This window comes from Lynx canadensis, chromosome C1, assembly GCF_007474595.2.
Source record: "Lynx canadensis isolate LIC74 chromosome C1, mLynCan4.pri.v2, whole genome shotgun sequence".
NCBI classification, from domain to species: Eukaryota; Metazoa; Chordata; class Mammalia; order Carnivora; family Felidae; genus Lynx; species Lynx canadensis.
The window spans coordinates 200,672,375-200,742,482 of NC_044310.1; the positions used below are offsets into that span (position 1 = coordinate 200,672,375).

Genomic DNA, 70,108 nt, shown 5'->3' on the forward strand with positions numbered 1-70,108 from the left:
GGAGCCCCTGGTGATAGGTGGCCATGGTGACACTACTCTGGCCTCAGAGTGGCAGGGCAGTTGTCCAAATCACTGATGTTCGGTCCTCTTCCAGCCAGTGGGCTTTCAGAGGCACCCCAAGTTACAAATACCCCTCTTGACAAGGACCTGGAAGAGTGAATGCAGTGAAGGAAGGGACTTTTTCTTTTTAAAGTTTATTTATTTATTTTGAGAGAGAGAGCAGGAGGGGGGCAGAGAGAGAGAGAGAGAGAGAGAATCCCAGCTTGGGGTTCAAACTCATGAACCATGAGATCATGACCTGAGCCAAAATCAAGAGCTGGAGGAGGCCTGAAGAGGCCTGAGCCACCCAGGTACCCCATGAGGGATGGGACTTTTTTTTTTAATGTTTATTTTTGAGGGAGAGAGCATGAGCCTATGCACACAAGTGGGAGAGGAGCAGAGAGAGAGGGAGGCAGAGAATCCAAAGCAGGCTCCATGCTGTCCTCGCAAAGCCCAGTGCAGGGCTCGAACTCACAAACCGTGAGATCGTGACCTGAGCCTAGTCGGTTGCTCAACTGACCGAGCTCCCCAACTGCCCTAGGAAGTGACTTTTAAAAGAAAAATGGTTGCGGAGTGCCTGGCTGGCTTGGTCGGTGGAGTGGGTGACTCTTGATCTTGGGGTTGTGGGTTTGAGCCCCACATTGCATGTAGAGATTACTGATTACTTAAAAATAAAATCTTAAAATGGTAACACTGCAGCCAATAATAAGAATAACGCAGTAACTCCAGTCTACCACCCAGAATTGGGAGCGGTTGATATTTTGTCATTTTTGCTTTATGTCTCTTTAAAAATCTTTTCCTGATGGCCTTCCCCACCAGCCTCTTGTTGCCGTCCCTTGTCCCCAGAGGCAGCCACCGGCATGCATTACTTAGTGTTTCTTTTCCTCGGCTAAACAAATTTGCTAATGGATAGCCAGCATCTGGATTTGTTCTCTGAAGATAAGTTAAATGTGCCCAAGAGGTGTCCTTCTGCCACTTTTTTGCTCTGTCAATATTAGGTTTTTGAGATCTGTTCATGTTGGGTAGATCTCTGAGCGATCACGGGTCAGAGTGATTCTTGCCAGCTGTTGGGTATTATTCCATTGTTATTACCCTGCTGATTTTATTCATCCATTCTCCTGTTTGGATCGCATTGCCGATGGTGTTTTTTCCAACCACAGATGATGCCGTAATGAACATTGTTGCCCGTGTGCCCACCGCACGCATATCTGAGAGATGTCGAATCACTGGGTCAGGCTCATTCTTCCCGTTCCCATAGTCCCCGGTCCAAGTTTGCACCAAAGTACACCGTCTGCTCCCATGGGCTTTCGGCAGACAGGTCACCTTGCTGGGTTGTTGGATGACTTCAGTTGAACCGGAGGAGAAATGTTTGGGACCCACGGAAAGGAGTGAAAGCTGAGAGTGCTGTTTGCCATCTTGGTATCAGTTTCTCTGGCTCTTCAAGGACAGCCTGGCTCACTGAATCCCAGAGGACCTTGGCTGAATTTGAGCATGTTTTTGTTTTCTCAAACGTTCTGCCTCAGCGCTGACCCTCCCCAGGTCTTTGCCATTCCAGGAATGACCCTGGTGTTTATAAAGCAGGCCATTAGGGAGTGCGTAGGCAGGGAAGTTCTGTAGAGGCCGTGCTATTTCTGCAGCGGCGTGAGGGCATGCTCTAGAAATCTCCATGATGCCTGGCCAAGAAGGACCCCCTGTGTGCACCCAGGCATGCGTGTGTGTCTGTTTCTGAACCCGTGAGTCTAGGGGCGGAAAGAGCTCACAGGGCTGTGTCTTCGCAGAGCGTGTCTGTGAAGTCCTATCTTTTGAAAAGAGGAGGCCTCTTTCCCATCACTAGGAAGTTCTTCAGGAATCTGAGGCCAGAGAGAGAGAAGCACAAAGGAAGGGGGCCTTGGAAATGCCAGAGCTTGAAGGAGGTTGTTAAAAATACAGAGTCCCCGACCCTTGCCCAGGCTTGCTAGTTCACAGACAGGTGAAGTCTAGGACCATTTTTAGCAAGCTCTTCGGATGATTTCTCTTTTTCTTTCTTTTTTTTTTTTTAATGGGAAATTTCTTTATATTTTACTTTTTTATAGTTTTTTTTTAACTTGTTTTATTTTTAATTTTTTTAAATTTACATCCAAATTAGTTAGCATATAGTGCAACAATGATTTCAGGAGTAGATTCCTTAATGCCCTTTATCCATTTAGCCCATCCCCCCCTCCCACAACCTCTCCAGCAGCCCTCAGTTTGTTCTCCATATTTAAGAGTCTCTTATGTTTTGTCCCCTCCCTGTTTTTATATTATTTTTGCTTTCCTTCCCTTATGTTCATCTGTTTTGTATCTTAAATTCCACATATGAGCGATATATTTGTCTTTCTATGACTGACTTGTTTCACTTAGCACAGTACCCTCTGGTTCCATCCACGTTGTTCCAAATGGCAAGATTTCATTCTTTTTGATTGCCGAGTAATACTCCATTGTATATATATACCACCTCTTCTTTATCCATTCATCCATCGATGAACATTTGGGCTCTTTCCATACTTTGGCTATTGTCGACAGTGCTGCTATAAACATGGGGGTGCATGTGTCCCTTTGAAACAGCACACCTGTATCCCGTGGATCAATGCCTAGTAGTGCCATTGCTGGGTCGTAGGGCAGTTCTATTTTTAGTTTTTTGAGGAAACTCCATCCTGTTTTCCAGAGTGGCTGCACCAGTTTGCATTGCCATCTTCAGATGGTTTCTGACAAACACCCATGACTGGGAGCCGTTCCCGTAACCTAACTCCCTGAATTTGTAAATGAACACACTGAACCCTGCACATCTTGACCATAGAAGGTTTTTTTTTTTTAAGTAATGAACATCCAACGTGGGGCTCAAACTCTGACCCAGAGATCAAGAGCCCCATGTTCTACCGACTGAGCCAGCCAGGTTTCCCATATATTGAAGCCTACACATCTTTTAAAAAATATTTTTTTTAATACTTATTTTTGAGAGAAAGAGAGAGAGAGGCAGAGAGAGAGGGAGACACAGAATCTGAAGTGGGCTTCAGGCTCCAAGCTCTGAGCTGTCAGCACAGAGCCCAACGTGGCGCTCAAACTCACGAGCCACGAGACCATGACCTGAGCCGAAGTCAGGCACCTAACTGACTGAGCCACCCGGGTGTCCCTTGAAGCCTACACCTCTTAAACACCCTGTCGAGCATCATTCAGAGTCCCAGGCATGATGGTAGCAGGGGAGCAGAACCTTGGACACCACCCCCTACCCCCAGCTTTCACACCAGCACTTCTCTTCCTACTATGGCCAAAGCTTTGAACCCAAGAGCTGTTGTTCCAAAGGGAATCCAGAAGGTTTAGGGTGGTTTGGCAAGCAGTGGGCCCTCTGCCCTGCTTTCGTACACTGTCACCAGTAGCAGGCGACTCCTTCCCTGTGTGAGCGTGGGTACCGGCCATTCCCCTCCCCAGAGCTTATGAGCTCAGCAACACTTGGCTGGGCGATAAGCCTGAGGCAGTTGTGGGTGCAGGGAGATGGTCCCCAGCTGAGAATGGCCAGGTCCTGCACTTGTGTGCCATAACCTGGATGACCTGTGGATCTAGACCATCCGAAGAGTCTGCTCGGAGCTGTTTTCTACCACAAGGGAGTTCCTTTTGTTCTAAAGCCGTGCTGAGGAGCTACCGGTCTGTTGCCAAAGGGGTTTCTCCCAGAAGGTGGTAGTGTCTGAGACCTCAGATTTGCTTTGCAGGCAGCCATGCGGGGAGCAGGGCCTTAGAGGGTGGGGAGAGAATGGGAAGGGAGTTTGGAAGGAAGCTGGGTGTCAGCAGGAGGTAGATGGGCTGACCAGGTGAACATCATCCGCGAAGCTGGAATGTGCCCCGCACGCAGCAGCTGTCCATGCACACACGGCTGCCGCCTGCTGCCTCTGACCTTTAGGCAAAAGGGTGGAGGGAAACACATAAACAGTGTCACTTACCCAGAGAGACAAAGGACCTCAGCTGAAAAATAACAAGCTCCCCTTTCTTCTGTACCCATTGTTAACTTCTGCCTCCCTCCACCCCAGCCTTGGTGGCCTGCATTATCACACATAGTGGCCACAATCAGCCATCCAAAGGGACCGGCTTCAAATTCTCTGAAACAAAAGCTGTTTCCCCTGTATGTTAGTGAATTTGCCTGTGAGCCCTGTCTGCCCTGTGCATGCAAGGCAGTTATGAGCCACCTCCCCTCCCTCCTTCCGTGTCTTCTTCTCTCCCTCCCTCTCTCCTTCCCTTGCTCCCTCCGTTTTCTTCCTTCCCGTAGATTCTGTAAAGTTAAAGTAATTTAGGCAAATCCACACTCGCCCAAGGACTTCCATCAAATGGTGGACAACTTTGCTGTTTAGCGACATACAGAATTCATATAATCAACAAAATCAGGCTTTAGAAGAAACATGCAAATAGTATTCTAGTACTCATTTTCCCCCCATGTGCGTGGCCATTCTACAGATCAGCTATCACCCACCCTTCCCCTCTGCCTAGCAAATACATCTTTCATTTACCCGTTAGATCATCTGCACATTTCTTCTGGAGCTTGCTTCTCCCATGTTGGGCAAATGCTAACAACACTGTATCCAGTTTAAGTAGCGATCATCCTGTATCCGGTAGCAACCTTCACTTTAGTAGGATTATTATTTGCATTTGTCACTCTTGAGGAGTTAGCGCTCAGAGAGGTTAGAGGGTTTGGCTACAGTCATGGGTGAATCATAAACAGCAAAGCCAGGCCTGGCATTCAGGTCTCTTGACTCCTGCAGTTCTTTGCCCATTTGAGCTTGTTAGTGAATTGTCCTCTGTCCTGGATGTTCATGGAGAAGCTGTCCAGGAGGAAAGAGGAAGATGGTAAGTTAGTGTTCATTCTTTTGCCCAACACATGTCAAGATTAAGTGCATTTGGGGAGAGACCAACAAAGGGAGCCATGTGAGGTCTGTGCCCAGCTAGAATGGAACCAGGAAAGCAGCCCGCGTCACCCCGGCCCATTACTCAGAATCCAGTCTTACAGGACCTGGAATGCTATCACCTGTTTGAAGGAGGTGAATCTACTGGAGGGAATGATAGATTTAGGGTCAGATTGGATGCTTCCCTGCGGTGTTCCCAGCTCTTAGATTTCCAAATAGTCAGGAGGTAGACTAAAGAGAAGGTTGGAAAATGGCTAGGTTTTCTTCAGGGCAGGGGGTGGGGGGTGGGGGGTGGGGGAAAGACAAGAAGAAAGGAAGGAGACCTTAATCTGTTGTGAAGATGTGGTGTATTTCTGGGGAAATTCCCTTTTCTCACCAGGCCTGCGTTAAGGACAGAGCCTCATATTCTAAGCAAGAGGGAGTAGGGGGTTGCTTTTGGATCTGGGGGGCCTATTTTCTTGAATGCTTTAAGGTCTTCCATAGATCAGGAATCACCAACTGTCCTTTGGAGCACTGAGGTCAGAGCATCGCGCTAGGGGAAGATGGGGTTTCATGAGAGTAAGGATCTGATCCGTCGGACCCAAGGGTCCATGACCTTCATGGAGTAAGGTCATCAGTGCTACAATTCAGCGAGATTACACTGGGGGAAAAAAGTCTAGGCCAGAATTAAAATTTAAAACTAGGGTATTAATGCGTAGTCTAGAATGCAGAATGCAGGTGTAAGTAAAGCCCTATCTTCTGGAATGTCTGCTTCCAGCTGCCCTCCTGGGCCACTCAGTAAGGCTGCGTCAGAGAACAGCGTGGGGACCCCACGCCAATTGTGAAGCGTCTCTGATGATGGCACGGAGGTTGTGTGTGCTCCTGTAGACCACATGGTAGTCCAGCTGGGCCTCGAGTTTGCTGTCTGTAAAATGGGGCAGCTCGTCCATTGCCTCTCATTCTACTTGCCTTTCTCCTCTCCAGCCCCCCTCCAGGTGCATGAGGTCGAGCAGTGTGGCAGTCCACTACGCGGGATTGGGAGGTTCTCACGCTTGAGGTCCTCCGGTGTCTCCCCCACTTTGGAAAAGCTTTCCTTTCCATATATAATGGGTGAATTCCCTGTTTCGGTGTAGAACCATTGCCCGGGATGCTATATAGAGAGTGGCTAATCCTTAGGGGAAAGTCTCCGGGAGCCTCTGAGCCTGAAGCCTTTTCCAGTTATGTGATCTGGGCTGCTAAGAACCATTTCTTAGACTGACCTTTGCACTGCAGCCCACGGAGCTGCATACATAAGTGGTTGCATAATAAATATTATTCTGAACCTCACTCTCAGGCCGAAAAAAAAATGCAGCCTAGTATTTTTGTTCCGAGGGCAGATTCCATCTCTAGCTGGAGTTCTACATCTGGAATGTTCTCCTGCGGATTGCTTCTGTCACCTATAAGAGAACATATGGGAAGAACTGGGTAATAACGTGATGATGCTCTTGTCCTACTGAGCGTAGGGGATGCCACGTGAGCACTTCCCCGAGCCGGGGTGGGGGGGGGGGAAATGGGAGCAGCTGAGAGCTGACTCCATGTGCTCCTGCTGTGTCCCTGGCACTGCGTGTATGTGCAGCTTCTGGAATCTGGCTGCCCGCTGGAGGCAGGTGCTGTTTGTCCGCGGTTTACAGATGAGCCTTGCAGCCACAGAGAGCTTAAGTAACTTGTCTGGGGCTGCACAGCTAAGTGGTAGACCTGGAATTCAGTCCGGCGATTAGACTTTGGAGCCTGAATTCTTGAACCGCCTTGGCTGGGAATGTAACTGCCAAGGAATCGAGGCTTTCCTCAGCCTACGGTCTTTTCTGAGCCCCACCCCGTCAGCTCGCTGATCTCCTTCCCTGGGCTTCCATTTCAAGGTGTGGAGTGTCAGCATGTGCGTCAGCAAATCGGACCCGGACCCGTGGATTTCTTCATCTTATTGGCATGTTCGTTGGCAGCATTGAGATCAATAACGGAATGGGACAAAACATAGCCTTGAATCCAAGTGGCCTCTGCGAGGGTGGACAAACTGACCTTGACTCTAGAGAGATCGGGGCTGTCTCAGGACAGGAAGCCGAGTCCGTCCTTGGAGAAGACTGTCCAGTCAGCCCCCATCTTCTGGGACCTGGTGCAGGGCTGTGTTAGGGACTCTGTGGACCCTGGACGCCTTTGCGTTTGTGGCTTTTCCTCTGTGAGAAAAAGTTCCAAAATCATATTTGGTAACTGCGTCTAATAACTGAAAGTATTGTATATTAAGACCTTTTTTTTTTTTTAATGTAAAAGCTTATTTTTCCTTTTGATTTAAAAATTTTTTTTTCAACGTTTTTATTTATTTTTGGGACAGAGAGAGACAGAGCATGAACGGGGGAGGGGCAGAGAGAGAGGGAGACACAGAATCGGAAACAGGCTCCAGGCTCTGAGCCATCAGCCCAGAGCCCGACGCGGGGCTCGAACTCACGGACCGCGAGATCGTGACCTGGCTGAAGTCGGACGCTCAACCGACTGCGCCACCCAGGCGCCCCTCCTTTTGATTTTAAAGTGGATACATTTCCTAGGCCCCTGGATGCCTGTGCGTGTTGCATCTAATGACGGGCCAGCCCTGCCTAGAGCCGGTAGGCCTGATGCGTACTTACCTATACGCCTCTCTTTCATCCGGCCTGTTTCTTTCTTTCTCTTTCTTTTTCTTTAAGTGAGGCTGGTAACTTTTTTTTTTTTAAGTTTCTTTATATATTTGTGGGAGAGAGAGAGAGAGAGAGAGAAAATAAGCCGGGGAGGGACAGAGAGAGAGAGGAGAGAGGGAGACACAGAATCCGAAGCAGGCTCCAGGCTCTGAGCTGTCAGCGCAGAGCCCCTTGTGGGGCTCGAACCCACGACCCGTGAGGTCATGACTTGAGCTGAAGTTGGACGCTTAACCAGCTGAGCCCCCCAGGCGCCCCCATCTAACATGTTTCCAGAGTTTGTTGTGAGCAGTAAAGGTGGGCTGACCTCTGGGGCCCAGCCAGGGGATGCTGCTTTGGCCCCTCTCAGTGGTCTGAGGGCGGGGAGAGCTCAGGGAAGGGGGACTAGTGGGCCAGAAGTGTGTTGGAGAAGGGAGAGTGGTGGATGGTCTTAGCTGAGGGAGGGGAATGTGGTAGAACTCAGATCGACCCTTATGTGGGCCTGGGGTCATCGGTGCTGGGCTGGGCAACTTCCAGGCCTCTGGATAAAGCCTAACTTCCGAACGGCGGTTTTCAGTGGGGGCGCTTTCGCCTCCCGGGGCCTTTTGGCAATTTGTGGAGGTATCTTTGCCATCTGGTAGGGAGGGGCCCAGGATGCTGCTTGGCATCCTGTAATGCACAGAACAGCTCCCCAGTGAATCCTCTGGTCCCAGTGTCGGTGGTGCCGGGTCGGGAATCAGGGTCGGTGATGAAAATTTGGGGTGGGTTGATGGGTCCACTCATACGTGACGGGACAGGACTCCCACCCAGCTCGATGGTCAGCGCTTCAAATAGCTCTTCCCCTGCAGGTGGTGTTGGGGCTTCTGGAACAGGATTTAATCCGTGGTCAGTTTACTTAGGGTAATACCCAGGCTACCCAGACATTAATCCCATCCCCTTTTGGATGTCTCAAGGTCATTGTCATTAGTCAAGACAGCTCTTGTTTTGGGCTACAGAATGTGGAAGTCCTCAGGGTCATCGATGGGTATGGAGTTGTAAGCTCTGCACTAAATATCCCCAAAGTTCTTATGTTTGGTTCTTTTTAGCGTCCTCGTTTTCTCCCTGCCATTTGATGCTTCTTGCCACTATCCACATGCCTTTTTCTTTCTCCTTTAATTTTGTTGATTTTATTCTGTGGTGGCCTTGGGAACCAGACATCCAAAAAACCGGGCTTGCTGGAGCCATGCTGCTGTGAACCGTCCTGTGTTCTTCCTGTGCCGAATGTCCCCGCGCCTTGTGAGGAAAGCGCTAGAATTTGACCACGCATGGATACAGTGACAGCTGTTCTGATGTTCGGGGCTTCTGTTTCCTCTGCTTCCTGGTCCTTGGTCGGGTTCCACATTGCTGAGATAACAGATGACTGAGGCCGTCTTCATCACTGTCAGAGTAATAACTATCACAAGCGGGGCCTGGGTTTCTGTGTTCCAGGCCTTATCTTAACTGCTTGGCCTCTAACATGCTCTCAACAGTCTTGTGAGGCAGGAGCTGTTAGGATCCGACAATTGAGTTAAGAAAACAGAGGTGCAGAGAGGTTATGTGTGCAGGAGAAATACAGCTGGCATAAAAAGTGGGGGAGCTGGGATTTGACCCTACCAAGTAGTGCTCCCTTAGTCTGGAGATAACGTGCAGAGTTTCTGAAGGAAACCGCTGTAGCTGATGGGGACACCTGGGCCAGGTGGCAGGTGCCTGGTCTCCTGGAGCCTTCTGGAGCACGCTCCGTGAAAGCAGGTGCCAGTTCCCCATGGCACTCATGAGTGTCCCCATCCCTTAGTTGGCAAGTGAGAGTGAATGCCAACAGCTTTCGCATAGGGCAGGGTCTGCTCTTTCTACCGTGAACACTGGTCAGGACAGGGGCCATCTGAGCCCGCCACACTGAATTCTGAGAGGACAACCAGGTTCTAAGTGCCTCACCTGAAACTCTTGGGTAGAAATATTTTAGGAGCCATGCAGTCATGTTATCAGGGCTGTAAGTTTTTGAAGGCACGAAAAAGGGGAAGAAAAAATGGGCCAAATTGGTTTAGAAACATCCCCTCCACATGTAGGTCTTGTTGGGACCTGAAGGGGGACCACTCAGGGGGGCATGGTCTGAGACCCTGTTTGCTCTGCCTTGTGTGCAAGGGGCTTTTTGAGTCCCAGCCGTCCTAGGGCCCTTGGGGATTTGGCCCCCTTGTCATGACTCTTCCGTACCATCCTGTTCCTCCGGCCTGGCCGTTAGGTGTATACACCTGAGCCAGCGTGAGACTGGGGTTGCCGGGGGCTGTTCTCAGGGCTCCCTCCACCCTGAGCTATGCACTTAGTAGGAGCCTTTCCCTGTTGTTGACTGGTGGTTGAAGAAAGTTGAAAGAGACTTAACATGCTCCTTGGACAAGCATCTGGGTGAGGCTACGTGCCTTGTGATAAGCCAAAACTACAGAGCTGGACGGGTTCCTGTGCCTGGGGCTGGCGGTGGCGTGTGTGGATAGACATGGGAACAGTCCAGGGCCGCCGGGACCGTGCTGGAGCGGTCGTGGGACTGAGTCATGGGGGCGCGTGAGAAGGGGGCCGTTGGGCAAATGAAGAGTAGCAGCAGGGGTGATGGAAACCGTGGGTTCTGGTGGTGATTCTCCACCTTCTCCCTTGCCAGACATGGCATGTGCCCTTTTAGGTCACGGATGATGAAGATCTTAAACTGCAGGTTATGGCAGGTGAATCTGGGAGGTCTTTCTAGAGGAGAATGATGGATCCAGAAGGACTCAATCCCATTCCATGGTGAAAGCCTTGCAGACACGTTCATCCTTCCGTGCTCCTTTGCTGTGCCTTGGATGGAGGCAGAACCGGCCAGGCCTCCCAGGCATTTTGCTGGGGTCGGACGGGCTGCGTTCAGATCCCGGATCTGTGGTCTTGGTCTTTCTCGTGCGCCTTGACATGTCTGTCTGCCAGAGTTGGGGTAATGCCCCCACCCCGCCCAAGAGTTGCTGCGAAACTGAAATTGACAGTCCATGTAAATTGCTTAGCTCAACTGCATGGATATCAGTCCTCTCCATCTCCAGGGGTTCAGACAGTTGCTGGGGGGCCCGCCGCTCTAGAAACAGCACCCTGAGCTGGTCTTCCCTTCCTCTCTCTGCAGACAACGGAGATGAGCACGCTGAGGGAGGTCTGGTTGAGAACCACGTGGACGGGACCGTGAACCTGTTGGGCGGTGGAGGCAGTGCTGGTAGGAAGCCCCTCAAGTCAGGCATGAAGGAGCTGGCCGTGTTCCGGGAGAAGGTCACCGAGCAGCACCGGCAGATGGGGAAGGGTGGCAAACATCACCTTGGCCTGGATGAGCCCAAGAAGCTGCGGCCACCACCTGGCAGGGTCAGAGGGGCCGGGTCTGGCTGGAGGGCGGGAGGACACGTAAAAGGGGTCTCGCGGTGGGGGAGGGCACCCAGTACCATCCGTGTCCTGTGTTGCGGAAGGCAAAGCACTTTCCTTTCTGGTTCTGCCACTAACATATTCAGTGACCTTCAGACTGATCACTGTCTCCTTTGGGGGCCTCAGTATTTCTGGCTGTGAAAGGGACTGGGCATACGGTTTCTTGAAGTCCCTTCCTTCTGAAACCTCCACACTTCTGCTTGGCAAGGAAGTGGATGCTAGAGATGGGGCCGGACCTCCTTAGACTTGCTCAGTCTCGCTGGGATATGCCCTTCCCTCTCCCCAGCTCAGCTGTGTTGTCTTGGGTCTTGGCCTGGCTGGGTTGATGGAAAGAAATGGGGGTTGGCCCACTGGGTTGGGGTAGAGATGCTCTAGAGACAGCCACCTGAATTCACGTTTTGCAAGTAGATGCCATTTTGATCCCTGAAAGCCACTGACACAGAACGAGAGAGGGGTGAAAACTCATATCCACGTGACTTTCTTCAGAGGGTGGAGTGGGGCACAGTGACGTATCCATGAGGTCGCTGTCGGAAGTCCCTGGTTCCACCAACTTGCTGGGTGGCCTTGGGAAAATCCCTTCCCTGTGCATGAACTTCTTTCTGAGGTTGTTCCCAGGACCGGTGTTTTGTGAGCTCAGTCTCACTCCGAGCTCCCTCTTTGCCCCCCTGTGTCTGTCTGTGCCCACAGACCCCCTGCCAGCAGGAATTGGACCAGGTCCTGGAGCGGATCTCCACCATGCACCTTCCAGATGAGCGGGGCCCCCTGGAGCACCTCTACTCCTTGCACATCCCCAACTGTGACAAGCACGGCCTGTATAACCTCAAACAGGTGAGAGAGGATCTCCTTGGCCTTGGGCCCCGGGTGTGCTTGTCCCTGCCCCGCCCACCTGTCATCCTCTGAGGTCTGAATGCTGAGGGGGCGTGGGGATGCCAGCTGCCAGGCCTCTGCACCTCCAGACGCAGAGGCTGACTCCACCTACCCAGCCACCTGCCATCAGCACTTGGGGTCCAGGTTGGGAGGGAGCGTCTGGGAAAAGAGATGTCGGGCTACCCGAATGCCTGTCCACTTATTATTGAGCATTAGAATCGCCTGGCAGTGACTCCTGGGCCTTACCATTCCAGAAGGTTGGGTGGGGACCAAAAACAATTTTTTTTTTATGTTTATTCATTTTTAAGAGAGAGAGACAGAGACAGAGACAGAAACAGAGCACGAACAGGGGAGGGGCAGAGAGAGAGGGAGACAGAGAATCTGAAGCGGGCTCCAGGCTCTAAGTTGTCAGCACAGAGCCAGACGCGGGGCTTGAACCCCAAGAACCACAAGATCATGCCCTGAGTCAAAGTTGGGTGCTTAATTGACTGAGCCACCCAAGCGCGCCAAGGACTTGCATTTCTAATAAACTCTCAGGGATTGCCGATGATCCGTGGGCTATACTTGCAGAATCACGGATTTAAACCATTGACAAGTAGCCTCTGCTGACCCTAAGGGGTTCTCACTCCCCCACTTTCCTCACAGCCCAGGCAGGCATCCTGCCCCCTCTAAATATCAGTGTAGTGTTCAAAGCTATTTGTACACGTGCCCTCGAAATGTCAGCTGACTACTTCATTTGGAGATCAAAAGTGGAAACAGTGATCTCTTCTAATGAAAGACAGGCTGTGGCTGGTCCCTTATGGGTAACTAAAGGGGTTTTCAATGGTAATTAGTTTATGGGTAAGAGCAGGGACCCTGGGACGGGAATGCCTGGGTTCTTATCTCAGCCACGCCTCTTACTAGCTGTGTGACGTTGGGCAAGTTACTTAACCTATCTGTGCTTCCTTCCGATCACCTGTAAAATGGTGAAATAATGGCACCTAACTCACAAGGTGGCTGTGCTGACTCGGTGTGAGGAGTGAGCGACTCCTGATCTGAGGGTCATGAGTACGAGCCCCACGATGGGGGTAGAGATCACTTAAATAAATACGCTTTTAAAAAAAAGTGTTGTAAACTGTAAATGAGCAGTGTGTAGACTGTTCTCACGGTGCAAAGCACCTGCTAGGGGCCTGTGCTAGTGCTGACTTCTACTGTCACGTGCTGTTTTCCCTTCACGCTATGACTGAACTCCAGTCCTCTGGGCCCCCACTGGATGGTGCCCCCTCCTGCCGGTGGGCACTGAGTCGTTTCGACGTGGGGCATCCCCTCCTGGCGTGGTCCCTGGGCCAGAGCACCAGCATCACGCGGGAGCCAGACAGAGTCTAGCCCCGCTCCGGGCCTCCTGAAGGGGAATCTGCATTTCAGGGAGGTCCCCTGGCACCCTTCACGGCCGAGAAGACCACCGCGCGGCACCCCTAGCTTGGGCGCCCCGTAGCTGCTCGGCAAACCTCGGGCTGAGGGAAGCAGGGAAAGCTGGTGGCCTCAGGCCTGTCCTCCATACCCTTCTCTTCTCCCTCCTCAGTGCAAGATGTCTCTGAACGGCAGCGTGGGGAGTGCTGGTGTGTGAACCCCAACACTGGGAAGCTGATCCAGGGAGCCCCACCATCCGGGGGGACCCCGAGTGTCATCTCTTCTACAATGAGCAGCAGGAGGCTCGTGGGGTACATACCCAGCGGATGCAGGTAAACCACAGCCAGCCGGTGCCTGGCACCCCCCCGCTCCCGCCCCCTCTCCAAACACGGGCAGAGAGAGGAGAGCCTTGCGTGGTGGGCCGGGGAGGGTTTTTCCAGGAGTGTTGACACGTGTATTTATATTTGGAAAGAGACCAGCACCGAGCTCGGCACACCCCCGCCTTCCCCCTCCCCAGATGCCTGCACCACCCTCCCCCCCCCTTCTCCTGTCCCTGCTGGGGAGGAAGGGGCAGTTGCAGTGGTGGAGCTGGGGTGAAGATTTGGGGGGGGGGAAAGAAATTTTTATTTTGAACCCCCGTGTCTCTTTTGCTTAAGATTAAAGGAAGGAAAAATAAAGTTGTGTGTCTTTTGCCTGAGTCTTTGGGGGGCTTCCCGGGAAAGCCATCTGGCGCTGGCTGGCCTCGTCTGTCCAGCTCTGTCCCCGACTCCTGGGGAGTAGGGGCTGGGAAGTGAGTGGGACAGGCACAGCCTTGGCTGGGCTGGGAATGAGAAGGATGGGTCAGGAGGCAGGGGAATCTCCTCCCTCAAGTGGTCTATGGAAACTTAAAGTCTTCAGTCCAGGGTGGACCCTTCCAGTGCGGCCACAGGACTCTGGTGTCTCCCCTGGACTGACAGCTCAGCCTCTGGCCCCCAAGCCGCCCCTGGGTGGGCAGTGAGGGAGGAGCGGTCGAGCGAGTGTCTTTCTCTCTCCCACGTTCAGTCTCACGTTCAGGTGGTGTTGCAGAGGGCACAGAACAGGGAGACACTGGATCTGAGGACCTCTGGCCCCTGAAGTAAGGACAGCTCCCTTCTGGGGCAGGGGGAGCTGACCCCCAGGTCCCCAAGGAAAGGGAGCGGGTTATTGTATGGCCAGGGTGTTCACCAAGGTGCTGCCTCTGGGAATTCAGGTGCTGTTCTCCAGGGGCCCAAGTAACTCTTCGGCTTCCAGAACAGCATTGTCACAAGACTACACGTGCACCGATGAGCACTGTTTCTGAAGCAAAATTCTATGAGAGTTCTACCCACTGTTCTGGGGGCCCCTGACCCCTGGCGAGTTGCAGGGGCCTCCGCACTTGGCAGTGGGGCCACAGGGAAAGGAGTGCCCCCCTCTCTCCCCTCCCTAGCACCAGGCACCAGAGCCCCACCTTTCCCTGGTAGTCCCTCTTTTGTGTCTGGAGTCGGACACTTTCCTGCCACAGGCGGTGAGGGAAGGTGGTTTCGACCATCTCCCTCCTGTCCTTCCTTCTATCGACTCAGGAGAGGCAAAAAGGCACTTGGGGCTTTTAAGGGGGTGAGACTTCCTTCTCCCCTTAGAAGGAAACCAGGTCCCCCAAAGCAGATAAATCCTGGCCAGAGTGCTCCAGGCTGCATCAGGCCAAGGCCAAGGCCTGCAGGCCGTTTGGTCACTTAGGCCATGTGCTCTACTGCTCCGAAACTGAGTTAATTCTGTCAATCCTCATGAATCTATCAACGAGGAACTATTAGGCCCACTCTACAGATGAAGAAAAAACACACAGAGGTGTCCAACCTCCACGGCCCAGGCTGGGGCTCCAAATTCCAGAGTGCGGAGGCTGCTCAGCTCTGAGTTACGCTGCCCTCTCCGGGCGGAAGCAGGGCGGGGCTGCCTGGAGGGAGCCCAGGGCGCTCTTGGCGCGGGCTGGGTCTGTACCCTGTGGGCCAGCCATCCTGGTTTGGGGTCTGATTTTCCTTCATCCACGGGTGGGTGCTCTTGCCGCCCACCCCTTGGCTGCAGCTGCTGTCCTGGGATGGGGCAGCGGGGTGCTGGCTTTCCCTGCAGGTGCAGGCTGGTCTCGACCCCGGCTGACATTCGAATTGACCAGGGCGCTTAAAAAAACATGCATGTCAGCATCCCACCGTCAGAGATTCTGATTTAATTGGCCTGGAGTGGAGCCCAGGTAGGGTTTTCCTTCCTTCCTTCCTTCCTTCCTTCCTCCCTCTTTTTTCTTCTCTCTTTCCTTTCTCTCTTCTTTCCTTTCTTTCTCTTTTATTTTTCTTTTTCTCTCTCTCTTCCTTCCTTCCTTTTCTTTTCTTTTTTTTTTCTTTCTTTTTCTTTTTTCCCAGGCAATTCTAATGCAGAAAGAAAGCTGGAGTCAGGACACCTGGGTTTGAATCCTGTCCCACCACTTACTGTTTTATTGCCCTGGAGCTACTCGCCTTCTCTGAGACCCAAGTTTTCTGCATCTCATGGGGATGATCTCAGCCTCCAATAACTGGGTGGTAGCAATGTGAGACCATGGATGTGAAAACCATATAAATTGGGGTGGATTATGAAGGGGCCATCGCTGGAGTTAAGGCTCACGCCTGACCCCCTCCCCCGCCCCCCCCCCCCGCCATACCCCAAGGCTGCCCTTTCTGTAGTATTTTTGCAGAGTGCTCATTTCCACGTCACTTGCTCACAGCCTCCCTGTGCTCTAAACCCTCTGAAGAGGATTTTATGGGTGAGCCGCACCCCCACTGTGGCTCTAGCTACAGGAACCCCCTGATGGATGGATGGATAGTATGCCCTAGAAACCTTTGCTGAGGGAAAGTATAATTGCTCCCAAGTGGGAAGATGGCTGGGAGGAGTTGGGGGGGAGGGATCTTGAGGATTGCAAGCTGGTTGCTCACCTCCTGAAACTGCTGGCTGTTGACAAACACTGGGGCTATACTGCCACCGTGGGGGCAGCACAGGAAACTGCTGCTGGGTCTCAGAGGGTGGATTTTGCTTAACGGGTGGTTCCCAGGAGTCCATTTGGGAGCTTGGGTGCTTGTTAACCTCGCAGAAACAGGGGACCCATTGTCGAAGACCGCCTGAGCTAGAAGCCTGGGAAGGGATCTGGGAATCTGCATTGAAACACGCCCCCTGGGCGATTCTAATTCATAGAGTCACCTAGTTTCCGGTGACCTAATTTGTACAATTTGGGGCAGATTCAGAGCCCCTGGTTTATAAATTATTAAGAATTTCAAGGGGCGCCTGGGTGGCTCAGTTGGTTAAGCGTCTGCCTTGGGCTCGGGTCATGATCTTGCGGTTCGTGAGTTCGAGCCCTGCGTCGGATTCTCTGTTGTCAACACAGAGCCCGCTTTTCGGATCCTCTGTTCTCCCTCTCTCTCTGCCCCTCCCCTGCATGTTCTCTCTCTCCCTCTCTCTCTGTCTCTCTCAAAAAATAAACATTTGAAAAAAACAGAATTTCAAGACAGTTATGGCAGAGGATTAAGCCAGGCCCAGGCCCTGTGTGACCACACAGGCTTCGTGCTGGGAAGCTGGCCTTGTTGTTAAGCCCTCTGAATCCGGACGGCCACTGCTGTAGAGACGGACCGGCTCCATAGGATGTGGTGGGTGAGAGCGCCCCGGGGTGAGGCAGTTTTTGAACGGAATTTGGACTCTACTACTTATTGACATATGGGACTTTGGACACATTCCTAACCTCTGAGCTTTATTTATTTCCCTTTTAAATACTGGGATGATTTCTTTTTCAAAGAATTGCTTGAGAATATAAAATCATTTCTGTCGTATAGGAAGTGCGGCTTATGTGTAGTTAGTGCTGCATCCTGGGACTCAGGGTTAAGGTTCTCGGAGGTGAAGATGAGACAGATTATGGCCCTGTCCCTAAGGGTTGACACTGCAGTGGATGGAAACAGCCACGGGAGTCTGCGACGTCCATGGGAGGGACAGAGGTGTCCCCGAGTGCACTTGGGAGGAATGTACATCCCACAGGAACAGTTGTAGGGGGAGGTAGGAGTTTCAGAGGAAGATGTGGTGTGTAGTGTTTTGGGGGGGTGTTCAGGCCGAGAGAACAGCATGAGCTCCGTGGAGGCTTGAGGCTCCCTGTGGTCGAGAGAGGGTGTAGATACAGGAAGCAGCTGGGGAGGAAGACAGAGGAGAGCTCGTCAGGAAGGATTTTGGGGGTCTTGCTGAGGGATTTCGGCTTTGGACTGAAAGGAAAGCGTTTAAGCAGAGGATGGGCAGGACTGGAATGTGTGATTTTTTTTTAGTTTTTTATTTGAGAGAGAGACAGAGAAGGAGAGTGCAGGGGAGAGGGCAGAGGGAGAGAGAGAGAGAGTCTCAAGCAGGTTCAGGGTGGAGCTCGACGTGGGGCTTGATCTCATGAACTTGGGCTCATAACCTGAGCCTAAATCAAGAGTCAGATGCTCAACCGACTGAGCCACCCAGACGCCCCAGATTTGAGAGTTTTCGATGAGGTAGCCCAATTCCTGGGACGTGGGACGTAGGAGGTGAATGAGGAGTCAGCAATGACACTGGGGGTCAGGCTAAGGCAACTGGGTAGATGGCGGTACCATTCTCTGGGACAGCAGCCGGAAAGGGAGGAAGGATTTGGGGAGGAGGAGAGGGTGGTTTAGGAGGGAAGGTGATGAGTTCAAATGGCGTTCTTGTTCTTGAACTTGCAGTGTGTAAGGTGTAAGATAAAATAAGATGGGCAAGGTACCTGAGCGTACAGGATGAATTCGATTTTGGGCACACTGTATTGGAGCTGCCCGGAGTGCCAAGAAGACACTCCTTGACTTTCCCATCACCCTCTCTTGACATCCAATTCATGAACAAGACCCATTGGGTTCTATCCACAAGACACTGTTCATATGTGCCCCTTTTGCTCCTTCTCCACCATCACCTCCACGGCAGGAGAGGGGTGGTTAATGGCAAAGGGTGGGAGCCGCAGGTGTGCAGGGCACAGGAAGGCGGCTGTCCTTTGGAAACAAGAAGAAGGGTTCAGGAGGGAGGGGAATGGGGCGGTGGCTTTCTGGCTAACTCCGCAGGGGTTGGATGCGAAGGTAGGACTTCTCACAGGCCGGTCTTGCTTTTCTCTGATGGGGAGCAAGGGGTACGGAGAGGAGCACGAAAGGGTGTTGTAGACACGGGGGAGCGTGGGAGGGAGGCAAGGCTAGCAGGATTTGGAGCCTGGGGATTCTGTGGTGATGCCAGCCCACACCACGGAGGGACCTTCTCCAGCAGGGCTCAGCAGGGCTGAACGGGAGTGCCACTGTTGGCTGGTGAGGCTTCTCCAGGGCTGAGGTGCTGCAGGGCAGGTGGGACCCAGAAAAGCAGAGTTAACAGTGGACCCGTGGGTCTAGTCTACTCAGGGAAGGAGGGCAAAGCCGGAGAGGCTCGACGGCTTGGAAAATAGAATGGGGAGACCAAAGACTCACTCTCCCCGAGTAAGATGCTGGCCTTGCAGCCCCCACCTGTTTTCTCGCTGAGATACAGAGTACGAGTGGAGTGGGGAGCGGGGTGTTGGGATTCTCCATGTGGAGCCCTTGGGGTCCTGAGGCTCAGAGCGTGCCTTCTGAGCTTGAGTGTTTAGAGGCGAGACCGTTGAAGTCGACAGCACAGCGAGCAGTGTCTCTGGAAGTGTGGCCATGGACCAGCGCAGCCGGCTGGCGGTGAGGGAGGCGCCAGCCCAGTCCTACTGGGTCACAAGGACCCCGTGAGTGTCTAATCACTGGGGTGCTGTGGGGGTTGTCCCGATGACCCCTGGATCACGCAGGGTGGGGTGGGGCGGGGCCAGGACTGGAGCAGCCGGGAGCCAGAATCCTAGGTGACCTCGTGGGTGAGCAGGAAGTTCGCAGAGGAGGGTTGTCAGGGCAGGGGGGAGGCCCACGGGCAGCAGCGGAGCCTGGTGGAGAGAGGAGCGGTGAGGAGAAGACTCCGGGTTCGCATACCCCCACCCCCAGCAGCACGGGGGGTGACAGGAGGGTGAGCGGCTGCCAATGGAGACGCCAGGAGACAGTCCCGGGGCAGGGGTACCATGTGGCTGGACCAGCAGAGCCTTCCCAAGCACTACTCTCCCTGGGCTCCCTCATCAACCTCCCTGCAAAGGGAGGGAATAGATACCCCATCGCTCTCTGTACCTCCTTGTGCATCTAGGCAGAGGCAAGGCCGAGGGGCCTGCTCTGTCTTTGCCTTTGCTGTGGGCGCTGGTCTGAATGACACTTGTCTGAAGGGTCCCAGGGAAGAGAGTTTCAGCGGCCCTTCAGAAGGATGCATGGCCGGTGACAGGCCAACCTCTTCCCAGGCAGGATGCTCCTAATCCACTCCATCGGCCACATGACTCGGATGGGGCGGAGGTTACCGGGGTTTGGGCTGGGCAGAGTGGGGATGCCACCAACTCTGTCTGTGTGCTGTGCCCGAGGACTGGGAAGCCATCGGGGCGCCGTCAGTGGGATGCACGAAGGGCAGTGAACTCCTGTGCACCCCACACGTGAAGGGGGGGCATGGACATTAGGAAGAAGGGACCCAGGAGGAAGGAAAGACAGATAGTGGGGGCAATGTAGGAATTGTGCTCTTTCAACGGCTGTAAGGTTAAAATCTGAGTCATTAGCCATTTTATGGCTTTCTTCTTCACTGGGCGGAGACAGCTGGGGGCTGGGCAGGAGCGGGAGGTAGGATTCACGTTGGCCAGAGGTTCCCAGGAGTTAAGAGCTTATACGAGGCACCAGAATCAGCGACTGAGGAACATTCTAGAAATGCCTTCCTGAAAAATCCTCTCCAAGGAAAAGGGGACCCGTCATTTGCTAAAGGGTAGATTAAGGCCACTTTACGTAATAGCAGGGGCTGAGATTCAATGATGATAATAACGGTAAAAAACAGTAGCTGAGCGCACGTTGCCTAATTGCTCTAAGCACGTTGTGTCCGTTAGCTCACTGGAATGTTTTGAACGGATGGAGAAGGGGGCGCTCAGGTTTGGATGGGAGGCTGGGTCTGGGGGCTCCTCTGTGGAGGGAGCAGGCCCGTCAGCCTTTCCTCTGCCTGGCCCTTTCTCCTTGCCCTCTGGAATGTGGCCTGAGGGGACCCCTGTGTGCCTCTCACCCTTCACCTGCCTCCCTGGGCCCTCGGAGGACGCTGACGCAGGCTAACTGAATGCATAACTTTATTAAATAAATGCTTTGTCATAACAAAAGACAAAGATCAAAGAGTAACATAAATTATAAGTCGAATAAATAGTATACAGCAATCTTCACTTTTTTAATAAAACGTGAGATCCTCTGGCTTTTTGTTTTTGCTTTTGTTTGTTTTATTTCCTCAGGTACAAAATGCTTAAACAGGAGGCGAGCCCCTCAGCCTGGTTTTATTTGCCGATTTATTTTTTCATCCTTTTCACCAGTAAAGATTATGAGCATTTATTTAAAAAAAAAAGTTGAAACAAAACAAGGGGAGAGAGAGAGTTATGGTATGTACGATGTAAAACCTACAAAGAGCTACAGTAATATGTGCTGTGGTATTGCTGTCTTAAAAGAAGAAAAAAAAACCAGTAGGCAACTCGGAATCTGAAGGAATCTTGTCTGACAACTGTCTATCCATGTGGGCTACTATGCGGTGGTGGTGGTGGTGGTGGTGGGAGATTGGGGACTCAGGCTGGTGGCCGGGGACCAGGGAGGGGGGGGGGGGGACGGGCACGGGTGGCCGGTGCTCCCCACCTTCCCTTCCCCCATTGGAGAGGGGGCCAGAGTCTGTGAAAATGGCTAACCTATATACTCCATTAGAAACCAAGAAAGTATGTTAAAAAAAAGAAACAAAACCTAGGAGGAAAAAAGAAGTGGAGAAAAGTGCAAAAATAAGTCTTGCACTTAGTGGTTTTAAAAATAAAGACAGTACAACACCCAGGTGGCCGGCTGGCAGGTCCCCGTCCCCTCGTGCCACCACTTCTCCAAACCCAGCCTCCTTTCTCTCAGAAGCCAAAAATGTCCTCTTTGAGCCCAAGGATTGCTTCCCCTTGGCCCACTCCCCTCTAGAGTTCCACGGGCATAGCAGCCCTCTCGGGGGGCCGAGCAGAGGGAGAGGGGCAGCCGTGGGCCACCTTGGGGGGGGGCTTGGCAGTTGAGTGGGGTAGCCGTGTGGCTGCCACCAGGCTGGGTGGTGGGAGAGCAGAGGTCAGGCCCCCCTCCCCCAGGGGAGGCTGACCCTGCGGTTACCATGGAGACCAATGAGGTGGTGACAGGCAGGGCGGGGGGGGGGGGGGGGGGGGGGGGGGGGGGGGGTGGGAAATGGGTGAGGAGACAGGAGGTAGACCCCACGGCCTCCTGGGCCTCCCGTCCTCCCCTGTGGGGAGTTGAATGTCTCCAGGCCTGCCTGTCCAGGCCTGGCTGTCTGAGAAACTTTCGAGTCTCTTCCGTCCCAGATGCCCTGCTTTGCTCAGGTGGGTGGGGAAGCTCTGGGGGAAGGAGGCTCAGTCCTGGCTAGGCCTCCCTCAGTCAGCGGGAACCAGTGAAATGACGGATATCCTCTCGCTGCTAGAGTGAGGCATGAGTCAGAGCGGGATGGGAAGAGGCCCGCTGTTGGGTGGGTGGGTGGGGCGGGGGCAACACTGAGTCTTGAGGCCACAGAAAACCCGGAGCCTAAGGCCTCTAGGTGGATAAACAGCAGCCGTCAGGCAGCCTGGAGTCAAGAAGATTCCTGCTCAGGATCCCAGCTGGTGGCGTTGCCCACCTGCCTCTCCTCCTGCCCTGCCCCGGGCACGCTCCTCGATGGGGACATCTTCCTCGATGACTGCCTTTGCAGGCCAGGCCTCCCTCTCATCCTGGGAGGTCACTCTCATCCGTCACGAAGGTCCAGCATCCTCCGGGGAGTGGCCAGCTGACCAGAGTCACCCTCTGCAAAAGCACTGGCCTCACAGGTTCGGGTGAGGCGGCCTGAACGGCAGAAACCCGAAGACGCTGGTGGAGTGAACCAGACCAATCCTCCCCCACCTCGTGGCCAACAGCAAAGAGCCAAGATCAGGGGCCGACGCCCGTTCAGAGTCCAGTAAACAGCAGGGGGAAAAGAGGGGGCCCTCTCAGGAACCAGGTCCAGGTCTTGGAGGGGTGTGGGAAGGGGTATGCAATCCCTTGGCTCAGTCTTTTCTTAGGGGCAACGGCACCCCAGTATCCACTTGGCAGATCCAGTTAGAAGACTGCTCAAGATCCACAGAAAGGGCAGACAGAAGAGTGAGGTGGGAAAGGTTACAATACTGGCCTAAGACACAGAAAAGTGAGTCGGGGGTTTGGGGACAGTTGTGCAGAGAGATGGGGCACACGGACGCAGCAGGTCAAGTGAGTCCTCACGGCTGCCATCCCCATAGGGCCCTCTGTCCTATGACAATCGACCATCTTTCCTGTCCCAGCCAACTGTCCAGTTGGGGGGGCAGGAGACTTCCCCCTCCCCGAGTTCCATAGCTACAAGTTCCCACCAGCTGAAATCTATCTGCTTCTCTGCTGTCCCTCTTCACTGCCCCAAGTTCGGTGTTGGGGTGGCCTCCATGGTGCCACGCCATCGGGAGAGAGTGGAGAGAGCTGTGTTCACGGCAAGAAGGGGTCTCCTTTGCCAGTTTCCTGCTCTTTCCTGGCAGGTCTTCTCGAGCCTCAGAGGACAGCCCCGCGGTTGCCAATCCGTGGAGGAAGTCAGCAGGAACGGGAATTTTCCTGGTTCAAAATCTGGCTGCCAAATGACAGCACCCTTGGAGCATCCATTTCCTGGTCGTCCTGGCCTCTCGTCCATCCTCCACACCGAGGACAAAGCCTGCACCGGCCCGTGTGGGTGGAGAGCTCGAAAGACTCTGGCCTCAGTCCCTCCTTGCAGGTTGAAGGTAGCCACCTGAGCGCATGGTCTTGTCCCTTCAAAAGCACAGCCAGTCTCTGCCGATCCTTGCTCCTGTCCAGCAGCGAGGGTCTAGAACCTGCCTAAAGTTGCCCACCTTACTGGCCCTCAGGCCTGGATTAAGCTCATTTCTCTCTGAGAAACTGTGCCCCCATCTTCCTCTTTCTTTCCTCTCGAATCCCAAAGGGTGTAGGGGGTGGGGAGCCAGGGAGGCTTCTCTTGGCTCTGTCCTCCTTTCTGTTGCTTTGCTCCAAAGCTAAAACAGGGCAGTCCCCTGCCCACTACCCCGTCCCTCCAGCCCCCATCCCTCCATATGCCCCTCTACGTGGGCCTGTGCAATGCAATCACTTTTACCGTTCCCCTGTTATTTAAACCGGTTCACTTCCATCGCCCCTGCTGCCACCTCTCACTTCAGTCTCTCTCCCGCTCTGCCAGCGTGAAGGCCCAGAGAGGTTTCAAATGCAGGCTCTGCCCGGATGAAATGAAAAGGCTGGGCAGGACCAGGGGGTCCAACTTGGAGCTGGTGTGCGCGACTGCTGCAGGGCCCAGAGCCGGTTACTTCTGGAGGGTTGAAAGGATGTGCTGGGTGGGGGGGGGGGGGGAAGGGGGGGGGACGGTGCACGCAGGGGCAACGCACCATCGAGAGCCCTCATCTACCTGGCTCGGTGGTACCTATGGACACCCACACACGCGTACGGGGAATCGTGAAAAAATCCAACACCGTGGCCCGCCCAAGGTTGCGTTTGCCCCTCGAGGGAGGCTGGCCAAACCAGAGTTAAGGGTTGTGTTAGAAGAATTTGGGTTTTCTTGGTTTTTCCCCAAATGAGGAAGTTCCTCAGTGCCCCCAGAGGAACTCCTTTGAAAAGTTAATGCAAACCTTTGAAAGAAAGGAAAGAAGAAAAAAAAGAAAGAGAATAGATTTATATGCCTTATAGATCACTACATGGAGCCTCGTAGGTAAATACGAGGCCACATTGTTTTCAGCCTATCCTCCCCCACAGAGGCCGTGCTAATGGTGAATTGAGTGCAATGAGGGGCTGAAATCACCGTGCGTGTCGGCATGATCTAGTCACCCTGGGTGGGCAAGTCTGTCCACTCTGGGCGTGTGTACTGGGTTCTAAACGTCTGCACGGGGAGTGAAAGACGTACACACAATCTTTATGTATCTGCTTAGGAAAAATCTATCTCTCTAATGACACTCGGTTATTCATTTGCTCTGTTTGGAGAAGAATGGAATGCATTTTAGTTTTTAGAAGTTTTGGGGAGGGAGAACCCTCTGCCGGGTGAGAGGGGAGGAGGGGCGGGTGGGAGCCATGCAGCTCGCTGGCTGGAGGTGGAGACAGATCCAGGAGAGGCACTGACCCCTTCTGTCTTTTCCTTTCTCCCCCTGCATCCAATCCAGTCGGGAAAACCCCCAAGGGTGTCATCGAATGCCACACCTTGGGCCATACCTTCTAGTGCCCAAACGTCTCCCAACTCAGGCCAGGGCTGGATACGACAGGTGGATCCAGCCATGGTCCCGGTGATCTTTCCTTCCTGCCCACATTCTTCTTTCCTTTTTCGAAACTCGGTTTGTCTCCCCCTCTCTTCTACACGTGCACTTTCTTCCTTTCTCTCTCGTGTTCCTCCTCCCTTCCCCTCCCTGTCCATTCAACTTGCTTCGAAAAGAAAACCATTTTCAAAGGGGGGGGGTCTCTTAGCTTTTTGCATCTCCGCTGTTGCCGGTTTGAAAGTTGAGACCTTGCTAGAGATTCCGAGGTCCTCAGTTTCCTCAAATAGATAGATATATGTATTTTTTTTCCCTTAAATGAGATGAAATGAGTGGGCGTCTGGGGTGGAGGGAGGTGCTGGCTTGAGTCGGGGCTGGGGGTGGGACGGGGTGAGGGAAGGATGGGGATGGGGACGCATCACTCAACGTTGCTGCTGTCGAAGGTGTGGCACTGAAGTCCCCATCGACATACTCCATGCCTGGCAGCTTCATCCCTTACTTGTCCACGCACCAGCAGATGCCACGTTTTGCGGCCGCGGGAAGGCTTGCACTGGGGTGGTGGAGAGCGACAGGCAGTGAGGGTGGCTGTCCCCGGAGGCTCTGCTCCTGTCTGGCCCTTGTCTTCCCTGCCCCCAGACAGATTCTCAACCCCGACCTCAGCCGTGGGGATCCAGTAAGCCCCCCTGCACGGGGATGGCCCCAGGGAAGATGCTAACTCAGACAGTCGGCCCTTGATTAGCTCTTACAAGCTCTTTTTTATGTCACCCATTCAGGGTCCTCCGCCGCGGTGTTCTCCAGGCGGCTACATGATGACGAAGGCGGTGGTGGTGATGGTACCGGGCATCACTTGCACAGCTTCATCATGTAGCAGACTGAACTGCTGACCGTTTACTACATAGAAGGTACTGTTCTAAGGGTTTTACAAAGAAGAGTCCATTATCCCTCATAACTGCGTAAGGACAATGGGTGCAGTCATCATTTTGCACGAGAAGCTGGAGGCAGAGACATTAAATGACTAGGTAAGGGGGACACAGCTCATAAGTGGGAGAGCCAAGAATTGACCCAAGGCCACATGGCTCTTGACCCCCGACCCTTGTGGACCATCAGTGTCAGTCACCTGGGAGGAAACGTGTTAGCAATGCAAAATTCCCAGAGTTCCATCCCGGAGAACTCTGGTCAGCAATTGGTGTTTTAATAAGCCACTTCCCAGGAAGTGTGAGAACCACCGGCCTGAGGTAATGGGTACCACTTGAATAGGCTCAATAGTCCGTGCTGCCCAAAGGGCAGGCTGGCTGCGAATGGGATGTAAATTATCTTCGGGGGGGGGTGGGGGTGGGGAGGGGTACCTGCTGAAAATAGGTTTTGGAAGTCATCATCTGCGGACATATGTATTTCTGTGTGTGGGGTTGTCAGAAAATAGTAGGTACAACGTGCGGTATGACATAGTGATATAAAGCTTCCTTTCTAAATGGATTCATGGAAACAAGGTGGATCATTAAAACTTAAGTAGATCATAGCACAGGAGGGAACAGGGAGCCCGACGACCAGGGTACCTGCACGGAGACCGGAGGCTCAGGAAACACTATTGTTAATGACGGAAATCTTAAGCATTCAGAGGTAAAAAAAAAATTCTGGCAAGTGCCATTTCAGGAGCCCTCTGAACCTGGGAGCAGGGGCGGGGCGGGTGGCGTACCTGCTTCCTCTTGTAGAATCCTTTGCGGTCACAATTGGGCAGGTAGACGGCGCGGGGCACCATGCGTGGGCTACCTTTGAGCTCCTGCAGGGAAGCTTCCATGTGTCTGCGGCAGGGGCCCTGTGTGAGGACAGCAGGGGTGAGGGACACGGCGGCACCCAAATGGAGAAACCACCTATATACGCAGAGCGCATGGCCGAGGGCATGGGGGCTGAAGGGTCTGTCGAGACTGTCGCTCCAATTACTTGCTACCTAAGATCTTTCCTCCTCTGGGAGGAGCCTGCGTGTGACTAGACTGGAAGACACATGCTCCCCCTTACCTCCCACAACACCCACCCTCAGCTCTTCTGCTCTGCCCTGATTACATCCGGGGTGGTCGTCGGCAGATGCCCTAGGGGAACGTGCAGCCTCTGCCCAGGTGACGTCGCAGCTCCTGGTGTGTTTGCTGCGGCAGCCCAGCACCTTCCTTGAATGAGCACCGCCTCTACTCCCGGGGTCCCTCGGTCAAGCCCCGAGGCCTGATAAACGTAGGCTCTGAAAATCCTCCTGAATCCCAAGCTGATCTGAGCGGTAGGCCCTCAGCTAGGCCCAGCCAAAGCACCTGCTGCCCACGGATGCTCATTTAGAAGCAGGGGAAGGTCAAAAGTCAGGGGAGTGGCAGCGGTGGCCAGGTGCGGATGCCGACGGAGATGAGGAGAGAATCCTCGAGACTCACCTGCTCGGATTCCTGTCTCATCTCAGGTGCAGAGATGACCCGGGGGTGGGCAGTGTTCTCAGCGCCCCCCACAAACTTGGACTGGGTCAGCTTCTTTCTGCGGTCCTTCTTCACGGCCTCGGCCTTCAGCTCGGAGATGCGGGTGTGCTTGGGCCGGAAGATCTTGGGCGAGTAGGTTTCCTCAGCCATCTCGGAGGTGGTTGGTTCCTCGTGCTCACGGGAGTCTCTCTCTGCAGGAGAAGGAGGCAGAGGATCAGCCTCAGGGGTGAGATGCAGGCTGTTGGGGGAAAACAGGTGACAGCCCAGCATGGACAGGAAAGGCCAAGTCTATCCTATGTGGGGTTTTTGTGCCTCCAGGACTGTTGGAGCTGGGATGGATTCTGACTTGGGCAACCGGGATGGGAATAGGACAGTCCTCGGGATCTAGGCTAGCAGGGTGGTGGTGGGGACCACCACCTCCTCTCAGAGGAGGAGATCTGAGAGAGCCAGACGTGTGGGGCTTGGAGGGGAGCAGTGCTGGTGGCGGGGTGGGGGGACCTGGAACCCTTGAGCTGGCTCTGTGCTGCGGGCCCTGGGAGGCTGGAACATAACTCAGCTCCAGGCCAAGAGAGGCTGACAGCTGGCTGGGGCTGGAGCAGTTATATATAGGAGAGACTTGGTGACAGTCTATACTTAGCTGACTTATGACCTTTAAAGAAGCAGGACTTTGTTCATTTATCTGTTGATCTGTTAATTCTACCCCTAGCCTTTTCTCCCTCCACAGACTTCCAGTACATTCCTCTCTCCTAGGCACCCTTCTCTGGGTCCCCACGTCTCCTCTCAGCTCTTTGACCCCACCAGCCTCGGCAGACACAGAGCCGCTCTTCCCAGTCGGTCAGGGCGTGGCCAGGATGCCCAGAGCAAGACCAGGTACAAGGTGGGGCGGGTGGGGGCAGGGAGGCCCCGTCTACAACGCCTCTTTTCTTTTTTTTTTTTTTTTAATTTTTTTTCAATGTTTTTTATTATTTTTGGGACAGGGAGAGACAGAGCATGAATGGGGGAGGGCAGAGAGAGAGGGAGACACAGAATCGGAAACAGGCTCCAGGCTCCGAGCCATCAGCCCAGAGCCTGACGCGGGGCTCGAACTCACGGACCGCGAGATCGTGACCTGGCTGAAGTCGGACGTTTAACCGATCTGCGCCACCCAGGCGCCCCGACAACGCCCTCTTTTCTTTTCAAATTTTAGAAAGAGAAGACAGGGCTCTGGAGTGACCCCGACTGACTCAAATGAGGAGAGGTGGAAGATCCGGTCCCCTGCCCACTCCACCGTCACTGGGCTCCCCAGGAGCCATGAGGACAAGGCACCGGGATGGGAAATGGAGGGAGAGGACTCCAAGGAGGTGCGGATGAAGGGATGCACAGGGAAGGAGAACCTGGTGGGAAGACACTGTTTTGTGTCCCCCGGGCAGAGGCCCTCTTCCCAGGGGGAGTTCCAGGTGTGGGGTAAGGAAGGCGTTTGGGGACCCGGCCTAACCCGGTCAGGATGGCAGGTGGCAGGAAGCACCTGGGCACCTGTTTGTCTCTTGGCTTGGGATTTGTCAAACTTAAGTGAATAGGTATCCGGTCTTTAAGGCCCTGGCAGGGAAGTTCCCCGCCCCGAAGAAGCCTCCACAGGTTTGCAGTGTTTTGGGTGGGGGTTAGCTGAGTTGGGTATTTATCCATAGGCAGGGAAGTAGTCACCGGAGAGGAAGAGGACAGGAAGAGAGCAAATGGCGGAGCAACAGGCGGGCTTTCTCTGAGCAGAAAACTCAGCGCCAGGTCCCCATCCCCCACTTTTGGTCTTTCCCTCCCTCTTCCCACCTCGGCTTGACTCAGTGGAGTCAAGCAAACCTGCTGTGATGACTAACTGGCATGGTGATGTGCCTGGCAGATGGAGGATGCCTAAGGAGTGGGGTTTGGAGCACACCAACTTTTCTTGGTTGCAGGACAAGTTAGAATGGGGTGCGGCACAGGGAGGAGCAGAGCCGGCCTGGGGTGGAGGGGGGGACTCTGTACAAATTGAAAGTCTAGGGCTCTGTTATCTAGTAACTTAGTCCCAAACCTGAGGCTCAGGTCTTGGGGAGAGATGCGTGGAAAGGAAAAGCCAACTGTGGTACAGAGGGTTGCTGAGCCCATCTTGCTGGGTGATCTGAGACACTTCACTCAACCTCTCTGGGCATCACCAAGCATTCGGACTTTTGACAAGCAGTTGACAGCTGAAGTAGGAGAGAGGACAAGAGATGGTTGCCACTGAAAGGTTGGGGGCGTTCTGGGGTGCATGGCCACACCCTTTCCCTAATCGAGATGATAACCACGTGAAGTGAGGGAGGGTGGGGGGTGGGTGGGCCAGATGCACCACCCATCTGGCTGGGTGCGCCAGACCAGCACCTGGCAGAGGGCTGCGTGTCTCCTTCAGAAACTGCTCCAGCCTGGGCTGCAGGGCCAGCAACTTGTCCTCAGGGGCACCTGCAGGGCCGGGCTCCAGGAGTCACCTCTTTCATGGGAGAGACCCCAGGAAGCTGCTTACCTCCAGGGGCTGGCTGTACCAGCTCCTGGAACCCTTCCAACGGACCCCCGGGTCCACGTCCCTGTGTCCAAGCAGGAACAAGTACACCCACGTTGTCTCAGGGTGCTCTTTCTACTTCCTGAAGACATCTGGGATGGGAGCGCCACCCATCCTCCTCTGGCCACCTGTTTTGCAGGGGCCCCTCCGTCCCTTTGGTCAGAGGTTGTCATCCTCCAGATCTCGTGTCACCTCTCACGGAGCTCCTCTCTCTGCCTTGTGGGCCTGGCAGCATGTTGGCTCACAGCACTCCATATATCGACAGCTTTTCTCAAGACTCTTCGCCTCTTAGGACTTTTTCTAGGAAGTGCTATGGGCCCCCCTTACCCTGGACTCACTCTTCCTGGCAGGAGGACGGGGCTGTTAACAGTGGTTCCATAAACTCGGGAGCGAATTTTCCTTGACCTTAGTCCTTTCTCTGAAGGTGTTCAAATACGGCCTCGGGGCTAGGCACATGTTGATATAGGAAAAATGATGCAGATCCCTGTAAGTTCTCTGAGGAACTCAAAACACTCCTGCAAGCCCTCTCTCCTTCCCCGGGCTCACCAAGGCGGGGTTCCTGAGGGCACACCCTCCCCAGCGCACAGGCTCTTTGGCTGCTTCTGAACTTTAAGTTTTGATGTGCCTCCTGGTTTTTGGTGCCACTTAACCCCACGGGACCTCTTACTTAGGCAGCAGGACAGTCGAGTATCAAAAATACTAATCAGGGTCTTGTGGTCACCTGCAGTCTCCAGAGACAGCGGAAACGTGGCACCAAGCCGGCGCAGAGCTACGAAGATTAAAAAGCTGGAAAGTAAGACCGGAGCTGGAATGGCAGAGCCGGCTAGCCCTACTCAGCTGCTTCCCGGCCAAGTCATAAATAGGCTTTCAATTTGGGAAGGGTTTAAGTTTTGGGTGAGACAGGCAGGCACAGGTAGCTGGCTGCTCCTGCACTTTTTCATCCAGAGGATATGGACCAAAGCTGCAGAGGGGATTTAGGGGAAGACTTCCTGGTGAGTTGCCCGGGCCCCTGAAAGGCAAGGGAAGGAACTTCAAGGGGCAGGGGATTCTGGAAGCTGGTCCAAAAACAGGTCAATACCTCCGCATGGCCAGTAGATGGCGGAGGAGACTGACGGCCACACAACATGTTTCCAGTGCTTCCAAGGACTGCAAGCAATTTTAAAATCTGGGATTTGGGTGCTTTCCTCCTCTACTTCTGTGACAGCTGCCCAAGTCCTCTCCTTCTCTCTGTGTGTCTGCAGCATGCATCTGAGGAGTCATGGGGATGGCCAGTGAGGAACTGGAAAAAAACCCACCTGTGGACACAGTGGGAGAGTGGGAGGCTTGTTGGGGAGTGGGGGGGGACGGACAAGGCCGACCTGTGCATAAGCCCATGTTGCTTCTCTAATCTGCAGCTGACAAGTGATCTGGGGTGGAAGAGAGACATGCCCAGGGCCTCCCTTCCCATCTCTGGACGTCATTTTGAAAGGATTCTGCAGCAGATGGAAAAGCGGCATGTTCGGTTATTGTTCGCTCCTCCACGGGATGGTGGAGGCAGGGCCCTTTGATTCCGAAATCTCACCCAACGACTGAGGGAGTGAGGGCTATCCCGTCATCCTGATGGTTGCCTTTCAGGTGGGTTCTGAGTCTGGTCTGCCTTCCAAGCTCAGTCATTTCAACCAGCTCCCTGATGGCCCCAGCCCCTGCCACATCAGGGTGGCCAACTCCATTCCTTTTCCGTTCATAAGGTGCTCCCGGTTCAGAGCACTGCCCCAGCATCCAGGGACACAACACGGCCGTTCCTGCACCGACAGGAACACCTCCTGGAGGGCTGTGCCATTTCCACGGCGCAGCAGTCACAGAGGGTGTCTGGCTGTAGGCCCAGCTGCTATGCACCCGGAGGCACCCTAAGGTGGGCAGGTCTACTCACAGCGGAGTATACGATGCATGCTTCCTACCCAAATGCCACCGTGCTGTCCACATCCAACCTCTGGCTGCCTCTGCTCTCTCGCAGGGGCCGGACGGTACACCAGCAGGTGCATTCTGATTCCATCCTTCTCCCCAGCCCGGTGACGGAGGTGTCGGGGACCCGCTGCTCCCTGCAATCTAACCCTCCATCCTGGGGCTCCTAGTCACGCCCCTGGCATCATTAACTCCCTGCTCTGGGCCGGCGGGTAGTTTCCCAATCTATCTTAACCTCATAATCGAACTTAAGAGAAAACGGGGTGGCCCAGATATTGCGACTTTGCTTGCGGAAATTGAAGAAACCGAGGCGTATTCGGAATTCACAGCTCCGGAAGAATGTAAGGCTTTGCCAGGCCACCTGGACCTGGGGAAGGGAAAGTCTCTTTTTCTAGCCAGGAGACAAGATGGGTTTGCCCAGAATCTCTACCAGGAATGAAAAGGGGAGCTGGGTTTCCTCTGGCCCTCACTCTAACTCCTTCTGTGGAATTTAAGCAGTACATTTCTTAAGCACACAGCTTTGTCATTTATCTTTTTCTCTCGATTATATGGTAACCGGTATATAATCTTTAAATAGAGACAGGCACAGATTTCCCCAAGAGTTAAAGAGAAGTGGGTCTAGAAGCGTTTCTGTAACATAAACTCAGGCATGTTAGGGTTCCTTGGATGCCTTAAGAGGTCACATCACTCAGGCCCCTGCCTTTAAGCATTGAAGCTGCTGCAGAGGGAGCCAGAAAGCCGAGGAATTAGTCTTAGAGGAACGGGAACAAGGAGGGATCCCCGGATTTACTGGACTTCTTTGATCTAAGGTTGTGCTCTCCAATACAGTACTCACTAGCCACATGTGGCTACTTAAATGCATAAATATTAAATCAAATCACGAATTCAGCTCCTCAGTCACTCTATCCACGTTTCAAGGACTCAGTAGCCACAGCGGTGAATGGCTACTGTGTTGGACAGTGCACGTATAGAGCATTTTCATCATCGCAGACAGTTCTACTGGACAGCTGGTCTGAGGGCACTGATCTGTGCCTGGGTGTGGCTAGATGCTTTGAGCCCCCTCCCAACCTTGCCCTGTTTCGCAGCCAGCCCACATCCTCCTGCTTTTTGCGAGGACAGGAGGCTTACGGGGAAATGATGGATTGGCGGCTCACTGTTTAAAAACCCGTGAGACACGTTTCAGTCTCCTGAAGTCTGACCGTTTCCCAGCTGTGGATGCCATATGAATCAATCACACTGTGCGCATGCCCTTGCATAAACAGAAAGGGGACAGGGCGGTAGGGAGAGGCTGCTGAACCTTCCTGGGGAATTGCAGTGTCCCTCTTCCTACCCATTCCATCCCTGGCCCGTGTCTGCCTTGCCCTAGTCTCTCCTGGAAGACACTGTTTTCTTTTCCTCTGTGGTCAGCAACAGACGTGCATGTTCTGGGCTCTTTTTAACCTGAATTATGGTCTGAGAACGACAAAAGCACTGTCTTTTCAAGAGGAAAACAAACCCAAACAACCGTCATCCTAAGGGACAGTTGCAGAAGACACTGGAGGGGAACTTTGACCTGGGGTGAGTGACAGAGGCGGGGAGCAGGTTCAGAGAGTCTGTGAATAGACAGGGAAGCCATTAGGCTTACCCCGCTGAGCTCCTTGACAGCCCCTGCCCCATTTCAGGCCAGGAAAACTAAAGTACTCAGGTGCTCTAAGCCAATGGCCAAGTTGGTCAACAGGGATATGTGACATCTCTCTCCTAGGCAGAGAAATAAAGACAGCATCTAGCATAGCAGGTAAGCAGTCAGAACAAGAAGTGTCAGACTGCCAGAAAGTCTGATCACCAAGCCCAGGTAAGAGAAACCAGTCCCTACCTCGAGAACTCCCTCCAGAAGTTTCCCCTTGTCTAATTGCCTTCCTAATTCCTAATTGCAATTCCTAATTGCACCGAGGTTGCCTAGATGGCACAGATGTGGCTGCTGTCAAGTTGGTAACACTCCCCAGAATGAAAGGCCAAGGTCTCCCTCACACATCTTCCACCGTCCTGGGATCAGAGGTAAGGAAAAAACGCCCCTCATTTTACTTCCCCTAGGGCCCAAGTAGGATTCAGGGCTGCAGCTCCGGTACACATTTCTTGATCCCTGGAAGGCAGCTGGCGGTAACTTTACATATAAGAAACACACACTTATGTACACTGAGCCTTGGGGCGCCTGGGTGGCTCAGTTAGTTGAGCGTCCAACTTCAGCTCAGGTCACGATCTCATGGTTCATGAGTTTGAGCCCCGCGTCGGGCTCTGTGCTGACAGCTCGGGGCCTGGAGCCTGCTTCGGATTCTGCGTCTCCCCCTCTCTCTGCTCCTCCCCTGCTCACACTCTGTCTCTCAAAAATAAATAAATGTTTAAAAAAATTAAAAAAAAAAAGAAGAATACACACTTACGCACAACGTCAAGATCTCTTGCCAGGTTTCTCTGGAGCTGGCGAAGGTGGAACATGCTCAGTAGAAATGTCTGTTCCCTACAGACATCCCAAACCAGAAGGGAGAGGAGGGGCCAGGTGGAAAGCAGCCTCTGAATGGAAAAGGGGGGAGGCGGGGAGGAGACACTTGGCCATTTCTCTGACCTGGCTACACTTCCACTCATGACTCATCACAGTCCATTCAGAACCTTACAATTAAGCAGCCACATTCCCTCAAAATGGTCCTGGATGGCCAGAAGGGGGTGGCAGGGAGCAAACAGACAGCGAGAATTCTCTCTGGTCCCCCTAAGAATAGAGTGGCTAGGGGTCAGAGAAGAGTCCTGTTGTGTCTGGCAATCCAGACTCAAGACTCTTCCTTTTGGACTCCTTGGATGCCGGAGGAGAGTAGGGACGTTATTTCCTTCCTCAGGTTGGGGAGGGGCTTGTGGTGGCCTCTATGCTGTCCAGTTACAGGGCCGCTAGCCACATGTGGCTACTGAAGGTTGAAATGTGGCTAGTGGGGCTGAATTCAAGAATGTATTTCATTTAAATTAAATGAAAAAAATTTTTAATTTTTGTTTTGAGAGCAAGAGACATAGCGTGAGCAGGGGAGGGGCAGAGAGAGAGGGAGACCCAGAATCCGAAGCAGGCTCCAGGCTCCGAGCTGTCAGCACCGAGTCCAATATGGGGCTCGAGCTCACAAGCCGCGAGATCATGACCTGAGCTGAAGTCGGACGCCTAACCGACTGAGTCACCCAGGCGCCCCTACCCCTACATTAATTTAAATTTAAGAACGAATACTCGTTATTGGACAATTTTTGAGCATGTTTGGAACAACTCAGGTATGTGAATCCAGTTTTTCAACTGTAACTTTTACGAAACTCAAAACTACACATCAAGTATTTCTAGTGAAAATGTAGTGTCCCAATTGAGATGGGCTGTAGGTGTCAACTGCACCTCAGATTTCAAAGATTTAATGTGAAAGAAAGAACACAAAATCCCTCATTAAAACTGTTTGGGCGTATGTTGAAATGATAATATTTTGGATATATTGAATTAAAATATATGGTTAAAATTAATTTCGCCCATTTCTTTTGCCTTTTTAAAAAACGTGGTTAGTAGAAAATTTGAACTGACATAGGTGGCTTGTATTATATTTCAATTGGCCAGTGTTGTCCTAAAGGGTGCGGAAGGACAGTCATCTTCTTCGGGGGGTGACAAAGAGACTGTGGAGCATATATGCTCAGTTCAGCTGGGATGGACCAATCTGAATGGTTTGGGATAACTGGAGCATTGTTGCAAGACATCGTTGCAAACCAGCAAAGGTCAAAGGAGCCAGGTTTTGAGTGCAAATTCAGCTTCAGGATTTAGCAAGGGAAGGCCCACATCTGATGGTTGAGGTTGAGGGATGGAAAATGAGGTAACCTATTTGTAGGCGCACCTGGCAGGTGTAACCTACCGGGAAGAGGGCTTTAACTTATCTGTCTGGTCCTCAAGAATCAATCCCCCAAGAGACAAGGGACAGGATGCCACAGCTCCAGGATGTATTAGCATGGCCTTTGGCAATTCCTCAGATCAATCTGAGGCCCCCAGCTGTAATCAGGAGGCCTCTCTCTCTCTCTCTTCTCATTGGGAAAGATCGTCTGACATACTTGTATACGCTCAAAATCTGGTGACTTGTTCTCCTCCTTATCAACTCCTGTGGCTTGTGGTTTTCTCTCCCTCCTCCCACCCTGCCCCGCAGAGCTTGCCAGCTCTGGTCTCCCCATCCTGCTTGCCTGACTCCACAAAAGGCCTGTGCTGGCGGAGGCTGGTGGCCACAGGAAGCCGGCTGCTTCTGGCCACATTCTCCTTGGCCCCTGTGGGCCAAGGCACAGCCAAGGGGAAGCGAGGGCCTGCCTGCCTGGCTTCCCGCAGCCGGAGAGCGCCCTGCAGTTCAGGAAATGAGGTTTGGTACATGGATCCGAAGTTTGGGCTCAGCACTGCCCCTTTCCACTCTCCTTGCCCCTGCCTGTCCCTCACCAAACCACTGGCCTAAGCCAGCCTTGTTCCCAAGACCAGGTAGAGAAAGGAATGCGACCGAGTGGGATTGCAAATAAAAGGGGTGTTGCATTCTCTGCTTTGGGGCCACTTCACTTCCCATAAAACAGAGCACCCCCAAGTTCTGAGCCCTCCATTCACCTTCACACCCCCCACCATTGGGCTGTACTTGCCACAGCCTCGCTGCAGGTTGGACCAGGCCCCCGGGACTAGTGAAGAGCCCGGAATGGCAGAATGGAGTATAGAATCAACAGGACTGTAAGACTGAGTTCTATCCACCCGACTCTGCTGCCAACTCCGCGCCTAATTTTGGGCAAGTGACTCAACACCTTCAGCCTCAGCGTCTCATCTGTAAAACCATTGCTTTGATTGCTGTGATCTGTGGGTTCCTTCCAGCATCAGCACTCTTTGGCCAATACCCAGACAATTCCTGGGGGCACACTGGGACCTAGCTAAGCCAAGTGGCCAGACAGGAAGAGCCACTTTGTCTCTCTGGATTTATATTAAACAAAAAAGAAAAGAAAAAAAAAAAAAAAAAAAAAGGACATGATAACAGAAATCATGGAAAGAAATGGAACAGGAAACAAAAGTGGAGGAACCTCTGTATATGGGGCATTGGGGAGGAGAAGCTTAGAACTGGCCTCCTTGTAGATTTGCTTACTTGTTTTTGCAAATAGGTAACAAATCTTATTGTTTTGGAAAACATATCCAGATGGCAATTTAAGGATGGTCTCTGGGGACTGCAACTTTTAGACCAACTGCAAAACGCAAAACAAAAACCCTAACAAAACCCCTCTGAACTGCCTCCTCGTCTCTCACCGAGTCCATTCTCCCGCCCTCTTCACTTGTACCCCGTGTTGGTCCCTCACTGGTACCTGCTCTGTTTATGGCATTCTTCCAGTTTCTGGATGCAGTGGGCTCGGAGTGTGCAGATCCCTTTTCTCAAGTTCTACATTCTTACACATTAAATAGCCCAAGGTTGCAAAGGCATTGCTCAAGTACAAAGCAAAAACTTTAGACAAAAATCACCTTCTTTACCCCACTAGCCACCTCCCCCTATCTCCCTTCCCCCCATCCCCCATTAAGGGGACCCGGACTTCTGTTGGGAATCCTGCTCTCGTGCCCTTTGCTGGAACCCTCGAGGTGACCTCTGCCTCCTAGGTCCGCCTGGCCCTCCCTCTGCAGCTTTAAGCCCACTTGCTGCTCAAAACCAACCACCCAAGCCCCAGGCTAACTGGCAGCTGCGTGGACTTAAAACTGGAGCCCTCAGGGGCGCCTGGGTGGCTCAGTAGGTTAAGCGGCTGACTTCGGCTCAGCTCATGATCTCGAGGTCCGTGGGTTCGAGCCCCGCGTCGGGCTCTGTGCTGACAGCTCGGAGCCTGGAGCCTGTTTCAGATTCTGTGTCCCCCTCTCTCTGACCCCTCCCCCGTTCATGCTCTGTCTCTCTCTGTCTCAAAAATAAATGTTAAAAAAAAAAAAATTAAAAAAAAAAACTGGAGCCCTCGGGGAAGCCCTCAGGGATTGCTGGGAACTAGGGGCTGGGGGTGGGGGCGGAGTGGGAAGGAGGGGTAAGAAGAGAGAAAAAAAAATATGGAAAGAAAATGAGCTCTCACTGTGGCCAACTGTTCATACTCTTCCAGCGTGAGCTGACACAGCAGAAAGAAGGGGCGGGAGGTAAGAAAAGTCCAGTTAAAAGCACCATCTCCTGTCTTCCTGACTCCCATTTTGGTTGGCTCAGGGCACAGCCAGCCTCTCAAAGACTTGTTTCAAAGGGAGGGGATGCGGGTGGGAAAGGAATCTGGCTCCTTCAGTTTTCCATGATCTTGTTCAACCCAGACACAAATTTGGCCAATAAACCTAACTCTGGAACTTGATTTCAACATGGCATTCGGACCAGGTTTGGAGTGGAAGCCAGGGTGATGGAGGCCAAACCCCTCAAAGCAGCAAAGGTCGAATTTATTTTTATTTAGGTAATTTTATTTTTTCTTTCCCAGAGCATACTTTCTGTCCTCTCTTATTTCTCAATGACAGAACTGAGACTCAAAACCCATTTCTCCCTGTATCCCAAGCTTAATGTCCCACAGGCTCAAGAAAGATCTCCCAGACCCGGGCAAATATGTGGGCTGCCCTCCCTCCCAGAAAGCCACAGGGCTCCTTCTCCAAACAATGCCCAAGCAAAAGCCCGGTGCTTCCTTGACTCGACCCAGCTCACCGATATTTATTGAGCCTGGCCCAATAAACAGCTCCTGTCTCCCGCCTCCCTCCAGCCTTCACACACACTGCCCTCTGTTTCTGTATCTATCTTTGCCCCAGAACTGGCCAAAATAAAATGTAGGGCCCGGCGCGCTCCCAGCACCCAGTTCGCGGGCGGACTCGGCTCTCCGGTTGCTCAGCAACGCGCCCAGCAAAACACCAGTCTCCGCCCGCCCGCCCTCGGCTCTTCCTCCCAGCAGCTTTGGCTGCCTGCCACCTCGCTCTCCTCAGCTCTCCATTTCGGATTCTAGAGATGCACTTTTTCTTTTGGTGAAAAAAAAAATATATATATATGTATCTGTATCTGTATCTTTCTTTACACGCGCATGTATCTTTTGATTTATGGGTGTGTGTGTGTGTGTGTGTGTGCATAATCTATATCTGTATGGCAACCGCAGGAGGGAGAGGCAAATCCAAGTTCTCATTGCTGATTTTGGGAGAGGGACATGGCGGTGGGGTGTTGGGGAACAAGATTTTTGGCCAAAGGAGCCGACACTCTCCTCCCGCTCTCTGTTCTTTTCCCTCTTTTTATGAACCGTCTCTGCCCTGTCTGCAACTTTTTGGGGACCCACTCAGCGGTTTTCGAGTTGAAAGGCGCTAGCCAGGAGCGCCCACTAGCGTACTATCGTCCGGAAGGAAGGGGGTCAGCTCCTGTAGCCCTTCCGAAACTGAGGTGGGTCAGGAGGCACCTGCCGAAGGCGGGGTGGAGTCGCAAAGTCTAGGGTGGGGCGTGGAGGGTGCTACGTGTTCGCCGAGAGGCACCTTTTGGGTGGGGGTTGAGGAATGGGCTGCAGAGAATTCTAAAGGGCATCTTGCTTGGGACAAAAGCCAGTGTGTGTGTGTGTGTGTGTGTGTGTGTGTGCGCGCACGCGCGCGTATTACGTTGAACTGGAAAGTTGGCTGATGAGCCAATTTGCTCTTCCAGCAATTGCGCGCGCGTGTGCGCGCGCCCTGCGCGCACAACTTTCACACCAACCGCATCACACCAACCACACGGTTGGGCAAATAAAAGCGGGCCCAGAATGCGGCTGAGTGATACCTTGCATACTTTCGATGTGACCGGATTTTTACCCAGAGCGCTGGCTTCCAAGCCAGGAAATCGATTCATACCTTTTCTTCCCCCGTGCTAAGATTTTCCAAATCCACATCCCCCAAGATGAAGGCGGCCAGGACCGCCTTGGAAAGTGGCTCCTAATAAAAATAACTTCACAAACGGGCCTCTAGGGCCTCCGGGGCCTGCGTGTTGCCCTCTGTTCCTTTTTGCAGGCTGCAATCCGGAGAACGACAGCCTCTCGCAAAGTGGAGGGGCAGCCGCGGGCGACAGGCGAAACCTGCAAACTTTGCAGGGATCCAGGAAGAACCCAGGAAAGTTCTCCTGCCGCTTCTCAGGAGCGGACTCCTTTCCTGTATGATAATGTCTGTAGTTTGCAGTTAGGAAAACTCATGTTGGGTGCCCTAACGGACGAGATAGGAGGGAAGGACATGGTCTCAGTAAGAAACTACACAGAAAAAAAATTATTTAGCCAAGTCTTAACCCCTTTTGGAGAGAATAACCAGGTTGATGTTTCAGAACCCAGATTTTTGTGTCCAATTCACTGGACTTTAAAAAAAAAAGTAAAATCAGGTCTAAGTCCAAACGGAAACCCCGTCTGGTGGTGGGGGCTGGGGGTAAGGAGGCAGAACTGTTCTGACTGAACTGATTGAACAAGTAGCTCTGTCAACCTTTTAAACCCTAGACGCCAGACACAGAGAATTTGGGGGCGGGGCAACCAGGGGGCGGGGCTACTGGAGGCGGAGGGGAGGCGCCCTGAGCGCGGCTTTTCCGTCTCCGCCCACTTGATTTTGCATTCTGCGTTTCCAGGGCCCCTCTTGCATTTACACCACACCCACTTGCGATCCGATTTGAAAGATTGAGGTGGTGGTGGTGGTGGGGAGATTAGCACTGGCGGGCAAGTTGTGATGTCTGAGTTTTCCATCCCTTCTTGTCCCTCTACCCACCTTTCTTCCTAGGTGAAATCGGAATTTGGGCGGGGAAAAAGGAATTAGGTTCGGGGACGAATACTCAGCACAGGAACCTAAACCTTACCCGTTCCTCCCCGCCCCCCGCCGCCCCCCCCCTCCCCACCGCCGCGGAGCGAGCTATTGTAATTTTTCCTTTCCCAGGAGGAAAGAAGGTATTTTGCATTGTACTATGTTTCACCATCTACCACAAACAGTCAAACCAAGTCAAGAGCAATGGTGTGCACGTGGGAGGGGCATCAAAGCCCCCACCCTAAAGGCGTTAGCTTCCAAGCGTGCGAGCGTTGTGTGTGCGCGCGAGTGTGTGCAGGCGTAGAGGATAGAAATGTCAGGACCGACTGGGGGGGGGGAGGGCAGGGACTGGGAGGCACAAAGGTGGAATTACCACAGCAGACCCGTAACGCCTCTCTCTCCAGGTCCCCAGTCAAAACAATATTTTAACAAAAGAGATTTTCTTTATCAAGTCCAGAAAAAAACCGTATTGGGTGTGGGTGGGGGATGGAGGAGGGAATCGATAATGTAACATGCACCCTCTCAGATTGGAGACTGAGTACCCGGCGGTTTGGACCGGGAGACTGAACAGCAGCTCAGAGTCAGTATTCGGGAAGAAGGGGGAGGGTGAGAAGGGTGGGGGTAGGGGCGAGGAGAAGGAGCGAAAACCGCGAGAGAAGCTCGGCTAGAAAGCAGCCCGGGGTAGCTGGATCGGCCAGGCTCCAATTCCGAGGTGCCCGGACCCTCCCCACCCTCCTCCCCGGCTACACCCCGGCTCTAAGCCACTTGCTGGGCCAAGCGCGCGGGGCCAGCTTGTCCCGTGTCCCCCGGCCGTGCGCCGTGTAACTGACTGGCACACCGAGCGCGCTCACCGATCTTGGCTTGCTCGCGGTAGCTCTTTTCGTTGAGGCAAACCCCGCGGCCGTGCAGCAGGGCGTGCAGCGGCTTCTCCTCGTCCTGCCGGGGGAGGCAGCGCAGCCCCTGGGCGCAGCGCTCAGTGTAGACGCCGCACGACTGCCCCTCGGCCAGGGCGCAAGTAGTGCAGCAACCGCAGCCCGGCTCTTTGACCAGCTCGCAGCCCAGGGGGCTGGGGGGGCACATGGAGAGGGCTTTCTCGTCGCAGGGCTCGCAGTGCACGAAGGAGCCCAGGCCCTGGGCCAGCCCCGCACAGGAGGCCAGCAGCAGGAGGACCGCGGTGAGCACCATCTTCTCCGTGTCTTCCCCTTTACCTTGGGGCGGGGCACGAGAGCGAGAGTGTAGGGAGAAAGGGGCCAGGGGGGCGCCCGGAGAAATTAAAAAAAAAAAAATTTTTTTTCCTGGCAGGTAGAGCAGGTGCCCTCCCCCAGACAATTGCAAAATGTAGGGAGAGATGGAGGGCTGAGGCGCCCACGATCAAGTCCCAAATGCAAGGATTAAAGGACTTGCAACAGGTTGGGGGGAGAAGAGCTGCGCCAGGTGCACGCGGAGGGAGTGGAGGCCGGAGAAACAACACCCCCCCGCGCTCGGCGGGACCCGGTCAGAATTACAGGGAGGAAAAAGCCAAAAATTGTTCACCCCAAAACAACCACCGGAATAATGCGCTCGGAGGCTGTGGAGGAGAAGGGGGTGGGGGTAGGGGAGAAAAATGGGTCTGCCTTCAAAAATTTTGTTTAAAATCTGAAGTATACCCTGCTCCTCTCTACCCTTCAGCTGCCTGCGGCGCGCGGCTGCCGCGGAACAGGTAAGAGGCGGCGGCTGTGGCCGCGAGGGTGGGGGGAAAATGTTGAAATCAAGAAATTAAAAGAAAAAAAAGCCCCCAATCCAAAACCCTAACACCTCTTTGCTCCCACTCTGCCACCACCTCTTCGAAATTCGCAGGTTCCGCGTGAAGCTCGGAGAAGGGTGCAAACGGAGGAGGGGGGAATTAAAAGGAGCAAAAAAGGAGAAAAAAACCCTACACCGATTTGCAGCTCTTTCCTAGCTCTTTCCCCCGGCAGAAGTTTCCAAAGAGACTACGGGCTCCGGTGGAGCAGGCGCTTTTAAATAGACGGCCCCTGGCTGCCAGCCAGTTTGTAGCTGCTATTTGAGCTCCCCAACACCCAACCCAGGCGAGGGTGCCAAGGAGCTTTGCAGTACAAACTCACACGGGGTGGGGGTGGGGAGAGGCCTTCTAGACACACGGGGGCTCCCCTGAGCTCCCGGAACAGTGCCCTCCTCCCCCCGGAATGTAAGAAAGGGGCATGGGGGACAGGGCTGGGCTGCCTACAGGGGGAGGAGGTGGGGGGGGGGGCGAGTGGAAGAGAGAATTCAAGGAGGTGGTGGACACAATGAAGAGTAACCCGGTCTCCCCCTCCCTCCCACCCCTCAACTAGCCAAGGCTCGGGCTGCCTGGAGAAGCATTTTCTTATTAGCCAAGTGGATATATACAGTGCCCAAGAAATTCTTCCCAAGCTTTGGGAAATGGCTGTCTGCTAGTGTTTAAGTTACTGTGTGTGTGTGTGTGTGTGTGTGTGTGTGTGTGTTTGAGTGTGTGTTTGATGGGGGAGTGTTAGTGTAGGATGGCCAGCTGAGAGGGTAGTGAGCTGAATGAAAAAGAAAGAAAAAGAAAAGAAAAACTGGATTTCCCCCCTTAAAAGTCTGGGCAAGGGGATTTAATTAAGAGCATTTCTCTTGCTGGTGGACTGTCTTTGGTCATATGATCAAGAGGTGGCCACTTTCCTTCAGCTCCATTGTTGGCCCAGAGAAGCTGTGTGTGTGTGTGTGTGTGTGTGTGTGTGTGTATGCATGCACGTGCACACATGCTTGTGGGTATCTGTGCTGTGTGTACGTGCAGGAAGGGACATTCATACAACGGCATTGTGGGGAGCAGTGAGTTACAGAGACTGGCACTTTCCAGAAGATGCTAAGTCTGAAAATCTTGCTGGTGATCTAATGTGTCCTGGTGTGGAGTTTTCAGATGGAAGAAGGCAGATTGGAATGATACTTTCCCTCCACGTTCTTTCACAGGGGGCATTTCTATGGGATAGGGCCACATCTCTGGAGGGGATGGGTGACGGACGGACCAGAGGAACAAACACCTTGTTATAAGGTTAACTGCCATGCACAGGCACATCTCAGGACTGTGAGCTGACAGCCGTAGGACCTGCTCTGAAATGATCCTGACCAGGAATATTACTATTCTATCTGCAACCTCAGGCAATCTATTCAGACACTACTGGATCCCTTCCTTCCTTAGTAAAATGAAAGAAAGCTAAATTCTTCCAAGAAGGAAGGTGGCCATTTCAACTTTGCTTCTGAAATTGACACGGCTGGGCTGCAGACTTCGCAACCAGATCAGAGAGAAACACACAGCCGGTCATTACTGCTCCATCTGAGAGGACGGTCCTGGGTTGGACTCATCCCTTTTACATTTCCTTCGGCTCTTTCCAAGTGCTCTCACTTTCCTTTGGAAAAGGGGCTGCATTTCATGAAGTTTGCCACTAGACTGCACCCTTATCTGTGATAAGAATTCTTTGCGTAGGACTGCTCTTAAGAAAAGATTTCTTTTGCTGGTGTGGTTCAGGAGCATCTCATGGTATGCTATTAACTTTCCCAGATCCTGATCTTTCTTCTTGATTATCTATTAGCTGAAAGGCACATTTTAAAACAAGGCTGAAGTTTAAAGTTGTGCTTTTGTTTGAATTGCCAGAGGGGGTGTAGGTATTAGCTGGGAGGAGGGGGAGGAGTTGTGTGTGTAAAGGTTAAAAAAAAAAATCCCAAACAAGCAAACAAAAAAACCCTCCAACTACAAGACCTGTTTGCATTGCATTTCCCCCTCCATCTGGGGACTTGGGAAGGTAGGGGGAAAATTAATATCCAAAAATTTGGTTGAAATATTTGAGGAACTGGGGAGATCATGTGTTATTTTCCCTTTTGTGTCAAGTTCAGACTAGAAGGGTGGCCCAGCGGTGCGGTGTGCGTTCTGACCCCTGCTCCTCTGTCTGCACCAGCTCGCAGCAGAGATCCTCCAAGCACACTGGTAGCATTTAAGATGAACAGGGAAACTGTGGCGCTCCTTCCAGAGAAACATGAGTTGCTGCTTCCAGCCACCCTCTATTCCGAGAGAGACGGCCTCCGGTGACACGTCTTTTTGTCTAGCCGACTTCCAGTGGCTGGAAAAGAAAATGTGTGAGGACAGGTAGAAGGAAGAGGGGAATGATTCATGGAGAGGACGAAAAGCCTGTGGTGAGGAGGAGGAGGAGAAGGAGGTGGCTGGGGCTGGTCCTTGGGGTAGGGCACAGAGGGGCCATGGAGAGTGGATACACTGTAAACATTAAGTGATTCTGTTAACATTAAGTGATGATCACCGGTCTCGGCTTCAAAAGAGTTTAAGTTGCTCTCCCAGGAACCTCGGGTAGGCTTCTTTAGAGAGCACGAGAGAAAGAATTCTCAGGAGCCTGGGGCTGTCTGTAGTGGTTAGGTCCAAAGGCGGGACTGGCCAGATGGGTCTGCTTCCATACTTACATATGACAGCGGAAGGGAAGGGCTGGTGCACGATGTTGTTGGATTGTGGGGCATGCCGATGAGCTTTTCTTGATTCTGTTACCCCTTCCACTCCACTCTGAAGACCTACATCTATTCACAGTCACCTTTAGAAGATTGCTTTTGGAGCAAAAAAAAAAAAAAAAAAAAAAAAAATGTTTGCATCAATGACTTTAGTTGGGAGGGGCTCATTTATTCCTGCCAGATGCAAATGTCAGAGGCCAGGTTCCCTTCCCTCCTTTCTTGCTGACTTGCTTTCCTTGCCATTAGCTTCCCAACTCTGCTTCCCACCCTGGCATGTCCAAGTTTTGATGTCTTTCAACCACATTTTTCTTGGAGAAGTAAGAAGTTAAATATCATCCACTTGTGTCTTATCCCCCTGGAGCTCACTCCTCCCTATTCCTTTAAAAGACTCACTGCTTATCAAAACCTGGCTCCAAGAAGTACAACATAGATTTATGTGTTTATATGGACAACTTTTCAAAGGGCACCTAACATTTGTGTTTTATGAAGCTTGAATCTTTTCCTCTGATCATTTTCTGTGAGTTTCTAAGTGGTTTTCAAGGCCAGGGTGGAAGCTGCTAACATGGTTGGGAAAGCTGGACTTTTAATAAGACATAAAGTATCATTGGTTCCTGGAAACCAATTTGACAATAAATTTCATATTTAAAAAAAAAAAAGAAGAAGAAGAAGAAGAAGACCATGGGGGAGGGGAAGGAAAAAAGAAGTTAGAGAGGGAGGGAGCCAAACCATAAGAGACTCTTAAAAACTGAGAATAAACTGAGGGTTGATGGGGGGGGTGGGTGATGGGCATTGAGGAGGGCACCTGTTGGGATGAGCCCTGGGTGTCGTATGGAAACCAATTTGACAATAAATTTCATATGAAAACAAAACAAAACAAAAGTATCATTGGTTCCTCCCGGCTGGAAAGGAAAACTGTCAGCTGGAGGGTCTTGTCTTCATTCTTTCCTTTGCGTTACTCTCCTCACTGTCTTAGACAGACAGACTTGCCTAAACCACTCCCTACTGTAATTACTCTATTTTAAAGATCCTATGAGATTGACACCAGTCCCTTTTCCGGAGGCCAGCACATGGGAGGCATATTAGTCCTGCCACTTCATCTCAACCTGAAACTAAGGTATGGTGACCTTTAGGAAATAAAGTACCCAGTCGCTCAGGTCCCTCCCCAGATGAGGGAAGTTCAGCGACATTGAGGTCTGTGCAGAATGGCTCAAGGCAGCTGTGTTGTAGTGATGGGGCTGGAGGCTAGGTGGCAGAGTGGATACATCATTTCACACCCGCCTCCTTTCTGGAAGGGAAAGAAGCAGACACTGGTGGAGGTCTTTAGCCACGGGGATGGGGGTGGGGGTAGCAAAGGCACGGGTGGAGGGCCCCAGCCACACCCCCTGGGTCATCTGTATGTCCCCGGAGCCTGGGCACTGCCCCTTTGCCATGACAGCACCGATACAGGGGAGGTGGGACACCTTCCAAGTCCCACCAGCAGCTACGTTGGTGATCACTGTACCTTGGAGACAGGTTCGGCCAGGTCAGAACTTGATTACTTTGGGTTCATCAAAGAATGCCCTAAAGCTTCTCTGATGAATAATTAGAATATGACCTTCAGCCAAAGTGCATAAAGAAAGTCCTCGAAATTTTTTTTAAGTGTTAATTACGGTATATTTCAGCCATTCAAAGAGCAGAAGATAGTAGAACATACCCTGTACTAACTAACCGGGCTGAACACGTTACAGTTTTGCCATCCTGGTTTGAGACTTTGTTAAAAAGACAGTGTTGCAGAGAACAGCTCAATGCCTGCTCCCGCCCCTGCCTCTTTTGTCTGCAGAGCCAGGCACTCGTCTGAACTAGCTTCGAATCCTTTTCGCACAGTGTTTTTCTAGGTTTTACTAGAAGTTTCTTACAGAACAGGATTAGGACAATTTTGAGGGTGAGGCCACGAGCTCCTTGGAGTTAATTCTGCAGTGGTGCCTGCTATGGTGACGAGTTAACTACAGTCCACGTTGACCCCAGGCTCCTTTTGAAGGAGCTGTAGCCAACTGTGACTCAGAGTGACTATGTGAGCAAGAGTGAAGTTCATAGTTTTAAGAATTGATGTTTAGAAGGCTTCTGGAACCATTCCAGAGAGATACGACAGAATAGGGATGGCTCCATAAATCCAGTTTCTGGTTGGAGGCCTTCTTGGATCACGGGGTCTGACATGTTTGTACAATGGACAGCCCTAGAGCTGCGTTTCAGTTTTGGAAAAATGAGATTAACCGTAAAGAGTGATCTGGTGTGATTAAAAAAAAAAAAAAAAACCAGTGTTGGTAGATTCAGATCTAGGAAGAAGAGGGGTGGGTGAGTTAGGGAAGATGAAATCACATGGGACAGGAGGACAGAGAGTGTGTTAACTTTTTGAAGCAGATGCATTTGAGCCATGAAAAGGCCAAATAAAACTTCAGGGCATGGTTGGAATCTAGGTTCCTTTGCAATTAAAGGGAAAGAAACCATAAGAGCTAGCTTACCACCACCAGCCTATAGGGCAAATTTATGTGATTTAGAAAAAGATACTCTTCCTCAGGATACATCTATTTGTCAGAAAATTGTTGTGAAATGCAGACTTTGTTAGAGTGAGAAACTTTACTCCCCCTTCCAGGAAATTGTTATAATGAATGTACATATCTATGATGTCTGATATGTGAATAGTGCCACTTAGATGGGGTTCTTTATTGTGCAGTGCACAACCTATGCAATGGTATGTGGTAGCCCTGGTTGGAAAAGTTGAGCCATCAGGAAGCACTGTTTTCTACTAGCGTGGAAAGGATTGGTCCAGTGACATGGTTTGATCCATTACCAGAGTTGAGGAATGGGCCTGAACCCCTTCAAAGCAGCTGACTCTGGCCATGTTCTCAGCTGGGCCAGTCTGCACCTTTGTGCCATTCCTTAGAGAAGCTATGCCTTTCCATGCTCCCATATCTTTGCACAAACTATTCATTCTGACAAGAATGCCTTTCCCCTTTGTTCTGACTAGTGAATTAGTCATTATTAAAGACCCAAATGAAATCACATCTACTTTGAAAGGTTTCCCTGACTCACATGTGTAATTTCCTAAAGACACCTAGCTATGTAGCTGTGTTTATCCTATGTGGTCCTCTGTCCTCATCAGTAAAATGGAGGGAGTTTATTGTCTACCCCATATGGTTTTTGTGAGTCTTAAGTGAGGCAGTCGATGTGAGCCTCATTAGTGCTTGATCATTATTACCTACTAGACCGAATCTTTCCCTTTGGACAGAATGTTTTGAAGGACCCAAGGCCATACTCATTTTCATATATTATTTCCACTTTTCCTTCTTTCCCTCCTTCTTGGCCAGGAGTCCCCAGGACAGTTCCTGGCACGGAAGGCCCTTAATAAATTACTTTTGAATGAAAACTATTTACCATTCCCTAATTTTTTCCAGCATTTTGCTAATCACCTTGTTTTATTTCTGCATCATTCTGACTATTGGTCATGTCACTGTTGATGTGTTTCTATTTTGTCCCTTTATCTACTACTCTGCTCAACCCTTTGTGTCTCAAATGTGAATAATTGAAATAGTCTTGTTTTACTTAAAATCTTTTAAAATATCAATAAATTCCAATATACTCCTTCTGTTGGACTTAAAATATGTTACTTGTAGTATAACTTAAATATGTACAAACACAATAAGGCCTAAGTTCCATAAGCTTATCTCATTGTAAAATCCAACAAATATGTCAGTAAACTCAATCAAAACTACAAACCCAACAAAACACAAAATGACAACATTAACTTAGTGTGTTGGTTGATGTTTACTTGATGTTCTGCTGAAAATAAATCACTCCTGTCCTGATTATGCTTTAATTGTTACGGTACAAGATTTTTTGGCTTGTATGATGTCTTCTTTGCTGATAGAATCCTCTCGCTATTTTTTTTTTTATGTTTAGTTTTGAGAGAGAGAGCACGAGAGCGAGCACAAGTTGGGGAGGGGCAGAGACAGAGCAGGACAGAGGATCTGAAGCGGGCTCCACATGGACACAGAGAGCCCGATGCAGAGCTTGAATTCATGAACCATGAGATCATGACCTGAGCTGAAGTCAGAGGCTCAACTGACTGAGCCAACTGAGCCACCCAGGTGTCCCTCACTCACTGTGCTTTTATTATTTATTTATATATTTACTTAAATTTATTTATTTATTTTGAGAGAGAGAGCGAGCAAGCATGAGCAGAGGAGGGGCAGAGAGAGAGAGAGAGAGAGAGAGAGAATTGCAAGCAGGCTCTACTCTGTCAGCACAGAACCTGATGCAGGGGTTTGATCTCATGAACCATGAGTTCATGACCTTAGCCAAAATTGAGTCCGACACTTAACTGACTGAGCCTCCCGGGTGCCCCATCCTCACTGTTTTTTTAAAAACTACAATGGAGTCATGGCTTATGTAGTGACTGAAATCAGCTTGAAATACACAAATTGAGTAGAGTCGAAATCGCCCGTGAAAACTCCCTTAAATCACCTGCAAAACAAAATGGTCCCGCGACATCTTCACTTTTATGAGACAGCATCACGTCGCCCCAGTCGCGCTGGTGCACTGTCTCAGGGTCAGGCTCGCGTCCACCCGTTAGCCTAGTGGCCACTGATGAAGACAGTAGTGCTACTTGGCTGTCATGCCTTTGAAAATGGGACGTGTCTTCCAGACCGGCGTGGGAGGCTGTGTGACAGAAGGAATCCGCACGCCACGGAGTGACAAGCCTTAGACAAAGACGCGTATTAAACACATATAAAGAACGTGAACGGTCTGTATTCTGATGGCTGGGAGGCATGTGTCAGAGGCTGCCCGCACAGATGGCGCGATTCCCAGAGAGATGGCTACCGATCTGCTGGTGAACGAGGGTGCTTGAGTTGAGGTATCACACGCAGCACGAATATCCCGTCTCACTAGGCCCTTCCACTTGTATAGACTTAGAACAGGTGAAGGCACCAACTCGACCACCGAGCAGGACAGGGAAGCATCTTAACCATAAGCCAACCAAAGAGACAACATCTGTCTGGAGTAAGGATTGAAAGGCCGAGGGGAGAAAGATGGGGGGTTTACCCAGTGAGGTGACACTGGGTGTGGAGGGTGGGTTTGGTTTCCCTGGGCCCCATGCTTTTTTTTTTTCTTTTAAGTTTATTTATTTATTTTGAAAGAGAGACATCAGGCAGGAGAGGGACAGAGAGAAAAGGGGACGGAGGATCCGAAGTGGGCTCTGTGCCGACAGCAGAGAACCTGATGTGGCACTTGAATTCATGAACCGTGAGATCATGACCTGAGCCAAAATCAGCCACTTAGCCGACTGAGCCATCCACGTGCCCCCGTTTTCATTTTGTTTTGATGATAACTTTATTTTTCAAATTTTATTTTATTTTATTTATTTTTTTAACGTTTATTTATTTTTGAGACAGAGAGAGACAGAGCATGAACGGGGGAGGGTCAGAGAGAGGGAGACACAGAATCTGAAACAGGCTCCGGGCTCTGAGCTGTTAGCACAGAGCCCAATGCGGGGCTCGAACTCACGGACCGCGAGATCATGACCTGAGCCAAAGTCGGACGCTTAACCGACTGAGCCACCCAGGCGCCCCTCACATTTTATTTTAATTCCAGTATAGTTAGCATACAGTGTTATATTAGTTTCAGGTGTACAATATAGTGATTCAACACTTCCATCTCTCATGCAGTCTGAACCAAAGAGTGAGAGAGAACGAGCTGGTGAGGGGCAGAGAGAGAGAGAGAGAGAGAGAGAGAATCCCAAGCAGGCCCAGCACTGTCAGATTTCACACACTGGCAGATCCCAGGAACTGTGAGATCATGACCTGAGCTGAAACCAAGAGTCGGACGCTTAACCAACCGAGCCACCCAGCTGCTCCTGAGCCCCAAGTTTTGAATAACACGGTCCCTTCAGATTAAAGCAGCCCAACCTTGAGGAAGTTACTTAACCTTCCCCTGGCTCAGTTTATTCTGCTGTAAAATGGGCTATGGTACCTACCAATGGGTTGGCACGAGGGTTAAATGAGATCATCTCTAAATCACATAGCACAGCACCTGTTACACAGTGTATTAATTTGCTAGGGCTGCTGTGACAACAGAAGTTCATTGTCTCATGCTTCGGGAGGCTATGAGTTCAAGACCAAGGTGTCGTCGGCAGGGCGGGGCTCCCTTGGAAGGTGCCAGGGAAGGATGTGTTCCAGGCTTCTCTCCCAGTTTCTGGTAGTTCCTTGGGAATAGCCTAGCTGTGGTCTGTGAATGACGTACCCCTTGTGTGTGTCTGTGTCCTGATGTCCCTGTTCAAAAGGACCCCAGTCATATTGGATTAGGGGCCACTTTACTCCAATATGACCTCATCTTAACTGATTACACTTGTAATGGCCCTATTTCCTTTTTATTTATTTAATTTTGTTATTATTTTGTAAAAAACTTTTTTAATGTTTTTATTTATTTTTGGGACAGAGAAAGTATGAGTGGGGGAGGGGCAGACAGCGAGAGAAACACACACAGAACCCAAAGCAGGCTCCCACGGGACTTGAACCCATGAACTGTGAGATCATGACCTGAATCGAAGTCAGACGCCCAACCGACTGAGCCACCCAGGTGCCCCCTCGGTGGCCCTGTTTCCAAATATGTTCACCTTGTGAGGGACGTGAAGTTAGGAGTTCAACACAGGAATTGGGGCAGGGGCAGAATTCAATTCATAACACATAGTAAACACTCAAGTGGTGGTTATTATTCACAATACCTTCTTCAAACACGTTTTCATGGGGGTATTTTTGTAGCCAGGTTTGCATCTTTTTCTCATCGTCTTTCCAGGCCTTCATTATGTCTAGAAAGAAAGTACCCTGAGAGCAGGTGATTTGACCGTGGGGTTCAGTCCTGTGCTGTCTAGGGTCTAGGCAGCAGTGGGCCCCCTGGAAGCCCCACGGAATGTCTACAGATTAATGAATGAGGTCTGTTTCTCTCCTCCTTTCTATTTACTTATTTTTTATTTCTCAGTGGCCAGCCTTCCACCTTAGTTACCTTTTCTAGATTGCGAAAGCATTAAAGGCAAAAGACATGAAACCAAACACATTTTAATTTCCTTTGTTGATAATTATTAAATCCTCCATAATCACTTGCTTCCTGCAGCCAGTGAGAAACCCAGCCAGATGGCAGAGGGCAGCAGAAGTGCTGCTGGGGGTGGGGGGAGTGAAGTGCCTGTGTTGGGGACACTTAGAGGCCTTTCTGGGCACTTCCCGGGTGCTTGATTTTGGCCAGAGCTGGGTATTTGGAATGCATGTGGCCCAACTCTACTCTGAGAGTCTGGGAAGAAACCAGTGAGGTCAGTATTGGCTCTACAGGTTGAAAGTCAAAGTCAAAATGAAGAGCCACAGGCCTGGAAAGGTACAGGGACTTTATCTGGTCCTCAGAAAGGTGTGACGGATGCCCCCCGCATCTGGCGCAATGATTCTCTGCACACCGCCAGTGCGGGCCCAAAAGATGTGGCCACCTGTGTCTGATGGCTCCTGGTCTGAAAACAGGTCAGGAGTTGTGTGAATCTTGGACTCGGACAGGAAGTGGAGTGTGAAACGCAGACAGACCACGCTGTGTATTTGAGAGACCCAGAGACGGACTGTCGTAAGCTAAGTAGCTCTGTACTGGTGCCCGGACTCAACCCCCCCACCTTCCGGTGAGAGAAAAGAGTGAAAACACCCTAATAGTGTGCTGGCATCATCGCGGTGCAAATGCATCTATCCATCTGCCCAGCCAGCTTCTCACCGCTGTAGAACAGATGTTGCACATGCACACAGCCCCTGGCAAGAAACAGGAAGGATCCAGCCGGGTGGGGGCTGGGGTTCAGGAGAGGCAATAGCAAAGCAGTGACACACTTTCAGGCTACTGTTACCACTTGGGACCAATGAAAACAGTGTGGGCTCATCCTTGCCCACTTCTTTTTTAATTAAGGATTTAACTGGGTATTGAACTCGACTTAAAAACGTTTTTATGGTGGAGCAGCTCAAAAATACGCAGAAGCAAATAGAGGAGTGTAATCATCCCCACGAGCCCATCCCTCAGCCTGGACAATCATTATTCCACGGCCGTCCGGCCCCACGTACACGGCTCTACCCGCTTCCGCTGTTTCTACAGACTGAATGTTAACACAGAATGAAAGTGTAAGTGTTCTGCCTCAGGTACGCTGTTAAATTTATGGAGCTTCTTTGTTCTCACACCCTGAACATTCACCTGAACATTCCCGAATAATAAATAGGACGACAGATGATTTTCTTCTATATTACGGAGGCAGAATTCGGTGGCCAGTAAAGCAATATTTGAGGAAGGCGGGTGTGTGGAGGGTACGTGAGTTTGAGGTTCTAGAGGCTGGACATCTGAGAGGATGGGGTGGGAGGCAGATGATCCGGGCAGGGGAAGCACTGAGGAAAAGTGGAGAGAAGGAGGCAGACATGGGCAACGTCTGGCGGAAGCCAGCCTCAGCACAGACAGCACGGCAGGGCTGGTGGTAGAGATCTGGGGAATCATCTGCAAAAACGTGGCAGTGAAAGTACGGACTCCCAGAGGGAAGGCTCTGTGCGGAATAGAACACCACGGTCTGGGCTTGGGAGGAGAACTCACGTTTTCTGGGCAATCATGCTCCATTTTGCAGGAAGGCGGAGAGGAGGTGCTGGGGAGGAAGGGCAGGTGGAGGCCACCTGTTTGATTTGACTAGATCTTGCTGCAAGACGTCAAGAGCTGGTCATCACGCCACGGCAGGAAGAGACTGGGATGCGTCGAGGGAAATGAACATTTGAGACAGCTAGGACGGACTGGGGCGGGGGAATGGAGAGGGGGGTGGCTGTCTGCCTATCCAGAAACCAAGCCCCTCTACCCACATCAGAAAGTGTCATTCTAGCCGAGAGAAAAAGAGAGAGAGAGAGAGAGACAGTAGGGACAGAGACAGAGAGACAGGGTATGCGTGGGCAGGGAGCACCTCTGCAGGTTTAAATTTCTAACTTCAGGGAACATCTAGACCCTCTTTTTTTTTTTTTTTTTTTTTAAAGCTCCCCTGATTAGTTCAGGCTCACCCAGGAAAATCTCCCTGGAATTAACTCAGTCAACTGCAAATTAATTACATCGGCAAAGTCCCTTCACCTTTGCCGTATGAGGTACCACAATCACAGAAGTGATGTCCCGTCACCTTTGCCATATTCTAGTGGTCGAAAGCAAATTACATGTCCCCCTAACACTCAGGGGGAGGACTTTATACGAGAGCACACGGGTCATGGGGGGTTGTCTTCTGCCCACCGCCACCATGCCTGACAGATCACTGAGTGTTAAAAGCTTTTATTTTGTTTTACTTTTTTTTTTTTTTTTTTTTTTTTATTTATTTTTGGGACAGAGAGAGACACAGCATGAACGGGGGAGGGGCAGAGAGAGAGGGAGACACAGAATCGGAAACAGGCTCCAGGCTCCGAGCCATCAGCCCAGAGCCCGACGCGGGGCTCGAACTCACGGACCGCGAGATCGTGACCTGGCTGAAGTCGGACGTTTAACCGACTGCGCCACCCAGGCGCCCCTTGTTTTACTTTTTTATGTCAAAGACATTTTTGTCCTCAGGTTTTCCACCAGTGAAAAACAATAGGACACTGAGTCCTTGGACCAGCGCTCAGGCTCATGCATAGACCCAAGCGTCAGGAGAGAACAGATTTGAGAAAGGAAGAAACGTCATGTTGTTTTCATGCTGCTCCAGTTCTGCCGTGTTTCAAAAAAAAGTCAGAGGAGGCTACCGGTCAGCAGACAATTAGTGAGAGCACGAGGCACTGCCCTTCACTTTGTGTTGCCGGGGACACGAAGATGAGATGAGTGTGTTTCCTGATCGCAGAGGTCTTTACAGTTTTCCGTGGGAGATCGCACCCCTACTCTTGATACAAAGTGGCCTAAAGGTCATACCTTAGAAGATGTAGGAGGCAGACCACACTTTGATGATCCACACACCTTGCAAGATGTCCTGTGGTTTCTGGTCACTCAAGCACCCCTGGTCTTTGGATCGCCCTGGGGAATATGCTTCAGGGAGGAACACACAGACTGTTGGTGCCAGGCGGTGCTTGGGCTTTGGCTGACATCTGGTCAACCCCACAGTCATAAAGCTGCACAGACCTGCAGTGTGGAAGAGACAGACCGCTCCAGTGAAAAGTCGGGTTTTCCAGCTCTAACTTCCAGGGGTTATTCCAAGTGTCAGGGGTGTGAGAGGAGCAGAAGGCGTTCAAGAGAACTGACGAAGAGTGTTTGGGCTGGGAGTGGACTCTGCTCCCCTCCCGAGGCTGGCCCAGCCCAGCCCACCTCACCCCCAAGTCTTTGAAGTGCGCTACCTGGATGGTGAGCTAAACCACGCTTGGCAGGAGGGAGGGAGGTTGTGTGGTCTGGCAAAGAGCAGAGCGGAGGGGCAGAGGGACCAAGCCTGAATCTGCAGCTGACTCACGGCACCTCTCGTGCCAGGCCGTTTCACCATTCAGTCCAGATGGAAAATGAGGAAAAGACCCAAATCAGGATCTCACTGAGAAATCCAGATGCCTTTCAGGAGAATAAACAAGGCAGCCTGCTCTCTGCGGTCTCCATTTCCCTGTTTCTGTGCGAGTGTGTATGTGTCCGTTTCTGGACCTTAGGGGGGTGTGTGTTAGCTTTGATCATTTCTCCGTCCCCCTTCCTCTTGCTTCCTGTGGGGATCCGCTTCAGGACTTGCTTTTGGTCTCAGCTTCGGTCACTGTCTTCAGGTATGACTGGGTAGGGCCCATAGTAGGGTGCCCCTGCCCCCCACGTCTTCTTTAACTTCTTCGGTTCAGATGAGGTCTGGGTTTCTGCCACACCTTCTGAGCGGTGTGCCTCAGCAAGCCTCTGCCCCTCGTCTTGACAGTGGAAATGATGGGGGTCGGGGGAATAGAAAAAGCTCTTGACCTGGCAAAGGCCTTGCAGGGCCTCCGGTTCCGTCTGTTGCTGAAGCAACGGCATTTTTTTTTTTTTTTAATAGGCACTTCTGGTACAGGAACAAAGATCAGCAGCAAAAAATCACTCCTTTCAAGTAAGTACTCTTCTATGGCCTTGGCTTTCATTTTTCTCTGCTACTCTTTGTTTCACACCCGAGATACTTATATAGGCCAGCCTTCTTCCACCTTTCTACCATTTTGTCCTTATTTACTCAGGAAAAACACATCATTTTTTTTTCTTGGTCTCCCTGTCCCTTCCCGTTCTTCTTCACTCAGGGTGATTTGGAGTGAAAAATCCCTTTAGCATACTGCCCACTAAATGGATGGCCTTTTGGCCTGAAGTCTCAATTCACTGTGGACAAGGAGAGCATTTCCTCTTGGCCTTAACTCCCCCCGTCGGTGTATTCATCGTTCCCTTCTTACCAGGCATCGTGATGGTTGTTCTGCCTCTGCTCACGGGGAGCAAGTCTCAGTGCCTTGAACCCTCCCTGTCCAATCACAGTGATTGGCTCAGGGAAGGACACCTGACCCCGTCAAGACTCATTCCTCAGTGAGCTGGGCCCACTAGACCCTCGTTCAGACATGTGAGCGAAAGGTACAGATGGAAGAATTGGTCGTGGTCACGGGAGCTGAAAAGTCTTAGCGGAGTCTGGGATATTGGGCAACAAGGTGAACAGGCACTCAGTGGCAAGTGAGGAGGATGCGGCTGATAAGCTGGAGACCAGTGAGAGTCACCCTGGTTTTCTTGGATCCTCTGATGTTTTCCCCATGATTCCATGACACTCCATGACATGATTCCAGTATTCCCTCTCAACAGCCCCTGTCACTCCTTGAACTCGTCCGAGAGGGTTTCTGTTCTTTGCGATCAAAAGGACTTTCACTACAACGTCTTCGTGGATTTTTGGATTTGGAGTGGTGCCGGGCGGTCCCTGACGTCTTCTTCCGCCACCTCGAAGAGTGTTGGGATTGTGTATGTTTATGGTACGTTGACTCTGCAAGATGCTGTGTGGTAAGAGCTCATTGTTTTGTCAGCTTTCAGGAGCAGAAATCTCCCACTCTTAGGAAGCTCTGACGCTGGTCCTCTCGCTGAAGGTTGAACCCCTCTTCCATTATGCTTTGTATTCCCTCTGGGAGCCCTGTAGCTCTTTCTTTTTCCAAAAAATTGTACGGGTTCTAGGAGACCAGAGATGTTTTTTCTGCACCTAAAAACTCTGAGTTTCTCACGGGAGATGTCCTGGAGATAGAAAAATCTCTTTGGAAGCTTTAAGCCATATCTTATCCTTGAAGGATGCTTTATGTTTCAGAACCTGACCATGTCCTTCTGAGAATTCACCAAATGTTCACAGACATCATCTCTTTGGTCCTTCTGACAATATCTGGTTAGTTACGTGAACCCATTCTACCAGCCTGGAAATAGAAGCCGCAGGAGGGCCGGTTGGCAGTATCGATCTCTGAGGCAAGCCAGCATTGGAAAGCCGAATAGAATGCTTCTTTTCCCAACCATCACAGGCTCACTGCCAAGCTGCCAGCTAGAGACCTAAGCCTTGGGCAGACCTTGTTTCAGGGTGAGTCAAAAGCGTGAGGGAATCTTGTCCACACATGCCTAACAAGGGAAAGGCCCCCAACAGAGATGTTTCAAGGAGCTCTGTCAGAAATTTGGGAGATCTTTGCTCTACTCTAGGAGAGAGAGAGAGAGCTCATCAAATTGGAGGGTGCGTAGCTATCCGGGAGATGAGCAGGGGAAGAACTTAGGGATGCCCTAAGACCCTGTCTTCATTGTCATGGTCAGTGTTTATGGAGTACAGAGTTGTAGCCTTCATGATAGGCTCAATATACATCTAGTTCTTTAACAATAGATCTGCTAAGACAGCACGACTGCTGTCCTGGGCATCTCTGTGATGTTACCTTAGAAACCAGCTAAGCCACTTCTTTGATTTTCTCTAGCACCTGAGAATTAAACTCTTCACCCGGACCAATACTTTCAGCCATTTCTTAATCCAAACCAGTACTGTTGTGGAGGGAAAATTTAGAATGAGAGAGAAAATAGCCTTTTGGGATACCAAAGGTCTTTGACATTTGGTGAGTTTGAGCATCCCTACGCTCTTAACATTTAATCATGGGCATATTCCTGAGTGGGAGCAGGATTAAGGCAGATGGTGAGGGGCCTTAAAGCAACTTGCTCCGTCCTAGATCCTCAGCCGTAGTAATTTTCAGACGGTTATACGAAAATAGAATTCACAACGGATCAAGGTTCACGTTTATGGTAGAGGGTCTATGTGGGGCTGGGTAGTAGTGTTTCTGTGGGGGGCCTAGGGTAGATGCCTTACTTAGGGTTAAGGATGTCAGATAAAGCATAAGATGGTCAGTTAAATTAAAGTTGCAGATAAACAATGAATAGAGTTTAGCGTAAGAATGTCCCATGCAATATTTGAGACATACTTACATCGAAATTTGTTGTTTCTCTGAAATTCAGATTTAACCAAGTAGCCTACGTTTTTATTTTTATCTGACAACTCTACCTGCTCTACCTGGGGCAGATCAAATCCCCGGCATCTCCGGATTTGTGCGGAGGTGGTGTGTGTGGATGTTTACACGTAGGAGGCATGGGTACCAAAGCACATAAGAAGGGTGTGTCTGTATCTTGGGAGGAAACAGTATCTGGGTCAGAAGTCATATGAGTGTTTTTATTTTTATTTTTTTGGCTCTTGAATGGTTCCAAAATTATTAATTTTCTATTTCCAAACACTTCCCAAGAACTTAGAGATCCTTGGAGTGCTCCAAAGGCCCTCGTGAAACTTGGGCAATGGGTCTCCTCCATTAAACTTCTCCACGAGGTCATTTGGAAGAATGAGCTAGCTGGGATTCTTTTTTTTCAATTTTTTTTTTTTTTTATTTTTTTTATTTTTGGGACAGAGAGAGACAGAGCATGAACGGGGGAGGGGCAGAGAGAGAGGGAGACACAGAATCGGAAACAGGCTCCAGGCTCCGAGCGATCAGCCCAGAGCCTGACGCGGGGCTCGAACTCACGGACCGCGAGATCGTGACCTGGCTGAAGTCGGACGCTTAACCGACTGCGCCACCCAGGCGCCCCAGCTAGCTGGGATTCTTAGCGTGTGGATCTTTCCTTCCTCTTTTTATCATTATCTAGAATTGTTCTCATTAAACCCCTCTTTCTTCTCTGTGATGAGCCACCAGAGAGATGAAATATGAAGACAGAAGCTGTAGGAGCTTGGGCACGGCTGGGGGAAAAAATAAATGGCCTCTTCTTAGAGGTTCCGGCGCAAGAAAGAGGGGCATCGGTGCGGCGAGAACAGACTCTGGGCTAGGACTCAGGGAAAGCTGGCAGGGGATGAGTCAATCCGTAGCAGGTCTAGGAATGGAAGCCTCTCCACGGCTGGCTCTGGGCTGTGCAAAGGGAGTGGCGAGTGAGGGCTTTTAGCTCCAGGCTCAATCCTGGAGGAGGAAGGGGAGGGGCAGGCAACATTACAGGTTGCAACTAACTCCAAAGCATTGCCCAGAGCTTTTTGGTTGCCCTGGAATAGAGGGGTAAGCTCAACCGCCAGTCTGGGGTGTCTGGATCTTTTTGTTCAAGGCGGATTTGCCCCTGTTTGATGCCGGTTGTCAGAGGACTTGGCCAGGGTTAAGTAGTGTTAAGTGCGGGACAGGGGTGAGGAGGCGGGCTGGTCCCAGGTTTCCTGTCCTGGCAAGCTCTCCCTGAATGCCTGGGTAGCACATGCTCTCTGGAACCGAGTGTTCCTGTGACATCCAATGCAAGCATCTATCTGTCCCTCTCCTTGGTGGCCTTCTCTGGGGATACGCTGGTCCCAGTTCTGCTACCTGGGAGCACACACCCTGTGTCAGCATGGGGCCACCTGGGGCCACAGGGTGGTCGTTCAGACCCACCAATGTCTCATTTCCCAGACCCAGACAACACACCGGGTGGCAAATTCTGGAAAACTCGGGTTTGGTCAAGCTGGAGACTCAACCTGTTAGTGCAGGTGGAGGACAAGATTCCTACTGGCTTCCCTGTGCCTCCCAAGTTCCTGGCCAACACAGGCACCAGACTCTGCAGACTCTGCCAAGAAGTTCCCTTCTCTTTGCATCTTTGACTCCCATTTAATTGAGGGCCACAGAAAAACGGATACATCCCTTTGGCCTCAGTTTCCTCATCTGTAAAGTGGGTGGTACTGCATCCACTCCCGGTCTCAAACTAGGACATTCCCTTCCTAAAGCCTACGATGATACAGTTTAGATGTAGAGTAAGGATCTCTTTGCAAAGGCTCTTGGGGTTTGCCCCTAACATATCTGTCTTCTTAAATTTGGAGAGTCATGGAGATCTTGAGGTATAATTCTTGGGAATGTCAAGGATTTAGTGCATAGCAAAGTATCGATAATGTGTTATCGCCGGTGGCTGGGGTCGGGGCTAATCTTAAGCATTTGTATCTTCTGCATGAGTGGGCATCACTTGTGCAAAGAGAAGTAAGCATTACTTTGGAAGGCTGTCTTGAGGGGAGCCATCCAGCCTCCCCTTTGCTACCCCTTTTCTGGAGGATGCTGACAGGTGAGCAGATTTGTGTGTGTGTGTGTGTTAGGAGCCAGGGGTTCGATTCTGTGGCCTCTGGAAGACCCTTATGACAGATGAGTCTGTGCTCAGTGCACACAGCTAACTCGTACCTCTCTGCAGGAGCATGTTGCCAGGAGCCAGAGCGGGAGGAAGAAGAGGAGTGAGAGTGGGAAAGGAAGAATGGAGGAGGGGGAGAAAGGAGAGTAAGAGAGAAAAACCACACTGTCATGGAAAGCTTGAACCTTCCCTTTCAGCCTTTCTCTTGTAATTAGTCGGTGCAGCTGGAGGGGAAGACGTTTTGGTGAGTTGCAACTTGTTGGACTCCAGTCCTCAGGATGTTGAAGGCTTGCTCAGTGTCTGGGGAAAACTCAGTTCTCAGATGGCCCCTCCTCCCTCTCTGTCTTTTTATTTCAACTCCCCACCCAGAGGGGGTTTGTGAAGGGTTGGAAACTTTCTAGTGTCTTGGCCAGGAAGCCTTCTACCTAGGGCTGGCCTGGAGGCGCTGGGGAGGACCTGGGTGAAACCGGATTCCCTCCACCAGGGATCTGGGAGCCGACTCCGCAAAGGTCTCAAGGTCTCAGAGGAGCAGTACAGAGGGTAGCGAAGGAACAGGGAGGGGGCCGCGCTCCAGTAGGGCAAGTGAGGTCTGGTTGGTTCCTCCCAGGCAGGGATCCTCTTGCGATCCCGGGAGTGTGGTGCCAGCGTCTGCCTCCTCTCTGCATTGCAGGCTCCAAGGCCATCAACGAGGGCGACTTTTATGACTACGGGTGCCCAGGGTAGTGCGCTTGAGTGGCCTGATGGGGAGAGCAGGGCCTCCAAAGACAGATGACTGGATTTGAATCCTGATTCTCTGCTTACCACTTGAATAACTTGAATAACTTGTAGCCAGTTGCTTAATTTCCTTGTGTCTCAGTTTTCTCACCTGTCAAGTGGGTAGAAGGTAATCTACCTCCTTAAGAAGGGTGCTCAGCAGAGCCCCTGGTGCACAAGCACGGTTATAAGCTTCTATTATTACTGTTCTCACAGGAGACCGCAAGGATTTTGCTTAGGGACAGGGCACACCCACCTTTGGGCCCCACCCGGCAGCAGGAACCGAGATGCTGTGCCAGTGAGAACTTCTATCTGTAACCAGTCGGTATGGTCCCTGGAAGTGGAGGCACTGCCTTTGCATTGGACCAGAGCAGGGCTGCTGGTGGGGCTGCCTGGAGGTGACTGCGTGGGAAACACGGGACCCTGAGGGTGATGCGGTCGGCTCTGCTCCCGGCTTGCTAATCGCTCCTCTCCCGCTTATCCAGCTGGCCGTGTCTGGCGGCAAGAGCTGAATGCCTTCGTCATCACGTGTCAGCCAGGTGAGCGGCAAGGGTCACGGGGGAACAGAAAGATTCTTCAACGTCATCTGATTTGCCTTTGGTGGGAGACGCTTCTCCCTGCTGATGGGCCTGGCCACCGGCCATCGCAATAGCTGTCGTTTACGGGGGATCTACTCAGCGCCCTGCGCACTGCGATCGGTTCACGTCTCTTGTCCTCACATCTACCCTGAAAGAAGGGATAGTCATTCCTAGGTCGGAGATGACCAACTGATCATCCAAGGTCAGGCTGCTCCTAAGTGCTCCGTGAGCATGAGGATGAATTGTAGGATTCCCAAGCTTGGGTTCCTAATAATGTTAAGAGTAACTGACGTTAACGGAGCCCCTGCTACGTGGGTGATTTTACTGACGATTTAACACCACCCATGGAGCCGTGCCTCTCTTACAGATGGGGGTGTTGTGGGTGGGGAGGTCAGACCAGACGTTCGGGTCGCTGTAATAATAGCTAACATTTATTGATCGCGTCCCATATGCCTGTTGTGTAGAATACAATACACGGCTTCACCTATGCGATTCTTACAGCAATCTCATTTGACGTACGACAAAAGTGAACCTGACTTTCTCGGTGTCACTGAGCAGCAAGTTGGAAGAACTTGGGGTTCCGAATCCTGTTTTTCTTGATGAGCTGCCCACGGCCTCCTGCATCCCCCACTTCCTCTCATCTCCCCAGGGTTTCAGGAGACAGTTTCTCCTAGTCCCTGTCTCTGTCCCCTTTCTGAGGGGAGAGAGAAGTTTGCCCAGTGTCCATCTCGGAGCAGGGCCACTGAGGTCATCAGGAACCGGCCCACCCAATTTTACTTCTTGTCAAGCAAAAGGCATTTTGTTTATTTACTCATTTTTTATTGTTGAGTTTTTAAAATTTTTATTAAAAATTTTTTTAAAAATGTTCATTTATTTTTGAGAGAGAGAGAGCGTGAGCAGGGGACAGGCAGAGAGAGAGGGAGATACAGAATCCAAAGCAGACTCCAGGCTCTGAGCTGTCAGCACAGAGCCTGACGTGGGGGCTCAAACTCACGAACGGGGAGATCATGACGTGAGCTGAAGTCGGACGCCCAACCTACTGAGCCACCCAGGCGCCCTATTATTGAGTTTTAAATCTTAATTCCTGTATAGTTAACATAGCGTGATATATTATATTAGTTTCAGGTGTATATATAATATAGTGATTCAACAACTCTATACGTTGCTCAGTGTTTACTGTGGTAAGTGTACTTTTCATCCCCAGCAACTATCTCCCCCACCCCCACCCGCCTCCCCTCTGGTAACCATTGGTTTCTTCTCTAGAGCTAAGAGTCTGTTTCTTGGTTTGCCTCTCTCTCTCTTTTTTCCCTTTGCTCATTTGCTTTGTTTCTTAAAGTCCACATATGAGTGAGATCAGAGGTATTTTTCTTTCTCTGACTGACTTATTTCATTTAGCATTATACTCTCTAGCTCCATTCATATTGTTGCAAATGGTAAAATTTTATTCTTTTTTATGGTTGCATAATGTATATATATATACACATTAAATATACATATATATGTATGTATACATATATACATATGTATATATACATATATATACATACCACCTTCTTATATAATATAATATATATTATATATATAATAGTGTGTATATATACCATATATATATATACCATATATATACCATATATATATATATATATATATATATACACCACCTTCTCTTTATCCATTCATTTATTGACAGACACTTGGGCTGCTTCCATAGTATGGCTATTGTAAACAATGCTACAGTAAACATAGGGGTGCATGTATCCCTTTGAATTCGTGTTTTTCTATTATTTGGGTTAATACCTAGTAGTGCAACTACTGGGTCTTAGGACAGTTCCATTTTTAACTCTTTGAGGAACCTCCATCCTGTTTTCCACCGTGGCTGCACCAGTTGGCATTCCCACCAGCAGTGTAACGTGTTCCTTTTTCTCCACATCCTCGCCAACACTTGTTTCTTGTGCTTTTGACTTTGACCATTCTGACAGGTGTGAAGTGATATCTTACTGTAGTTCTGATTTGCATTTTCCTGATGATGAGTGATGTTGAGCATCTTTTCATGTGTCTGTCGGCCGTCTGGAAGTCTCCTTTGGAGAAATGTCTATTCGTGTCTTCTGCCCATTTTTTTAAAAAAACGTTTATTTATTTATTTTGAGAGAGCAAGCAAGAGAGTGAGAGGTGCAGAGAGAGAGGGGGAGAGAGAATCCCAAGCAGGCTCTGCACTGACAGAGCCCATCCCAAGAACCGTGAGATCATGACCTGAGCTGAGATCAAGAGTCTGGTGCTCAACTGACTGAGCCCCCCAGGCGCCCCTTCTGTCCATTTTTTATTGCAGTGTTTGTTTTTTGGGTGTTGAGTTGTATCTGTTCTTTATGTATTTTGGATACTAACCCTTTATCAGATATGGCATTAAACAAAAGGCCTTTTAAGTCGACAGGCCAAGCCAGTCATCTTCAGAACTGCTCTGTTGCTCTTTGCTTTCTCTATATAGCCACTATCCCTGCTGGGGCCCTGAATCCATGCCTTGTGCTTGGATAGTTCCAGAGCCCACAGGATCAGGGCTGTCATTCTGTCTTGTGAGAGAGCAATGGTTCTCGTAAGATGCACCCTCCTCCTCCTCCTCCCTTTATCCTTTCTTTACCTGTCCATCCTCCTCCCCAAGCCCCTCAAAGGATCCTATTAGCTCCCTCTTGCTGCTGCGACAAATTACCACAAATTTAGTAGATTCGAACAACACAAATTTATTCTCCTCTAGTTCTGGTGTCAGAAGTCAGGAATGAGCCTAAAGGGGGCCAAAATCAGGGCGACAGAAGGGATGGCTCCTTCTGGAAGCTCCGGGGGAGAATCTGTTCCTTGCCTCTTCCAGTTTCAAGCTGCCAGCATACGTTGGCCTCTTGGCTCGCGGCTGCCTGACTGTAGTTTCTGCTTCTGTCATCACTTCACCCTCTCACCTCCACGTCGCTACAGCCTGCCTCTCATAAAGACCCATGTGATGGCATCATTGCATCCGTTCAGCTAATCCAGGACAATCTCCCCACCCCAAGATCACTGGCTTCCATCTGTAAAATCCCTTTTGCCATATATGGTCTCATTTTCGTAAATTATGGAGATTAGTGCATGGACATCCTTAGGCAGCATTATTCAGCCTACCACAGGGACACTTTGTGCTTCTAGAACAACTCTCTACCTACCTGTCTGTGCATTATACCAGCACATAAAGCTACTATCTACCAAATATGGACTCTGGGCTTGGAGCTGGACCAAGCACCCTATGCGCTTCACCTTGCTGGCTCCTTACAACGCTCTATGACACTGCCACTGCTAATTTTATTCTCGTTTCAGAGGGACAAAACTGAAGCTTGTGATATGTGACTTGCTTGAAGTCACACAGGGTGTAAGTCAAGGACCTAAAATTTGAACCCGATCTATTTCATTCCAAGATCATTCTCTTTGACATCCCACTCTCCCTGCCATGGTAGCCAGCCCCTAAGAAGGCCCCAATGATCCTTGATCAGTCCCTTTGTAGGTTCCCTCCCACATTGAACCAGAATAAACCAGTATGACCAATGGAATATCATGAAGGTGAGGGTGTGTGTCTTCTGAGGCTAGTGCATCAAAGACATTGTAGCCTTTGCCTTACTCTCTCTTGGACACTTGCTCTGGGGAATTCGTTGCCATGTCATGACTACCCTCAAGCAGCCCTGTGAAGAGGTTCATGTGCTGAGTCACGAGGCTCCCTGCCAACAACCAGCACCAACTTGTCAGCCATATGAGTACGCCATCTTGGAAGTGGATACGATAGTTCCAGTCAGGCCCTCAGATGACTCCAGGCTGGGCTGACTGACATCTTGATTGCAACTTCATGAAAGACCTAGAGTCTAAGCCACCCCAGCTAACACGCTCTCAAATTTTTAACCCACAGAAACTGTGAGATAAGAATCATTATTTAATAAATCTTTACTATTTTAAATATTTAATAAATACACACATATTTCTTAATTGGCTTTAACCACTACTTCTTGAAGTCATTTGTTACGTAGCTGTATGTGATGAATACAAGGCCCTGGGCAGGTTTTGCTCTGAGCCCTAGCTATGTCAAAAGAGGTGCTAGCCAGGCCTCGACCCTCTGAAGCCCACGTTGCATGCCAGCAGGTTAGCCACTCAGCCCTTGAGTGGAGAACCCAACAATTCCAGAAGACTCCCCATTCCTGAGCCACTTTCCACAAAGAACAGAAATATCTGCCATCTGCTACCTTGCTGTTCTAAAACCATCAATGTTCCTTAATGGCTACAAATGGTTCTGTCAAGTTGAGACTCCTTAGTCTGGCATTCACCCTCCCTACCCCCTCCACAACCCTTCCAGTCTCGTTTCTCATTGCTCCCAGGCTGACCCTTTATGCCTGGTCGAACCGAGGTGTTCACCACAATTGCAATCTCTTCTTGGTCTGCCCGCACGCCCTTCTTGCCCCTGGTCACCTGCAAATGAATGAACAAATACAGATGTGAGATCTGCTAAGGTACCAGAGGCTAATGATGGATGCTTCTGTGTTCAGTGTCTCAATCTGCACAACAAGCCATTTTTACAGAGAGGCAAACAGGTTAAATGAGCTGCCCGAAGTCCCAAGGGAAGTAAATGATGGAGTCAGGCCCACTCAGCCCTGTGGCTGTAAGTTCAGTGTTTTTCCACTGCATCGTCTTACGTCTGACTCATTATTTCTATGGAATTTTACAGTTTATAAAGCCCCTGCTTGTTGTAATTTTTATTGAAACTCACAACAACCCAGTGTGATAGATGGAGCAAGAATTGGCCGCCCCATTTCACAGATGATAAATTTGACGTGAGGAAGAAGATTTGTCCTCATGGGAACAAGTGTCAGAGCTGTGATTCTCACTTACGTCTCCAGATCCATGGCTCTTTCTTCTGCCTTCTTTTTGTACTTCTCCTTAAACCTACCACAGATTTTTGCATATAATTGATGCCCGTTGCATATTTATTTGTTGGCTGATTGATTAAGATTTTAATGTAGTCTTCAGAAAGTGGTGCAAAAGGGGGTCTGGTGTCTATGGAATCGCCTGTGATAACTGAGACGAACTTTACAAAAGAACTTAAATAGGTATAGCAGCAAGGTATGAGGGCAGAACTCATATGGAAAAGGCCAATAGTCAAGGAAAGTAGACCAAGGGAAGCTATGGAATTAACTATGCTGGGAATCTCTAAAAATGGCCCACCCTCACCTGGGTCCAAGAAAGTATTGTTTATTCTTAGGGGCAGGAGGATGGACAAAATGAGCCATGGAGGCCCTGGGTGGCCCAGCATCCATGACTCCATGATATGGTTATCATTGGTATCCATGCTGATGATGGAGAGGAAAGAAGAGGAAAAAGCTTGTGCCTCTTTCTTTTGTGGATACTTCTTGTCCTGAGTACTCAGGGCTTCTGTTGATGAAGAAACCATTCTACAAAGAGGTCCTTTGAAGACAAAGTCAGACAGGATCAGGTTCCTTGGGCTGTAAGGTCTCATAGGTTGTCTTGTCCATGCACCCATCCTTAGAGATACCAAAATACTCCAGTAGGTATTTAATATTTGCTGACTGACTGAGTGAACGTTATATGAATGGGTAGCTGTGTCTTTCTTCTCTCTCTGCCGGGCTCTGATTCTGTTTCACTTGTCTTGGACACCCACTGCAGTTCCACCTGACCTTGTTGGGAATCCTTCTGCCTTCCAACCCAACCAAATCCAGTAGACTCTTGACCTGCCCTCTGTGGACATAGTTCGTGACCGGCTCCCCCAGCATCATCTTGACTTGGGTTCTTTTTTCTTTTCTTCGTCTTTTTTAAAGCCTAATCTCCATTTTATTTTTTTCTAGAGAGCCATTGTTCTTCAGTCCTTAAGGACTTAGCTCTTTCCGTGGGCTTTGGTGGAGGTCGTGGGGCAGGACCTGTGGGTCTAAATCAGGGTGTGGGTGTCCTGGTCCTTTTGTGCCTCACAAGAGTGGTTCCCGAGTCCTGAGTACCTTGCTGGGAATGGGACCGCTCACACAGTAACACAGTAATGGAGTGTCACATGCAGCTCGGGAAGCACACAGGTGTTGAAGACACTCACTTTAGAAGTGTCCTTGACCAAGGTGGCCTCCACCGTGTTCTGAATAATGAACTTGTTAATGGCCTTGTCTTTGGCCACGCAATGGGCACAGCTGGTGCAGTGAGTAGGCTGCACATGGCATGGTCCTTTGTGGCATGACTGTTACTCCTTCTTTCCTTGGTCATCTTGGAGGTGAGGACCCGAGAGAGCTTGACCTGGGTTCTTTTTTAATTTATTTTTTTAACGTTTATTTATTTATTTTAGAGAGAGAGAGACAGAGAAAGACAGAGAGAGCACAAGTGGGAGAAGGGCAGAGAGAGCAGGAGAGAGAATCTCAAGCAGGCTTCATGCTAGCGCAGAACCTGACTTGGGGCTCGATCTCATGAACCATGAGATCATGACCTGAGCCAAAATCAAGAGTCAGATGCTTAACCGACTGAGCCATCCAGGCACCTCTGACCCGGATTCATTCTTCTTTCTTTCTTTCTTTCTTTCTTTCTTTCTTTCTTTCTTTCTTAATTTTTAAGGTTTATTTATTTCTGAGACAGAGAGAGACAGAGCATGAGTGGGGGAAGAGCAGAGAGAGAAGGAAACACAGAATCCAAAGCAGGCTCCAGGCTCCGAGCTGTCAGCACAGAGCCCAACGCAGGGCTTGAACTCACAAACCGTGAGATCGTGACCTGAGCTGAAGTCAGTCGCTCAACCGGCTGAGCCACCCGGGCGCCCCTGACCCGGATTCTCTCTTTTTTTTTTTTTTAAATTTTTTTTTTTTAACATTTATTTATTTTTGAGACAGAGAGAGACAGAGCATGAACGGGGGAGGGGCAGAGAGAGAGGGAGACACAGAGTCGGAAGCAGGCTCCAGGCTCTGAGCCATCAGCCCAGAGCCTGACGCAGGGCTCGAACTCACGGACGGCGAGATCGTGACCTGAGCTGAAGTCGGACGCTCAACTGACTGAGCCACTCAGGTGCACCACCCCCCCGACCCGGATTCTTAAAGAACCTTTCCATTCAGATTCATAGCTTACTTGGAGTAAGACCTACAAAGAGACTCAAGTACAGCAGAGGAAGCCTTTTGCACCCAGCCTCCCTTTCAGAGCCCAGCCTGCTGTGTGTATCTAGGAACTGTGAGGGTGACAAGGCCGGTCCTCAGATCACATGGAGTGGCACCGTAAATCTCCATCTGGGAGCCAGGAGACGTGGGCTGAATTTGGAATCTTTGACACGCCAGCCAGTGAGTGTGACCTTGAACAGGTTCTTTCTGCTCTGGGCCCTGGCCTGGGTTCCTCCCTGGGAACGAAGGGGTTGGGGGCCTTGCATTCTGTTTATCCACTTAACCGCCGTTCCTGCTCAGGTATGGAATGATGCAGCAGTGAACAAAATAGAGTTTCTGCAGCCGCAGAGCATACACAGATGGGGAGGCTGACAAGAACCAAATAAGGCAGCGAGCAAGTAGGTAACAGATGTAATGCAGGTGAGGTGAGTGTGCAAAAGCTAAGTACAGCAGGTAAGTGGGGAGCGAAGGATAGGACCTCCCTTAGGTAAGGTCAGCACGGCAGACATCACCCAAGAGCTGACATTCGAGCAGACCCCCGAACAAAAGGAGAGGACAGTCCATGCATGTGTCTAGAGGAGTGGCTCCTCAGGAGAGGGACAGCAAGTGCCAAGGCCCTTAGAAAGGGACCGGTTTGGTGTATTTAAGAGACCACAATGAGGCCAGATGGGGACAGAACACAGAGAAGTAGGCAGGGGGCCAGACCACGGTAAGGACCCCAGACTATAGCCTGAGCGACTGGGAAAGCCATCAGGACACTGAAAGCCAGGGTCTGGCACGGGCTTACTTGTGTGTTAAGAGGGTACATTGGGGGCGCCTGGGTGGCTCAGTCGGTTAAGCATCCAACTTTGGCTCAGGTCATGATGTCACAGTTGGTGAGTTCGAGCCCCGCATTGGGCTTTGCACTGACGGCGTGGAGCCTGCCTCCAGATTCTGTGTCTCCCTTTCTCTCTCTCTGTCCCTCCCCGGCTTGTGCTTTCTCTCAAAAATAAATAAACATTAAAAAAAAAAAAAGGTACATTGATGCCCGAGTTATACAGCCATGGGCTTCTCTTAGCCCTAGGCTAAGCAGTTCTGGCTTGGCAGGGGCGGGCTGGGATAATCCCAAAGCTAGGTCCTGCCCGAGAGGCAGACTTTGTGATCTGTGCCAGGACAGACTGCTGGGACCTGTCTGCTCAGGTCTCATCCTGT

The 70,108-nt window shown here is 51.1% G+C and overlaps 2 protein-coding genes and 1 pseudogene across 2 annotated transcripts in view; 1 reads left to right on the top strand and 2 right to left on the bottom strand.

Moving 5' to 3' along the window:
- IGFBP2 (insulin like growth factor binding protein 2) overlaps window positions 1–13,962 on the top strand; it is a 25,261-nt gene extending 11,299 nt beyond the window's left edge. The window contains 5 exon segments of the mRNA XM_030327000.1: window positions 10,743–10,972; window positions 11,717–11,857; window positions 13,458–13,476; window positions 13,479–13,529; window positions 13,532–13,962. Of these exon segments, the coding sequence (XP_030182860.1) occupies window positions 10,743–10,972; window positions 11,717–11,857; window positions 13,458–13,476; window positions 13,479–13,529; window positions 13,532–13,734 (644 nt within the window). The 3' untranslated portion in view covers window positions 13,735–13,962.
- Window positions 13,963–20,565: 6,603 nt separating this feature from the next.
- Window positions 20,566–42,355, bottom strand: IGFBP5 (insulin like growth factor binding protein 5). The gene is made up of 4 exons (XM_030327268.2): window positions 41,217–42,355; window positions 27,089–27,318; window positions 26,374–26,493; window positions 20,566–25,230 (listed from the first exon to the last, which is right to left on the bottom strand). The coding sequence occupies exons 1-4, from the start codon at window positions 41,548–41,550 to the stop codon at window positions 25,099–25,101; spliced, it is 816 nt and encodes a 271-aa protein (XP_030183128.1). The 5' UTR covers window positions 41,551–42,355; the 3' UTR covers window positions 20,566–25,098.
- Window positions 42,356–64,407: 22,052 nt separating this feature from the next.
- Window positions 64,408–68,048, bottom strand: LOC115519912 (annotated as a pseudogene).
- Window positions 68,049–70,108: the final 2,060 nt, after the last annotated feature.

Excerpts from the sequence above, each read along its gene's own strand:
- IGFBP5 (XM_030327268.2), bottom strand. The coding sequence starts at position 41,550 with ATGGTGCTCACCGCGGTCCTCCTGCTGCTGGCCTCCTGTGCGGGGCTG. Across the intron at positions 26,494-27,088 it reads TGAGACAGGAATCCGAGCAG|GGCCCCTGCCGCAGACACAT; the intron begins GTGAGTCTCGAG and ends GTCCTCACACAG. Across the intron at positions 25,231-26,373 it reads GATTCTACAAGAGGAAGCAG|TGCAAGCCTTCCCGCGGCCG; the intron begins GTACGCCACCCG and ends CCACCACCCCAG.